The 70,984-nt window shown below is 57.6% G+C and overlaps 1 protein-coding gene across 1 annotated transcript; it reads left to right on the forward strand.

The window, feature by feature from the left end:
- Positions 1-41,688: 41,688 nt before the first annotated feature.
- LOC126232431 (serine/arginine repetitive matrix protein 1-like) lies at positions 41,689-51,686 on the forward strand. The gene is made up of 2 exons (XM_049942689.1): positions 41,689-42,153; positions 50,889-51,686. The coding sequence occupies exons 1-2, from the start codon at positions 41,689-41,691 to the stop codon at positions 51,684-51,686; spliced, it is 1,263 nt and encodes a 420-aa protein (XP_049798646.1).
- Positions 51,687-70,984: the final 19,298 nt, after the last annotated feature.

A 70,984-nucleotide genomic window follows, 5' to 3' on the forward strand; every position in this document is an offset into this window, starting at 1 on the left:
CAATGGCGCGCCCGCGGCTCGTCGCGGGCGCAGCCATAACGCCGCCACTTTTGCACCAACACATTCACGCACCGCAAAACAGCTCGCCGACACAGCACAGCCGACAAACAAAAACAACCCGCGAGACGGGGGCGACAACGACAACGATGACAACAACAACAGCAGCAAACAACTCGCACCAAGCGTCCAACAGGTAACAAACGGACAAGCACAGCCTCTGCTAACGGCCACGACGCCAGCGGCACACTGCTCCTTTCCCGCCACACTCGATTTCACAACGCACGCACGCGACCCCGTCAACGACACGACACGACACACGACGGGCTCCCTTCCCGCAACCTACACCTTTCCGCCACTACGCACAGCTCCACCCGACGCGCCCGTCGCAACGACACTACTGCACGCACTATCCACCCGCCTCCTCCTCTCCCCCCCCTTCCCGTACACAACAACACAGCCAAAAACAACACTCACGACCCAAACATACTAACGACATGGCACGTGCATCGGCGCACACCCCAACCAGTCACCGTCGACAACCACACGCAAGGCACGAAACCGGCGTCCTTCCACGTTGCCATCAAAGCTGCACAAACAACCACAGGAGGAACCACCAACAACGGCCCGCCCGCCCCAATATTCTCCCACCCTCACCTCACGCCGCAACCACCAAACGCACATTCCCGCTCGCTACCACACACCTCTCGGCAGCCGCTTCGCAAACACATGACGTGACGTGACATCATCACATCACGGGCTACGCACGCACACCGACCCACTTTCCTGCCCTTCGCCCTCTTCTTTCCGACGCCTGCCTTCGGCCGAGCACACGTACGTGGGTGGCACAACGCCCAACACAGTCACACACAGTCGACAGGCGCACGCCCAGGCACGCAACGACGCAGCGCAGCAAAGGCGCCCGCAACACATACCTCCTCTCTCTTCTCGCCGCCGCCGCCGACCGACCGCCCGCCCGCCAGCCAGCCAGCCAGCCAGCCAGCCAGCCACTCGCAATGTGCACTGCCAACCAGCCACACGTCCACCGCGCCGCCTCCGACCACCCGCCAGGGGGCGCTCACGTCCGCGACAACAGCGCGGCCCGCCGCCGGGCGGGCCCAGCCGAACCCAGCCCAGCCGGCGCGCGCTGCTCTGCACTCGGCGCGCCGCACATCCTGCTGCAGACCGGGCTCGTCTCTCTGTACGCGTCTGCCCGCATCTCGTCTTCCTGCGCATCAACACAACGAGGCCGCGTGAGCAAACCCCCCCGTCACAACGCCACATCACACACTGCCTCGTCTACCGCCGAAATGCACTCACCAGCCATCCGCTTCGTCTTCGTCTTGTTTACTCGTTGTTGTTGCAGCGGCGCACACAGCCCCGGCCGGCCGCATCCGAGGGTGGCCCGCCGCCAGCGTCTCCTCCTTGGGCACAGGTGCGGTGCCGTGCCGTGGCCGCCCATCCATCCAACCGCACTCATTTGCTGGCCGCCTCTGCTGCAGAAGAAGACAAAAAACGAAACGTACAAACATACACGCACCCACAGCGTGGCCACACACGGACGGGACCGACAGGCTCCAAGGCGACCAAAGGATAAAAACAAAATAAAAAAACAAAAAGACGCAAGCAAGCAACAAGCACAGGCTGTCGCCTCGCGCCTCTGTCCTTCCGCCCCCGCCCTTCTCTCCCACCACATGCCCACAAACACCACCGCCTCCCCCTCCCCGCACCTCCACATTCGCCCCCTCCATTTGTTCCTTTCTCGCTCTTCCCTTCTGTGTGTCTGCGTGCGTGCGCGGGCGGCGCCTCTCAACATCCGCCGGCCGTCCGTCCCGTTTTCGCCGTACCACACACGCCACCGCCTCCTCCCCGTCCACCACCGCCGCCCCTGTCCGCCCCGCACAACACCATACACCGCTGCTTGTCCTGGCCGTTGCCACCAAAGGCGCCAGCCGCAAACCGCGCCAACGCCGCAGCGCGCGTGCGTCCTTCCTTCTTGCTTCCTTCTCCGTGCCGACGCGGCCTCTATTCCCGCACCCATTCGGCCGACGACACAGCCGTTGGGCTCCGCACTGCGCGTACCGGCGTTACGCACGCACACCCACCCCCCTCGCGAACGCACGACTCATTGTCTTTGTTGTTTCTCCTCTTTCTTAACGTCTTTGTTTGTTTTGTTTTTTGTTTTTTGTTTTTTTTTTCGTTTTTCCCCACCGCCACATGTGACACAATGCCTCCCTCCACCTTTCGTTCGTGGTTGCTTGCTTTGTTTCTCTTTCTCATTGGTACACGTCCGACGCGCTCCATTTCCACCACACCACGGCCATCAGCCTCCTCAACGGGCAGGCGCAGTGTGCCATTCTCCGGCGCACAAGCACACCGCGCGGTACTGGCGCGGCTCGCTCTCCTCGCCCCCACGCCACGCCACGCCACGCCACCGGTGCGCAGCAGCACATGTGATGTCTCGCAACACGACACGCGGTGCGCACACCCCGACCACGCGGCTCTAAAGGCATGGCACCGGCGACATGCGCCGCCCCAGCCACGCATCCGTCGTCTCACGTTGTTCACTGCCAGCCGCGTCGGAGGCTACAACCGCAACCACCACAACAACGGTCCCCCTCCCGGCAACACATTTGTTGCACAAACAAACACAACCGCCGAGCGCAGCGCGAACCACCCACACGCGCCCTCCGCGTCTCCTTTCTCCTTTCGCCCCCTCCCATCTCCCGAATATGCCAGCAGCGCAGCGTTACGCGTGCCCCTCACCCGTCCACACTACCGCGAAACGAACACGCCTTCCGGGCCACCTGCAAGGGCACGCCCACCACCAAATACTGCCGTATTCACGGACGCAGTTCGCAACACGCAACGCACTCTCCACCTACCTTCTTTCTCTCGTCCCTTCTCTTTACAAACAAAACAAACACACAAACCAACCACGGCTAACACACTTTTTCGCGACACCTTTGACTGCGTTATCTCGACCGTGACGGCAGCTATCGACCATCCATTCCCCACTACACACACACACACACACACACACACACACACACACATCATTCGCTACACCGCACACGAAACGGCAAGGGCAAGGCACTCTCTCATAGATTCTTCCTCCGAGCCATATCGGGCGAACGTTGCATCCGGGAAGGCAATGCAATTCAGCCGTCACCACGGCCGACACTTGCAGCCGCGCCGTAAACGCATGTCAGTGCGGCTGCAATGCACGGGAACGTTCCGTTGCTCTAGACAGCGCCTCTCCGTTTTTCCCCTGTCTCGTTTTCCGGTGATTGCTTCTCCTTCTTCTTTTTCTTCGTTTCGTTTCGTTTTATTATTTTCGTTCCCCTCCTCCACCATTGTTTCCGTCCCCACAGTTTTTTTTTTTGGCTCATTCCACACGTTCTGCCCAGACAAGACATGACATCCGACCGATCACAGTCAGCCTTTCGTCACCGTTCGCAGCGCCGACGGTGCCACAGTGAGACGGGTGTTCAGACCGACACGTTGCCATGATGCCCATAGACAGCTACTCAGGGCCGCCGGATCGGATCACATCACATCACCGACAAACCGGCCATTTCACCGGGGGACACAGACAACCGCGTGTACGCCCATAACAACAAACAACGGCCGTCGTCGTCTACCGTCACTGAACCGAACACACGTGCACCTTGAATGACGACACCGGCGTGCGTGCGCACAACAATCAATCATTCAAATCAACTGCAGAAACGGCTATCAAAATCAAGGGCCAAATAAATGGGTACACCACCGTGCGTGTCGCCTACCCCACCCGCCCGTACAATTCTTGCGTCTTCTTAATGACTAGTAAAGACACGTCCATTTTTTTTTTTTAAAACGTCACCAACACACCTCCACGCCGTACAGCAAAGGGAATAGTAAGACGGCAACACAACATTTCACCCTCGCCATCATGTATGTATGATGTGACAACAAACAAACCCGCCGACGGCCCTAACGGTGACATCCAACAGTCGCGAGGGGTTTCAATTGCAGTCACGTGACTAACCGGGCAGACAGAGACAAAGAAAGGAAAGGAATCAGCGACACAGACAACACCTCCTGTCTATGGTGTCGACAAACAAACAACCAACCAACCAACCAACCACGCCAAGACTCGCGAGCACGCATAACCACCACCACCAGCTGCTTCGCAACCAACCAAACCGGGTAGCTATGCGCCGCCTCACACAAACAACAATTCCGCTCTTCCCGCAAAGGCAATTTGGTGGCCCTGAAAAGGGCCGTTTTGCCGCTCTCGCAACGGAGGGGAGCTCCCTAGAGCCTTAACCCCCTCACTTGGAGCTCGTGTACTTGGTCACCGCCTTCGTGCCCTCGCTCACGGCGTGCTTGGCCAGCTCGCCAGGCAGCAAGAGCCGCACAGCCGTCTGGATCTCGCGGGACGTGATGGTCGAGCGCTTGTTGTAGTGCGCCAGGCGAGACGCCTCGGCCGCAATGCGCTCGAAAATGTCGTTCACGAAGCTGTTCATGATGCTCATCGCCTTCGACGAGATGCCCGTGTCGGGGTGCACCTGCTTCAGCACCTTGTAGATGTAGATGGCATAGCTCTCCTTCCTCTTGCGCTTCTTCTTCTTGTCGCCCTTCGAAATGTTCTTCTGCGCCTTGCCAGCCTTCTTGGCGGCCTTCCCGCTAGTCTTGGGCGGCATCTCGAACGTACAACAGCAAGCAGCAAGCGCTCCGCTCTAGTCAGCGTCTCCCCACACAGTGGCACCCGCCGCTACCGCAACACCCCACCTTTACCAGCTCGCCCTGTTGCGGCCGCCGACCAATGGGGCGCGCGCGCAACCGGCCGCCGCACCCGAGCCCATAAAGGGACCCCCACCCTAGTCCCGCCGCCACGCACTCCGCTGCTCGACTCGCTGCGGCTCGCACCGTTACGTTACGTGTTTCAACTAGCCAAACGCCATGTCCGGACGCGGAAAGGGAGGCAAAGTCAAGGGCAAGTCAAAGTCCCGCTCAAGCAGGGCTGGGCTCCAGTTCCCGGTCGGCAGAATCCACCGCCTCCTGCGCAAGGGAAACTACGCCGAGCGCGTCGGCGCCGGGGCGCCCGTCTACCTCGCCGCCGTCATGGAGTACCTCGCGGCTGAGGTGCTCGAGCTGGCCGGAAACGCGGCCCGCGACAACAAGAAGACGCGCATCATCCCGCGCCACCTGCAGCTCGCCATCCGCAACGACGAGGAGCTCAACAAGCTCTTGTCGGGCGTCACCATCGCACAGGGTGGTGTCCTGCCCAACATCCAGGCCGTCCTGCTGCCAAAGAAGACCGAGAAGAAGGCCTAAACAGAGAGCGCGGCGCTGCGCTTGCGTGCTCCCTGCACGCAAACGCGCCTGCCTTTGCCTTGCCGGCTCGGCTCACAACAATCGGCCCTTTTCAGGGCCACCACACAAACCTACGTCCAAAGCAAAGTTTCCGTCGTCCGTGCTCGCCGCACTTTACACAACACGTCCACATACATACATTGCACAGCCAGCGCCGGCGCACGTCCGCCATCTTGTCCACAGCCCGTGTGGCCGAACGCGCACACATTTTGTCGTTTCTCTCTTTTTGTCTTTTTTGTTTCTGCACCCCTCCGCGCACGCACAGAGTCGCGTTCCAAACGACAACGACATCAATACACCGATAATGTGATGATCATTGTTAGCATTATAATGTTTCAATTAAAGGGGCGCGCGTGGCACAGACAAAAAAAAAAAAAACCAAACAGCTGATCCGATCGATCGATCGATCCGGCCCGCCCGCCTATGCCCACGCCACAAACAAACAACAAACCACGCACACACTGGACTCAGCCGCGCCCATCGCGTCAAACTCAAAAACTAACGCACGCGCAGCAGCAGCAGCAGCAACAACAACAACACGCACAGGCAACACAGACTCTTTCGCACTTTTCAATCTCCGAACAGTGTGGTGGCCCTGAAAAGGGCCGTTTTCGTCTCTCCCACCAAGCACGGGCACGGCACGGCCGCGGGAAGGCCACAACGCAGCACAGCACACCGGCTGGCTGGCTGCCTGCCTAACCGCCGAAACCGTACAGGGTGCGCCCCTGCCTCTTCAGGGCGTACACCACGTCCATGGCCGTCACAGTCTTGCGCTTGGCGTGCTCAGTGTACGTCACCGCGTCGCGGATCACGTTCTCCAGGAACACCTTCAGCACTCCGCGGGTCTCCTCGTAGATCAGACCAGAGATGCGCTTCACGCCGCCCCTGCGAGCCAGGCGGCGGATGGCGGGCTTCGTGATGCCCTGGATGTTGTCGCGCAACACCTTGCGGTGCCGCTTGGCGCCACCCTTGCCCAGCCCCTTTCCTCCCTTGCCGCGGCCTGTCATTCTTCTTCCTTCCTCCTCCTCAAAGCAAGCAAGCGAAAAAACACAAGCGCCAGCTCCTCACCCGGCGCTAGCGAGTCGGCTACGGTGCGAGCTCTCTGCCGCCGCCCCGCTATATAGACTCTGGCCCGCCCTCCCCCCACCACGCGCACCGAGGGCATATAAGCGCGGCGCGGGGCCGCGCGGGCCCGTTGTCAAGGCAGCACCGGACGCTTCGTGTACCGCACGCACCTCCACGCCGCTCTTCCGCTATGGCCCGCACAAAGCAAACGGCCCGCAAGTCCACCGGCGGAAAGGCGCCGCGCAAACAGCTCGCCACCAAGGCGGCGAGGAAGAGCGCGCCCGCCACCGGCGGCGTCAAGAAGCCCCACCGCTACAGGCCGGGCACCGTCGCCCTGCGGGAAATCAGGCGCTACCAGAAGAGCACAGAGCTGCTCATCCGCAAGCTGCCGTTCCAGCGCCTAGTGCGCGAGATCGCCCAGGACTTCAAGACCGACCTGCGCTTCCAGAGCTCCGCAGTCATGGCCCTGCAGGAGGCCAGCGAGGCCTACCTCGTCGGCCTCTTCGAAGACACCAACCTGTGCGCAATCCACGCCAAGCGCGTCACCATCATGCCCAAGGACATCCAGCTCGCGCGCCGCATCCGCGGCGAGCGCGCCTAGAAACCGCGCCGCGCACGCGCGCCCGCCCAACAAAAACGGCCCTTTTCAGGGCCACTAACATCTCTCCGTCGCGAGCAAAACTTTTGTCGGTCTTGCCGCCCCGCAAAACAACAACAACCAATTCCCCTCCCGTCCACAGCCGCTCTCGCCAACAATCGACGTCACTCCCATCCCTCACAATACACACACACAACAGCCGGACGACGTCACCACACACCACGGGTGGCTGGCCGCCGCCGTCTCCGAGGCGCGCGCACGCTACGCTACACTACAACGTCAACGCCACCGCGCCTTCCCAATTCCCGCCGGCCACTTCCACGTCTCACGTCCCCCCGCCGCTTTGAGAGAGAGAGACACAACACACACACACAAAAGACACGACATCCGCAAAGCAAGCAAACACACAAACAAACTAGAGTCTCCAGAAACATACATGAGCAACCAAACGTCGGCCGCCGCAAAAAAAACAACTACAACAAAAACAAATAAAATAAAATAAAAAGACCAACAAACGGCCACAACCGCTCCGCTACCGCGCGCCGCCGCCTACCGCCACCGGCACCACAATCCAACCACCACGGCACGCAAACAGTACCCACAAGGGTCTCACACACAACCAACCACACCGGCGCATGCACGACAATCAACGCCTTCCCGACGTCCTTTGATGGCCCTGAGAAGGGCCGTTTTGGGCCGCGCGACAGCCGCAGCCGTGCCATCGCGCGCCACTAAGACGACGCGGGGGAGGGCGGTGGGGGACGACGGCGTCAAGCGCCAACCCCTCTCCCTTGCCTTTCTTTAACTTTACTACTTTACTTCTTCTTCTTGGGCGACGCCTTCGCCTTAGACGGCGTCGTCGCCTTCTTCGGGCGCGGCGCCTTCGGCTTCTTCGTCGGAACCTTGGCGGCCTTCTTCGCCTTCGACGGCGACTTGGCCTTGGCCGGCTTGGCCGCAGCCGCCTTCTTCGCACCCGCGGGAGCCGCCGACGCCGCAGACGCCTTCTTGGCGGCGCCCGCCTTCCGACCGGTCGCCGCCTTCACGCCACCAGCCTTCTTTGCGCCGGCCGCGCGGCCGCCCTTCTTCTCCTTGCTGGCCGGAGCGGCGCGCTTCTTCTTCGCACCGCCGGCACGAGCCTTGCCGCCCTCGGCCGCCCCGCCGCCGGCGCCGGCAAGCTTGAAAGAGCCGGACGCGCCCTTCCCCTTCGTCTGCACCAGCTCGCCAGCCACGACGGCCGACTTGAGGTACTTCTTGATAAAGGGCGCCAGCTTCTCCGCGTCCAGCTTGTAGTGCGCGGCAATGTACTTCTTGATCGCCTGCAGCGACGAGCCGCCGCGCTCCTTCAGACTCTTGATGGCGGCCGTCACCATCTCAGAGGTGCGCGGGTGCGCAGGCTTGGCGCGCGGCTTCTTCGCAGACGCCGCAGACTTGGCCTTCTTCGTCGTGCCGGTGGCGGCGGGTGCCGCAGCAGTCTCGTTCGTAGCCGCCTGATCTGCCATTATTTCGACGGACGACGCGCGTACACACAACAACAGAACAGCGAGAGAGAGCGGCAAGGCGGCAAGCACGGCAGAGAATAGCCGCCGCGCCGCCAGGCCCAGCCAGTGTCGCGGGCGGGCGCGGACGGCCGAGAGAGCGGCCGCCACTCTGCGCGCCGCCGCGCCGCGCCTCCCGCTTCTTCTCCAGGCTGTGGAAGAAGCGCAGGCCTATGTTTGCGGCCCTGACGAGCCTACATGCTTTCCATCTCGCGGCAGACCTGACGTTATTGACGTGGCCATAACCAAGGGCATCCCGCAATTTATGAATGCGGAAACCCTCAATGCTCTTAATTCCGACCACCTGCCAGTACTGTTTGACCTGCACGTCGCTCCGGACCAATATGCCGGCCGTCTCAACTTGAAACACACAAACTGGGAACATTTTCGAGAGTGTGTTACCTTCTCCATTGACGTCATCAATGCAGATGAAGAGGTCTCTGAGGAATCCGTGGGGACGCTCACCACCGCTATTACCGATGCCTTGGAGCTGGCTACACCACCACCCAAGCCTCCGCAACTCTCGCCGCCTGGACTGCCACAGCACATCTTAGACAGCATCAGGACACGGAACAGGCTCTGCAGGGAGTGGCGCCTAACTCGAAATGTCGACCTTAAGAAGAGGATTAATCAGCTACGCCGCGATATTAAGGCTGCCATCATTGCTCACAAAAACCAACAGTGGGCCGCCAAACTTCGTTCGTTCACGCCCGACCCTGCTAACTGGCAGGCCATTCGTTTCTTCACCAACCGTCGGACGCGCATCCCGCCGCTCGAGACTCCAGATCGAACTGCCTATCGTCCCACAGACAAGGCAAACCTGCTGGCTGACTCATTTGAAGTCAACTTTCGTCCGCTGAACGAGGGAGTGGACCCCCAGCGTGTCAATAACATCGATCAAGAGGCGGAAGCGCTGTTGCAAGAAGATGCAGATGACGACGGTGGCGACCCCATTCCACCTGTTACCCCCGCCGAAGTGCAACAAGGGATTCGAGCACTCCCATCGAACAAGGCTCCAGGATCTGACGATATAACTGGGCGGGTCCTCAAACAGTTACCCTGGACTGCAATAGTGCGGCTAGCCACTATTTTTAACTGGATACTCAACACTGCGACCTACCCAGCTGCGTGGAAGCACTCTGTTGTGGTCCCTGTACCGAAACCCGGCAAAAACCGACGCCTCCCGACGAGTTATCGCCCGATAAGCCTGCTGCCACACGTCAGTAAACTATTTGAGCGGCTTCTTCTACAACGACTTCAAAACATCATCTCTCTCCGCAACATCTTACCCAATGAACAATTTGGATTTCGGAAAGGACATTCTACCAGTCACCAAATTCTCCGAGTCGTCAACGACATCACAACCGCATTCAACAGGAAGGAGTTTTGTGGAGCAGTTCTCCTAGACATTACGAAAGCCTTTGACAGCGTGTGGCATCAGGGGCTCATATGGAAACTTAACTCGTTCGGACTTCCACGAGCCTACGTCAAGCTGGTTGCCTCATACCTTCACCATCGCACTTTTGCAGTTCGAGTGGACGACGCACTCTCCACGGCACGGCCGATCTGCGCGGGAGTGCCTCAAGGATCGGTACTTGGACCGGTACTTTACACCCTGTATACGTCTGATCTCCCCACACCACCGAGGGTCGAGAAAGCCATATACGCGGATGATACGATGCTGTTCACACGAAGCCGATGGCGCGACGTGATGAGGCCACGTCTTCAGAGTGCCTGCAACTTGTTGGAAGAATGGGCAACGAAATGGCGCATCCGATTCAATCCAGCCAAGACGCAAACGATCGTCTTCACGAAGCGAAGAACCATGCCAACCCGACGACTACGACTGTACAATACGGAACTGGAGTGGCAAGACACAGTGCGCTACCTCGGGGTGATCCTCGATAAGAAACTAACATGGAAACCGCACGTGGAAGACATCCGGAACAAAGTATCACAGCGCATGGGAGCGCTGTATCCTATAATCAACGAGGGCTCCGATCTTTCCGTCGAAAATGGCCTATTAATTTATCGCATGTACATTCGCCCCCTCATCGACTACGCGTGCGAAGTTTGGGGCAATGCAGCGAGGACTCATCTACAGAGACTCCAATCCCTTCAGAATAAGATACTTCGGCGGGTATTCCACGTCCACCCGCAATTTCCGCACCAATACCTGCACGAAGCAGCTGAAGAACCAGAAGTGCTCCAGCGTCACCAGGAGATAGCGAGACGTTTCTACGAGAAAGCAACGATGTCCACCAACCCCCTAATCAGAGACTTGGGGGAAGAACCTGATCCACACGACAGATACCGACGGCCGATCGCACTGCTCGCGAGATAATGCAGCAGTGCCCTTAAAAGTAAATTAGCTCCCCACCACATCATGCACACACCCCGTGTCCGCACACACACAAGCCACACTGCAAATAAAGATGAACAAATTTAACACAAACCTCTCAAGCTGTAGGAAATGCCGAAAGGTAAAACCTACGCCAGAAAGTTAGAAGATAACCTCAAGAAGCGGGCGGAGCGCTTGCTACCGCCCAACGTCCGACAGCCTGTGCGGACCAGCCCCAAACCTGCGCCGCAACCACCCGCGCCATTCAAACCACCGAGGATGGGGCTACACACGGCCACACCACAGTCGCCAACCAGTCGCCACGGCAGCGCCGCAAACCACGGCCAAACTGCAGCTACCGCGCGCCACAGCCTGGCTCGGCCCGCCGAGAATCGCCGCCCCCGCCCAAATGCCGCCCCCACAGCCCCAGCCGACGACCCGCCACAATGGCCAAACCTTCGGCAAAACTGGCGCACCGTCGCCGCGCCAGCCCGGCCAGCGCGGCCGCCGCCACAGCCACACAAGCGGAGGCGTGCGGCGATGACGGCCGTGCAAACGCACCTCCGCCGCCCCATCGCCCTCCCACCGTTTCCCGATCGGCCCGCGGCCGTCGGGCCACCTCGCCCGCCAACATTCGCGCCCGTTTCCCACAAAATTGCCCGCCGCAAAACAAAAACGAGCGCCGCCTGCGCAACATGGGCACCGGCCAACCGAGGCGCCGCCGCCCCTCGCCGCTTTAAGCGAGGGTGGCTAACCGCCATCCGCAACTACAGACGCACCGAATCTGCCTTCAAAAGCACACACCGACAGCCGACCTCTAACATTTAGACTCCGCAAGCCACCCAACGGTGTGTGGCGGAGGGCACTTCACGTGCCAATGTCATTTACCTCCCTTTGCTGTTCCAGTCGCGTATGGTTCGCGGGACGAACCGACAGTCTGCAAAAAAAACGCCTCCGTGCGCGCTCGAATCTCTCTAACCACATCCATTCGTGATCTCCTCGGGAGGTATACGCAATATATTCGATACCCCATCCAGAAACGCAATATCTCGAAACCTGGCGAGCAAGCTACACCGCGATGCAGAGCGCCTCTATTGCAGAGTCTGCCGCTTGGGTTTGTTAAACATCTCCGTAACGCTATCACGGTTACCAAATGACCCTGCGACGAAACGTTGGATCGTCTCCGTCGCCTCCGTCAACGCGACCTGGTACGGATCCCACACTGATGGGCAACACGCACGTATAGGTCGAACGAACGGGTGTTTTGTAAGCCACCTCCTCCTTTGTTGATGGACGACATTTGCTACGCATTCTCCCAATAAATCGCAACCTGGTACCCGCCTTACCAACAATTACTTTTGTTTGTTTTTTTTTTTTGTTTTTTTTTTTTAATATGATGATCATCCCACTCCCAATCACTCCGCACGCATACTCCCAGATATTTTACAGACGTAACTGCTACCAGTGTTTGTCCCGCTATCATATAATCAATCATACAATAAAGGGTCCGTCTTTCTATATTATTCGCAATACATGTTAAGGGACAGTTGCCACTCCCTGCACCACGTGCCTATCCGCTGCAGATCGTCCTGCATTTTTCGCTGCAACTTCTCTGTATACTACAGCATCATCCGCGAAAAGACGCATGCAACGTCCGACACTATCTACTAGGTCATTTATATACATTGTGTGTGAAGAGCAATGGGTCCCATAACACTCCCCTGTGGCACGCCAGAGGTTACTTTAACGTCTGTAGACGTCTCTCCATTGATAACACAACATGCTGTGTTCTGTTTGCTACAATCTCTTCAGTCCAGCCACACACACTTGGTCCGACATTCTGCAGACACTTACTTTGTTTATCAGGCGACAGTGCGGAACTGTATCGAACGCCCTCCTTCCGGATGTCAACCAAAATGGCATCTACCTGGGAGCCTGTATCTAATATTTTCTGGGTCCCATGAACAAATAAAGCGCGTTGGGTCTCACACGATCGCTGTTTCCGGAATCCATGTTGATTCCTACATAGTAGACACTGGGTTTCCAAAAAACGACATGCTACTACTCGAGCATAAAACATGTTCTCACATTCTACAACCGATCGACGTCACAGATATAGGGCCTATAGTTTTGCGCATCTGCTCGACGACCCTTCTTCAAGCCCGGGACTGCCTGTGCTCTTTTCCAATCATTTGGAACCCTCCGTTCCTCTAGAGACTTGCGGTACACGGCTGTTAGGAGGTTCTGTCGCGTACTCTGTGTAGGTAGAATCGAATTGGTATCCCGTCAGGTCCAGTGGACTTTCCTCTGTTGAGTGATTCCAGTTGCTTTTCTATTCCTCCTTGGACACTTATTTCGATGTCAGCCATTTTTTCGTTTGTGCGAGAAGGAACTGCAGTGCGGTCGTCCTCCGTGAAACAGCTTTGGAAACAGGTGTTTAGTATTTCACAGCTTTACGCGTGTCATCCTCTGTTTCAATGCCATCATCATCCCGGAGTGTCTGGATATGCCGTTTCGAGCCGCTTACTACTGATTCAACGTACGACCACAACGTCCTAGGATTTGATTTGATTTCCTGTCACGTCGGTACATGGAATTTTACTTTCGCATTCACCGGACGCTTCACGCATAGCCCTCCTTACGCTAACTTTGGACATCGTTTAGCGTCTGTTTGTCTGAGAGGTTTTGGCTGCGTTTCAACTTTGAGTGAAGCTCTCCTTGCTTTCGCTATAGTTTCCTAAACTTTGGTTGTTGTACCGCGGTGGGTTTTTCCCATCCCTCACAGTTTTACTCGGCACGTACCTGTCTAAGACGCGTTTTACGATTGCCTTGCACTTTCTCCATAAACACTCAACATTGTCAGTGTCGGAGCAGACATTTGCGTTTTCATCTGTCTGCTAGTCTCAAATCTGCCTTCTATTACTCTTGCTAAACAGATAAACCTTCCTCCCTTTTTTGTGTATATTCCTATTAACGTCCATATTCAGCGATGCTGCAACGGCCTCTTGATCACTGGGTCCCTGTTCTGCACATACAGAGTCGACAAGTTCGGGGTCTGTTTGTCATCGGTAGGTCCACGATGTTATCTCCACGAGTCGGTTCTCTCTCTGTTTAATTGCTCGCGGTAATTTTCGTTCGGATGGTGCACTCGGTATACTGTCACTCGATGCTCTGTCCCTACCACCCGTCCTGAACATCTGGCACATTGAAATCTCCACCTAAGACTGTAACACGCTGAGGAAAGGAAAATGTATGTCCACATTTTCTCTCACTTGTTCGGCCACTAATGCTGCTGAGTCGCGAGGTCGGTAAAAGGAGCCAATTATCAACCTAGCTCGGCTGTTGAGTGTACCCTCCACCCACAATAGTTCACAGGAACCGTCCACCACTTCTACTTCACTACACAGGATAAACTACTACTAACAGCGACGAACCACTCCACCACCGGTTGCATGCACGCTATCCTTTCTAAAGCACCGTCTGTACCTATAACGATTGCAGCTTCGGCGCTTTCTATCAGCGCTTGACGTTCCGGTACTTTACCAACGCAGAGCTTCGACAGTTGACAATTACAATACCGATTGCCGCTTGGGTCCCCGCATGTCCTGACCTTGCCCCGCGCCCGTTGCCCTTTCCGTACTTGCCCAAGGGCCATCCAACCTAAACAGAACCGCCCAGCCCACGCCACACAACCCCTGCTACCCGTGTAGCCGCTTGTTGCGTATAGTGGACTCCACCTAAGACTATATAACATAACATGCCCTAAGGCATTCGCGGTGTACACCACCCTAAGGTGAGGTTAGGTTAGGTTAGGTGGACGTGGGTTAGGTTAAGGGTTACAGTTAGGTTAAGCGTCAAAGTTAGGTTAAGCGTTCGGACGTGAGGCGTCAGGTGGCCGCACCTACCTTTACGGCCGGACATCTTAGGTTAGAGGTTAGGTTAGGTTAAGGCGCCGAGAGGTCCGCGGTCAGGTTACGTTCACCTTCGGGCGCCACACGTAGGTTTCAAAGGTGTGTCGGTCGGTCGTCGGCAAGCCGCAAAAACTACAGACGACGTCGACCAAACCGCCGCACGACCGAGCAGGAGGCAGATATAAAACACACACACACACAAAAACAAAATTAAACACCACCCACCGGCCAAAGGGCACCAACAACCACAAACCCGAGCACCACGTCGACCAGAGGCAACCCGCCGCTCACGCGACATGGCTGGCAACTAAGGGGCAAACGGCAACGGCGCTTTCCGCACCGGGCCGGATGCACGTACGACAACACCGCTACCCGTACGCAGGCCTCCCATTGCACACAGCCGCTCTGTGTTTGAACATCATCAATGGCGCGCCCGCGGCTCGTCGCGGGCGCAGCCATAACGCCGCCACTTTTGCACCAACACATTCACGCACCGCAAAACAGCTCGCCGACACAGCACAGCCGACAAACAAAAACAACCCGCGAGACGGGGGCGACAACGACAACGATGACAACAACAACAGCAGCAAACAACTCGCACCAAGCGTCCAACAGGTAACAAACGGACAAGCACAGCCTCTGCTAACGGCCACGACGCCAGCGGCACACTGCTCCTTTCCCGCCACACTCGATTTCACAACGCACGCACGCGACCCCGTCAACGACACGACACGACACACGACGGGCTCCCTTCCCGCAACCTACACCTTTCCGCCACTACGCACAGCTCCACCCGACGCGCCCGTCGCAACGACACTACTGCACGCACTATCCACCCGCCTCCTCCTCTCCCCCCCCTTCCCGTACACAACAACACAGCCAAAAACAACACTCACGACCCAAACATACTAACGACATGGCACGTGCATCGGCGCACACCCCAACCAGTCACCGTCGACAACCACACGCAAGGCACGAAACCGGCGTCCTTCCACGTTGCCATCAAAGCTGCACAAACAACCACAGGAGGAACCACCAACAACGGCCCGCCCGCCCCAATATTCTCCCACCCTCACCTCACGCCGCAACCACCAAACGCACATTCCCGCTCGCTACCACACACCTCTCGGCAGCCGCTTCGCAAACACATGACGTGACGTGACATCATCACATCACGGGCTACGCACGCACACCGACCCACTTTCCTGCCCTTCGCCCTCTTCTTTCCGACGCCTGCCTTCGGCCGAGCACACGTACGTGGGTGGCACAACGCCCAACACAGTCACACACAGTCGACAGGCGCACGCCCAGGCACGCAACGACGCAGCGCAGCAAAGGCGCCCGCAACACATACCTCCTCTCTCTTCTCGCCGCCGCCGCCGACCGACCGCCCGCCCGCCAGCCAGCCAGCCAGCCAGCCAGCCAGCCACTCGCAATGTGCACTGCCAACCAGCCACACGTCCACCGCGCCGCCTCCGACCACCCGCCAGGGGGCGCTCACGTCCGCGACAACAGCGCGGCCCGCCGCCGGGCGGGCCCAGCCGAACCCAGCCCAGCCGGCGCGCGCTGCTCTGCACTCGGCGCGCCGCACATCCTGCTGCAGACCGGGCTCGTCTCTCTGTACGCGTCTGCCCGCATCTCGTCTTCCTGCGCATCAACACAACGAGGCCGCGTGAGCAAACCCCCCCGTCACAACGCCACATCACACACTGCCTCGTCTACCGCCGAAATGCACTCACCAGCCATCCGCTTCGTCTTCGTCTTGTTTACTCGTTGTTGTTGCAGCGGCGCACACAGCCCCGGCCGGCCGCATCCGAGGGTGGCCCGCCGCCAGCGTCTCCTCCTTGGGCACAGGTGCGGTGCCGTGCCGTGGCCGCCCATCCATCCAACCGCACTCATTTGCTGGCCGCCTCTGCTGCAGAAGAAGACAAAAAACGAAACGTACAAACATACACGCACCCACAGCGTGGCCACACACGGACGGGACCGACAGGCTCCAAGGCGACCAAAGGATAAAAACAAAATAAAAAAACAAAAAGACGCAAGCAAGCAACAAGCACAGGCTGTCGCCTCGCGCCTCTGTCCTTCCGCCCCCGCCCTTCTCTCCCACCACATGCCCACAAACACCACCGCCTCCCCCTCCCCGCACCTCCACATTCGCCCCCTCCATTTGTTCCTTTCTCGCTCTTCCCTTCTGTGTGTCTGCGTGCGTGCGCGGGCGGCGCCTCTCAACATCCGCCGGCCGTCCGTCCCGTTTTCGCCGTACCACACACGCCACCGCCTCCTCCCCGTCCACCACCGCCGCCCCCGTCCGCCCCGCACAACACCATACACCGCTGCTTGTCCTGGCCGTTGCCACCAAAGGCGCCAGCCGCAAACCGCGCCAACGCCGCAGCGCGCGTGCGTCCTTCCTTCTTGCTTCCTTCTCCGTGCCGACGCGGCCTCTATTCCCGCACCCATTCGGCCGACGACACAGCCGTTGGGCTCCGCACTGCGCGTACCGGCGTTACGCACGCACACCCACCCCCCTCGCGAACGCACGACTCATTGTCTTTGTTGTTTCTCCTCTTTCTTAACGTCTTTGTTTGTTTTGTTTTTTGTTTTTTGTTTTTTTTTTCGTTTTTCCCCACCGCCACATGTGACACAATGCCTCCCTCCACCTTTCGTTCGTGGTTGCTTGCTTTGTTTCTCTTTCTCATTGGTACACGTCCGACGCGCTCCATTTCCACCACACCACGGCCATCAGCCTCCTCAACGGGCAGGCGCAGTGTGCCATTCTCCGGCGCACAAGCACACCGCGCGGTACTGGCGCGGCTCGCTCTCCTCGCCCCCACGCCACGCCACGCCACGCCACCGGTGCGCAGCAGCACATGTGATGTCTCGCAACACGACACGCGGTGCGCACACCCCGACCACGCGGCTCTAAAGGCATGGCACCGGCGACATGCGCCGCCCCAGCCACGCATCCGTCGTCTCACGTTGTTCACTGCCAGCCGCGTCGGAGGCTACAACCGCAACCACCACAACAACGGTCCCCCTCCCGGCAACACATTTGTTGCACAAACAAACACAACCGCCGAGCGCAGCGCGAACCACCCACACGCGCCCTCCGCGTCTCCTTTCTCCTTTCGCCCCCTCCCATCTCCCGAATATGCCAGCAGCGCAGCGTTACGCGTGCCCCTCACCCGTCCACACTACCGCGAAACGAACACGCCTTCCGGGCCACCTGCAAGGGCACGCCCACCACCAAATACTGCCGTATTCACGGACGCAGTTCGCAACACGCAACGCACTCTCCACCTACCTTCTTTCTCTCGTCCCTTCTCTTTACAAACAAAACAAACACACAAACCAACCACGGCTAACACACTTTTTCGCGACACCTTTGACTGCGTTATCTCGACCGTGACGGCAGCTATCGACCATCCATTCCCCACTACACACACACACACACACACACACACACACACACACATCATTCGCTACACCGCACACGAAACGGCAAGGGCAAGGCACTCTCTCATAGATTCTTCCTCCGAGCCATATCGGGCGAACGTTGCATCCGGGAAGGCAATGCAATTCAGCCGTCACCACGGCCGACACTTGCAGCCGCGCCGTAAACGCATGTCAGTGCGGCTGCAATGCACGGGAACGTTCCGTTGCTCTAGACAGCGCCTCTCCGTTTTTCCCCTGTCTCGTTTTCCGGTGATTGCTTCTCCTTCTTCTTTTTCTTCGTTTCGTTTCGTTTTATTATTTTCGTTCCCCTCCTCCACCATTGTTTCCGTCCCCACAGTTTTTTTTTTTGGCTCATTCCACACGTTCTGCCCAGACAAGACATGACATCCGACCGATCACAGTCAGCCTTTCGTCACCGTTCGCAGCGCCGACGGTGCCACAGTGAGACGGGTGTTCAGACCGACACGTTGCCATGATGCCCATAGACAGCTACTCAGGGCCGCCGGATCGGATCACATCACATCACCGACAAACCGGCCATTTCACCGGGGGACACAGACAACCGCGTGTACGCCCATAACAACAAACAACGGCCGTCGTCGTCTACCGTCACTGAACCGAACACACGTGCACCTTGAATGACGACACCGGCGTGCGTGCGCACAACAATCAATCATTCAAATCAACTGCAGAAACGGCTATCAAAATCAAGGGCCAAATAAATGGGTACACCACCGTGCGTGTCGCCTACCCCACCCGCCCGTACAATTCTTGCGTCTTCTTAATGACTAGTAAAGACACGTCCATTTTTTTTTTTTTAAACGTCACCAACACACCTCCACGCCGTACAGCAAAGGGAATAGTAAGACGGCAACACAACATTTCACCCTCGCCATCATGTATGTATGATGTGACAACAAACAAACCCGCCGACGGCCCTAACGGTGACATCCAACAGTCGCGAGGGGTTTCAATTGCAGTCACGTGACTAACCGGGCAGACAGAGACAAAGAAAGGAAAGGAATCAGCGACACAGACAACACCTCCTGTCTATGGTGTCGACAAACAAACAACCAACCAACCAACCAACCACGCCAAGACTCGCGAGCACGCATAACCACCACCACCAGCTGCTTCGCAACCAACCAAACCGGGTAGCTATGCGCCGCCTCACACAAACAACAATTCCGCTCTTCCCGCAAAGGCAATTTGGTGGCCCTGAAAAGGGCCGTTTTGCCGCTCTCGCAACGGAGGGGAGCTCCCTAGAGCCTTAACCCCCTCACTTGGAGCTCGTGTACTTGGTCACCGCCTTCGTGCCCTCGCTCACGGCGTGCTTGGCCAGCTCGCCAGGCAGCAAGAGCCGCACAGCCGTCTGGATCTCGCGGGACGTGATGGTCGAGCGCTTGTTGTAGTGCGCCAGGCGAGACGCCTCGGCCGCAATGCGCTCGAAAATGTCGTTCACGAAGCTGTTCATGATGCTCATCGCCTTCGACGAGATGCCCGTGTCGGGGTGCACCTGCTTCAGCACCTTGTAGATGTAGATGGCATAGCTCTCCTTCCTCTTGCGCTTCTTCTTCTTGTCGCCCTTCGAAATGTTCTTCTGCGCCTTGCCAGCCTTCTTGGCGGCCTTCCCGCTAGTCTTGGGCGGCATCTCGAACGTACAACAGCAAGCAGCAAGCGCTCCGCTCTAGTCAGCGTCTCCCCACACAGTGGCACCCGCCGCTACCGCAACACCCCACCTTTACCAGCTCGCCCTGTTGCGGCCGCCGACCAATGGGGCGCGCGCGCAACCGGCCGCCGCACCCGAGCCCATAAAGGGACCCCCACCCTAGTCCCGCCGCACTCGCCGAGCGGCAGTCGAGCGTTGAGCTAGTCTCCGTGAGTCTGTTACGCGAAGCCATAGGCCCCCGCTTGTACGGGTGAAAAACCAGGTGCGACTTCGGCTTCGCTTTTATTAAAGCGTTGACGGGTGCACACGACGAAGCGCAGCACGGCCAAGGCGCAGAATGAGCAACTTGTCGTGTGCGGATTCGAGCTGCGGTGATGATTCGGGGCCCCAGCAGCTTGCTGTTGGCGGCGTCGGTGTCGTCTCTTCGATGTCGCGGGCCGCTTTTCCGGGCGGTTCGAGTACTTCAGCTGCCGCAGAGCCATGCTCTGCTCCTCCTAGCGATAGGGAATCTGCATGTCAGGGCCTGGTCACTGGCCAGTTACCCGCGCATGCTAGTTTGTTAGGGCCAAAGTCGTCTGCCGGAAACCTAACGGTGTCGGCAACTAAGGCAGCGACTGGCACCCCCATGGCAGCCTTTGACTTTGCCTCCCCATCCAGCGTAGATAATACGGCGCCTAACGCCATATCACAAAAATCGAGCACAGCGACTTACGTCGTCAGCAAGTGCAGTGCCATCGCCACCCCCTCCCCATTCATAGAACAACTACTGCTAGCAAACGCGCAAGATGCGCTAATCCCATTTCTGAAGCGCAAACGCGAAAACAACCATATTCCAGTATCAATTCTCCCTAAACCAAAATCCGTAGCACAACCCAAGCCCACCAGCAAACTGTCCAGTAAGGTGAAATTCACCCGCACCCCCTCCCCCCGTGTCAAGCTGTCGAGGACCCAAAAGAAGAACAGGTGCAGGCGTAGAAACCACAGAGCCAAGATCCTCGAAAACGCCAAGGCAAATGAAGACGAGTCACCAAATCGTGACTCTGATTCAGAGGGCGCTCTCGTGATCGATGAGACAGTGCCCCAGAAGGAAAATGACGTCGTGGAACAAGAGCGCGGTCCCGACGAAGACGGCTTCGAACTAGCCAGAAACACTGTCCGCCAGCCCACTCCCCCACCAGCCAGGGATATCGCCCCCACGACTAACCGCTTCTCTACCATTGCAGACGAGCCCGCTGATGGTGATGCGCCCCAAAACCAACAGGCGGAAACGCGCAAGCAGAAACGCGTCCTACTGCCCCCAATAGTGGCCGAGTTCGACAGAGATTACAAAGAATTGTATGATCTAATGAAATCGACACTAGGGGACAGACCATTTAAGGCGAAACCCGCGGGAGGCGATAAAATAAAGCTGGTCCTCCACAACCTCGACGATTACAAAGAGGTAAAGCAGGTACTAGTGGAGAAACGAATTCCACACTATACCTTCCCGACAGATAGAACGCGCAACCTTAACATCGTGATCCGTGACCTGCCTCGTAAACTCTCTCCCAAGGCCATCAAAAACGACCTGATGCGCCAAGACTACGAGGTCAAATCGGTCACCCAGATGAGACAACCCGGATCTGATAATAAATGGCCCCTGTACGTAGCAGTCATACCAGACACTCCGCAAAACAGGAGACAAATAACAGAAGTTCTCTCTGTCCCAGTAACCACAGAGCTGCTGCGGAAGAAAAACAAGTCAGTCCAATGTTTTAAGTGCCAGGGACTCGGGCACATCGCCACACACTGTGACATGCCCCCCCGATGCAGGAAATGCGCAGGGGGACATGACTCCAGAACATGCACTATAAAAAAGGACGACCCAAGTATCAAGTGTGCGCTCTGCGGCGAAGGCCATGTCTCCAGCTACCTGGGCTGCAGAGTGCACAAAAACTACGTCCAACGCGCCAGAGGCATGAAGGCGGCACAACAACCGCCGGACAAACCCCGAGCCAAGCCCGCTAACCGCCCTGAAAACCGAACAAGACCGGACAGGCCGGCCTATCGGGCAAAACCCAGGGAAGTTACTGATGGCGCGACCTACGCGAACGTCGCCGTCGGCATGGAGCAGCTACCCAGTGGGCCCCTGCCGGCTGCGGCGGGCGCGGGGGAGGACAACCGGACACACACAGACACAGACGCAACTCAGGACACCACAGAACCCGACCAGATCCCGCCTAACGAGGGAAGTTCTAGGGAAGCACTGCACCCCATACCAAAGCCCAGTCTGCGAACAGCGGCTGCAGCAGACTGTCAAACAGACGATGGTCAGCACACCGCTCATGTAACGACGGAGGCTACCACGACGCCTTCCTCTACAGACCCAATGCTAGGACTCATGACACAGACTTTAAGTCTCCTCACGCAAATGATGCGTGAGATACAGCAGCAAAACGTACAAATCCTCGCCGCTCTCCAAGTGGCAGCCAAGCAATCGCAGCCCTCAGCGATTTCCTCAACAGCACCAACGGCCAAACATGGATAGACGCCCACACATTCAAGGCCTGTCAATAAGCATCTTCAACGCCGACGGAATCGTCGGACAAGTCATGGAATTCCGCGAATTCATGAAAGAAGACAATATCGACGTCTGCATGGTGGCCGAAACCCATCTAAAACCGGGAGTAAAGGCGACGGTCCCCAATTACAATTGTTACAGAAAAGACAGGCTAACCGCCGGAGGCGGGGTAGCCATATTCATCAAAAGAGGGATCCCCCACCACCAGGTCTATATTCCAGCTACCCAACAGTTAGAAACTGTGGCAGTGGAAATAGCCACAGCCACAGGACCACTAACAGTCGTTGCAGTATATCGCCCCCCTACCCCAGTAATAGTAGAGGAAGACATAACCGCATTAGGGCAAATTAGAGGCAAGCTCCTAATAGGAGGAGACCTCAACGCCAAGCACGCAGACTGGCACTCGCGAAACACTAACAGAGCAGGTCGTCAACTGCAACGACTCGCGCGCAACCTACAATTCGACGTATGGGGCCCAGAGGAGCCGACCCACTTCCCAAAGAACGGAAATAGGCCGGACGTCCTCGACATAGCACTCACAAGAAGGATAACGGGATTCGTGACTGCGAGAACAGTCAATAGAATGTCCTCCGATCACAACCCAGTTCTACTAGAGGTCGATGTGGGAGAATGGGTAGCTCTTCCACAACACCAGGCGACATACAAACGCACAAACTGGGAGCAATTTCAAGATAACGTCGCATCAGAAATTGCTCGCGCCCCGCCTCCAACTGCAAATACGGCAGAACAGGCGCTACAAGACCTCACAAACACGATCCTGCAGGCTGCTGAGGAGGCCACACCCCGACAGCGGGAAGGCCCGCCTCCCCAAATACGACTCCCGGAGCACCTGCTTGCGCAAATTCGGCACAAAAACAGGATCGCAAAGGAGTGGAAAATAACAAGAAACCCAAACACTAGGAGGCTGCTCAACAGACTACAGAGAGAGCTGAAAGTCGCACTCACTGAGCACCGCAACCAGCAATGGTCTGCACGCCTCTCAGCCCTCAAAGTAGACGACAACAGCCTATGGCAAGCGACGAAACAATTTACGAAAAGACGCGCTAGAATGCCGCCGCTGCACGGCGAGCGCGGCATGGTCTACAGCGCAGCTGACAAGGCCAACGCGCTCGCCGACGCATTTGAACAGCAGTTCAAACCAGCGGAAGCACAGGATAGAGACCATGAAAACACAGTCCGTCGACAGCTTGCAGTTTTCCTTGCAGCTGAAGACGACGAAAATGAAGACCCACCACTTTTCGCCCCAGAGGACGTGGCAAAAGTAATCAAGTCTCTCCCCAGCAAAAAGGCCCCAGGCCACGACCGGCTCACGAACCAACTAATAAAACATCTCCCGCCACTGGCAATTACACACATCGCGGACGTCTTCAACGAGATATCTCGTGCCCGCGAGTTTCCAGCTTGCTGGAAACACGCGGAAGTGGTCGCGATAGCAAAACCAGGTAAAGACCCAGTATTCCCACAGCACCACAGGCCGATTAGCCTCCTACCCACTCTCAGTAAAATTTACGAGCGCCTCCTGCTCATACCCATCGAGCAACATATTTCAAGAGAGCAAATTCTACCAAATTTCCAGTTCGGTTTCAGGCAGAAACATTCAGCCCCGCAACAAATCATGAGAGTGGTCGAAGCAGCAACCGAAGCTTTCAATCGAAGAGGCTACTGTGGGATAGTGCTACTTGACGTAGCCAAAGCCTTCGACACCGTATGGCACACTGGGTTACTATACAAACTATACACACAGGGCTTCCCCGGGACGATAGTCAAACTACTGAAAAGCTATCTCTCGAACAGAACTTTCTCCGTTAGGGTTGACTCTTCACTCTCGACAAGAAGACGCGTGCGCGCTGGAGTGCCCCAGGGTTCGGTGCTAGGGCCCGTGCTGTATAGTCTATACACTGCAGACACGCCCACCGCACCCCTGGTGCACACAGCGCAGTACGCGGACGATACAGCGTTCTTCACACGCAACGCCAACAGGGATCTGGTCACCAGACGACTACAGACAGTCCTAAACGACACGGAACAATGGGCAAAGAAATGGCGCATCACCATCAATAGCGAGAAAACACAGGCGATGCTCATAACGCGCCGACTAGGCAAGCGCGGACCACAAAGAAGACCACCACTACACCTCAGGCTAAATGGCCAGGAGCTACCGTGGAGGCAAACGGCAAAATACCTAGGAGTGACACTTGACAAACGCCTCACATGGAAACCACACATTGAGGACCTAAGACTTAAAGCTAGCGCCAGAATGAGCCTCTTGTATCCTGTTCTCAATACAGGAAGCTCGCTGGCTGCAAATATAGGTGTAAGAGTTTACTGTTCACTTATCCGCCCCATCATGGAGTATGCATGCCCCATCTGGGGTTATGCTGCTAAAACACACATTGCAAAACTCCAGCGTGTACAAAACAGGGCGCTGAGACGAGCGCTACACGTCCCCTCGCAGTTCCCAACGGCCGATCTACACGAAGCGGCAGAAGTCATGCCACTAATAGAAAGATTTCAAGAACTCGCAGAAACCTTCTATGACACAGCATCCAGGTCCACAAACAACCTGATCAACAGGCTAGGACAATACGACCCAACAAGAGACAGGCATAAAAGACCGAAATCGATCTTTTATGACTAGCAAACAAACCATCCATTAAATCATCCAACAACCACATCACATCACCATCATCCAAGCCAGCCCCTAATTAGGGCAGTCAAGCAATCCACAAATAAATGCACACCAGAAATAAGACCTACCACAAAGAAAAGTACAAATTAATAAAAAAAAAAAAAAAAAATCACCCAAACCCAGTTGGAGTAAATGTCTCTAGGACAACAAACTCCATACGCAGCCACCCTCAAGCAGAGGAAGCATTAAAGTGCAGTAGGAGTAGTCCCGCCGCCACGCACTCCGCTGCTCGACTCGCTGCGGCTCGCACCGTTACGTTACGTGTTTCAACTAGCCAAACGCCATGTCCGGACGCGGAAAGGGAGGCAAAGTCAAGGGCAAGTCAAAGTCCCGCTCAAGCAGGGCTGGGCTCCAGTTCCCGGTCGGCAGAATCCACCGCCTCCTGCGCAAGGGAAACTACGCCGAGCGCGTCGGCGCCGGGGCGCCCGTCTACCTCGCCGCCGTCATGGAGTACCTCGCGGCTGAGGTGCTCGAGCTGGCCGGAAACGCGGCCCGCGACAACAAGAAGACGCGCATCATCCCGCGCCACCTGCAGCTCGCCATCCGCAACGACGAGGAGCTCAACAAGCTCTTGTCGGGCGTCACCATCGCACAGGGTGGTGTCCTGCCCAACATCCAGGCCGTCCTGCTGCCAAAGAAGACCGAGAAGAAGGCCTAAACAGAGAGCGCGGCGCTGCGCTTGCGTGCTCCCTGCACGCAAACGCGCCTGCCTTTGCCTTGCCGGCTCGGCTCACAACAATCGGCCCTTTTCAGGGCCACCACACAAACCTACGTCCAAAGCAAAGTTTCCGTCGTCCGTGCTCGCCGCACTTTACACAACACGTCCACATACATACATTGCACAGCCAGCGCCGGCGCACGTCCGCCATCTTGTCCACAGCCCGTGTGGCCGAACGCGCACACATTTTGTCGTTTCTCTCTTTTTGTCTTTTTTGTTTCTGCACCCCTCCGCGCACGCACAGAGTCGCGTTCCAAACGACAACGACATCAATACACCGATAATGTGATGATCATTGTTAGCATTATAATGTTTCAATTAAAGGGGCGCGCGTGGCACAGACAAAAAAAAAAAAAACCAAACAGCTGATCCGATCGATCGATCGATCGATCGATCGATCCGGCCCGCCCGCCTATGCCCACGCCACAAACAAACAACAAACCACGCACACACTGGACTCAGCCGCGCCCATCGCGTCAAACTCAAAAACTAACGCACGCGCAGCAGCAGCAGCAGCAACAACAACAACACGCACAGGCAACACAGACTCTTTCGCACTTTTCAATCTCCGAACAGTGTGGTGGCCCTGAAAAGGGCCGTTTTCGTCTCTCCCACCAAGCACGGGCACGGCACGGCCGCGGGAAGGCCACAACGCAGCACAGCACACCGGCTGGCTGGCTGGCTGGCTGCCTGCCTAACCGCCGAAACCGTACAGGGTGCGCCCCTGCCTCTTCAGGGCGTACACCACGTCCATGGCCGTCACAGTCTTGCGCTTGGCGTGCTCAGTGTACGTCACCGCGTCGCGGATCACGTTCTCCAGGAACACCTTCAGCACTCCGCGGGTCTCCTCGTAGATCAGACCAGAGATGCGCTTCACGCCGCCCCTGCGAGCCAGGCGGCGGATGGCGGGCTTCGTGATGCCCTGGATGTTGTCGCGCAACACCTTGCGGTGCCGCTTGGCGCCACCCTTGCCCAGCCCCTTTCCTCCCTTGCCGCGGCCTGTCATTCTTCTTCCTTCCTCCTCCTCAAAGCAAGCAAGCGAAAAAACACAAGCGCCAGCTCCTCACCCGGCGCTAGCGAGTCGGCTACGGTGCGAGCTCTCTTCGCTTTCGCTCTTCGCTTGAAAATCACGGACCTCCTCAGTCCGGAGATGGTGGAGGCTAAGCAGCAGTGCTGCTGTTCCTCCTTGATTCCTCTGTTGTTGTTGTTGTATTTGTGGCCTCTCGTTGGAATCGGCCTCGGCTACCCCGCTGAGTTTAGACTAGCGAAGTAGTCATGCATTGGTATGTCTTCTGGGGCAGGCTGACGCCTGCCGGAGCGCCACTCCTCCTTCACCCACTTCTCTGTGACCCGGGTGATGTGTTCCCAGTCCGAAGGGGTGAAGATGGGGCGGCTGTTGAGCAGTTTCAGCTCCTTCCTGGTTACGGCCTCATGCAACATGCAACGCATGTGTTTGAGGTCACACGGTTGGTGAGGCGGTGGTGGCTTCGCGGGCGCCGGCGTGAAGGGGTATGGGTTGTCCCCGTGAGGGTACGACCCGTCCTTCAGCGACGCCACGATCTTCTTGAGGAAGGGCTGCACGCTCCGCTCGTCTGGGAGCGGGAGGGGCAGCTCTTCGTCTGTTACCGCTTCTTCAGCTTGCGAAGAAGCGGGCTTCGTCCTGAGGGGTGGAGTGGCTGGACAGGCGTTGTCCAGGCCCGGTTGTGCCCAGCCATTAATATTCCGGAACATCTGCATCGCCTGGTCCGCGATCGCATCGAGCGACCGGCGTTCCGCCGCCGTCACGGTAGCTGTGGGTGTCTCCGTGTGCGTCTCCACGTCGTGTGCCCGCGGCTCGACCTCCCCGTCAGGAGGGAGAGTAGGCAGCACCACTTCGATCTCCATGGGTGCCTCCGCGCCGCCCGTCACATCAACTGGCGGCTCGGGTGGCACCGTCTGGGTGGAGGCGTCGACCCCCGTTGGCCGACTCGCAGTGGGGTTTGGCGTCTTCCTGAGGACCCGCAGCTCCTCACGCAGCTGTTGCAGCTGGCGGTGAACAGCCACGAGTTCCTCCCTCATGGCGGCCCTCTCGGCCGCAAGGGCCGTGTGGAAGGCGGCCAGTGCGTCGTCGGTGGTGGCTTCGCGACGGCACGGTGCGCCACCCCCGCGGGAACGGGGGGGCGGGACGTCCGTCTCGACGCCAGGCACCTCTGCTGGGCGTGGGGCGGCCATCTTGTGTCTGTAGCCCCGCACGTAGGCGCAGCTGCGCGAGTTTGCGGCGTGGGCACCGCCGCAATTCACGCACTTGGCAGCCGCGTCGCGAGGCTTGGTGCAGTCGCGTGTGTCGTGTGCCTCGGCACACTTCAAACACGCTGGAGTGCCCCTGCACACTTTGGCGATGTGCCCCATCTTTTGGCACTTGAAGCATTGCTGCTCCGTGCGCTGCTTCTTCTTGTGGCGGCGACTGCGACCGCGGTCCTTCCCGATCGCATCGACCAGGAGTTCGATCGCGGCCGCAATCTTGCTGCCCTTTCTGCGTCCAGCCATGTTCGCCTGCGTGTGGAGGTGCGTGCGCGCCGGCTTCTTCTGCTGCCACGTGTACAGCGTGCCCGTGCGCTCCGTCCGCAGTCTCCAGCGTCCGCCGAGCGAGTCGGTGCGAGCTCTCTGCCGCCGCCCCCCTATATAGACTCTGGCCCGCCCTCCCCCCACCACGCGCACCGAGGGCATATAAGCGCGGCGCGGGGCCGCGCGGGCCCGTTGTCAAGGCAGCACCGGACGCTTCGTGTACCGCACGCACCTCCACGCCGCTCTTCCGCTATGGCCCGCACAAAGCAAACGGCCCGCAAGTCCACCGGCGGAAAGGCGCCGCGCAAACAGCTCGCCACCAAGGCGGCGAGGAAGAGCGCGCCCGCCACCGGCGGCGTCAAGAAGCCCCACCGCTACAGGCCGGGCACCGTCGCCCTGCGGGAAATCAGGCGCTACCAGAAGAGCACAGAGCTGCTCATCCGCAAGCTGCCGTTCCAGCGCCTAGTGCGCGAGATCGCCCAGGACTTCAAGACCGACCTGCGCTTCCAGAGCTCCGCAGTCATGGCCCTGCAGGAGGCCAGCGAGGCCTACCTCGTCGGCCTCTTCGAAGACACCAACCTGTGCGCAATCCACGCCAAGCGCGTCACCATCATGCCCAAGGACATCCAGCTCGCGCGCCGCATCCGCGGCGAGCGCGCCTAGAAACCGCGCCGCGCACGCGCGCCCGCCCAACAAAAACGGCCCTTTTCAGGGCCACTAACATCTCTCCGTCGCGAGCAAAACTTTTGTCGGTCTTGCCGCCCCGCAAAACAACAACAACCAATTCCCCTCCCGTCCACAGCCGCTCTCGCCAACAATCGACGTCACTCCCATCCCTCACAATACACACACACAACAGCCGGACGACGTCACCACACACCACGGGTGGCTGGCCGCCGCCGTCTCCGAGGCGCGCGCACGCTACGCTACACTACAACGTCAACGCCACCGCGCCTTCCCAATTCCCGCCGGCCACTTCCACGTCTCACGTCCCCCCGCCGCTTTGAGAGAGAGAGACACAACACACACACACAAAAGACACGACATCCGCAAAGCAAGCAAACACACAAACAAACTAGAGTCTCCAGAAACATACATGAGCAACCAAACGTCGGCCGCCGCAAAAAAAACAACTACAACAAAAACAAATAAAATAAAATAAAAAGACCAACAAACGGCCACAACCGCTCCGCTACCGCGCGCCGCCGCCTACCGCCACCGGCACCACAATCCAACCACCACGGCACGCAAACAGTACCCACAAGGGTCTCACACACAACCAACCACACCGGCGCATGCACGACAATCAACGCCTTCCCGACGTCCTTTGATGGCCCTGAGAAGGGCCGTTTTGGGCCGCGCGACAGCCGCAGCCGTGCCATCGCGCGCCACTAAGACGACGCGGGGGAGGGCGGTGGGGGACGACGGCGTCAAGCGCCAACCCCTCTCCCTTGCCTTTCTTTAACTTTACTACTTTACTTCTTCTTCTTGGGCGACGCCTTCGCCTTAGACGGCGTCGTCGCCTTCTTCGGGCGCGGCGCCTTCGGCTTCTTCGTCGGAACCTTGGCGGCCTTCTTCGCCTTCGACGGCGACTTGGCCTTGGCCGGCTTGGCCGCAGCCGCCTTCTTCGCACCCGCGGGAGCCGCCGACGCCGCAGACGCCTTCTTGGCGGCGCCCGCCTTCCGACCGGTCGCCGCCTTCACGCCACCAGCCTTCTTTGCGCCGGCCGCGCGGCCGCCCTTCTTCTCCTTGCTGGCCGGAGCGGCGCGCTTCTTCTTCGCACCGCCGGCACGAGCCTTGCCGCCCTCGGCCGCCCCGCCGCCGGCGCCGGCAAGCTTGAAAGAGCCGGACGCGCCCTTCCCCTTCGTCTGCACCAGCTCGCCAGCCACGACGGCCGACTTGAGGTACTTCTTGATAAAGGGCGCCAGCTTCTCCGCGTCCAGCTTGTAGTGCGCGGCAATGTACTTCTTGATCGCCTGCAGCGACGAGCCGCCGCGCTCCTTCAGACTCTTGATGGCGGCCGTCACCATCTCAGAGGTGCGCGGGTGCGCAGGCTTGGCGCGCGGCTTCTTCGCAGACGCCGCAGACTTGGCCTTCTTCGTCGTGCCGGTGGCGGCGGGTGCCGCAGCAGTCTCGTTCGTAGCCGCCTGATCTGCCATTATTTCGACGGACGACGCGCGTACACACAACAACAGAACAGCGAGAGAGAGCGGCAAGGCGGCAAGCACGGCAGAGAATAGCCGCCGCGCCGCCAGGCCCAGCCAGTGTCGCGGGCGGGCGCGGACGGCCGAGAGAGCGGCCGCCACTCTGCGCGCCGCCGCGCCGCGCCTCCCGCGCTTGCTACCGCCCAACGTCCGACAGCCTGTGCGGACCAGCCCCAAACCTGCGCCGCAACCACCCGCGCCATTCAAACCACCGAGGATGGGGCTACACACGGCCACACCACAGTCGCCAACCAGTCGCCACGGCAGCGCCGCAAACCACGGCCAAACTGCAGCTACCGCGCGCCACAGCCTGGCTCGGCCCGCCGAGAATCGCCGCCCCCGCCCAAATGCCGCCCCCACAGCCCCAGCCGACGACCCGCCACAATGGCCAAACCTTCGGCAAAACTGGCGCACCGTCGCCGCGCCAGCCCGGCCAGCGCGGCCGCCGCCACAGCCACACAAGCGGAGGCGTGCGGCGATGACGGCCGTGCAAACGCACCTCCGCCGCCCCATCGCCCTCCCACCGTTTCCCGATCGGCCCGCGGCCGTCGGGCCACCTCGCCCGCCAACATTCGCGCCCGTTTCCCACAAAATTGCCCGCCGCAAAACAAAAACGAGCGCCGCCTGCGCAACATGGGCACCGGCCAACCGAGGCGCCGCCGCCCCTCGCCGCTTTAAGCGAGGGTGGCTAACCGCCATCCGCAACTACAGACGCACCGAATCTGCCTTCAAAAGCACACACCGACAGCCGACCTCTAACATTTAGACTCCGCAAGCCACCCAACGGTGTGTGGCGGAGGGCACTTCACGTGCCAATGTCATTTACCTCCCTTTGCTGTTCCAGTCGCGTATGGTTCGCGGGACGAACCGACAGTCTGCAAAAAAAACGCCTCCGTGCGCGCTCGAATCTCTCTAACCACATCCATTCGTGATCTCCTCGGGAGGTATACGCAATATATTCGATACCCCATCCAGAAACGCAATATCTCGAAACCTGGCGAGCAAGCTACACCGCGATGCAGAGCGCCTCTATTGCAGAGTCTGCCGCTTGGGTTTGTTAAACATCTCCGTAACGCTATCACGGTTACCAAATGACCCTGCGACGAAACGTTGGATCGTCTCCGTCGCCTCCGTCAACGCGACCTGGTACGGATCCCACACTGATGGGCAACACGCACGTATAGGTCGAACGAACGGGTGTTTTGTAAGCCACCTCCTCCTTTGTTGATGGACGACATTTGCTACGCATTCTCCCAATAAATCGCAACCTGGTACCCGCCTTACCAACAATTACTTTTGTTTGTTTTTTTTTTTTGTTTTTTTTTTTTAATATGATGATCATCCCACTCCCAATCACTCCGCACGCATACTCCCAGATATTTTACAGACGTAACTGCTACCAGTGTTTGTCCCGCTATCATATAATCAATCATACAATAAAGGGTCCGTCTTTCTATATTATTCGCAATACATGTTAAGGGACAGTTGCCACTCCCTGCACCACGTGCCTATCCGCTGCAGATCGTCCTGCATTTTTCGCTGCAACTTCTCTGTATACTACAGCATCATCCGCGAAAAGACGCATGCAACGTCCGACACTATCTACTAGGTCATTTATATACATTGTGTGTGAAGAGCAATGGGTCCCATAACACTCCCCTGTGGCACGCCAGAGGTTACTTTAACGTCTGTAGACGTCTCTCCATTGATAACACAACATGCTGTGTTCTGTTTGCTACAATCTCTTCAGTCCAGCCACACACACTTGGTCCGACATTCTGCAGACACTTACTTTGTTTATCAGGCGACAGTGCGGAACTGTATCGAACGCCCTCCTTCCGGATGTCAACCAAAATGGCATCTACCTGGGAGCCTGTATCTAATATTTTCTGGGTCCCATGAACAAATAAAGCGCGTTGGGTCTCACACGATCGCTGTTTCCGGAATCCATGTTGATTCCTACATAGTAGACACTGGGTTTCCAAAAAACGACATGCTACTACTCGAGCATAAAACATGTTCTCACATTCTACAACCGATCGACGTCACAGATATAGGGCCTATAGTTTTGCGCATCTGCTCGACGACCCTTCTTCAAGCCCGGGACTGCCTGTGCTCTTTTCCAATCATTTGGAACCCTCCGTTCCTCTAGAGACTTGCGGTACACGGCTGTTAGGAGGTTCTGTCGCGTACTCTGTGTAGGTAGAATCGAATTGGTATCCCGTCAGGTCCAGTGGACTTTCCTCTGTTGAGTGATTCCAGTTGCTTTTCTATTCCTCCTTGGACACTTATTTCGATGTCAGCCATTTTTTCGTTTGTGCGAGAAGGAACTGCAGTGCGGTCGTCCTCCGTGAAACAGCTTTGGAAACAGGTGTTTAGTATTTCACAGCTTTACGCGTGTCATCCTCTGTTTCAATGCCATCATCATCCCGGAGTGTCTGGATATGCCGTTTCGAGCCGCTTACTACTGATTCAACGTACGACCACAACGTCCTAGGATTTGATTTGATTTCCTGTCACGTCGGTACATGGAATTTTACTTTCGCATTCACCGGACGCTTCACGCATAGCCCTCCTTACGCTAACTTTGGACATCGTTTAGCGTCTGTTTGTCTGAGAGGTTTTGGCTGCGTTTCAACTTTGAGTGAAGCTCTCCTTGCTTTCGCTATAGTTTCCTAAACTTTGGTTGTTGTACCGCGGTGGGTTTTTCCCATCCCTCACAGTTTTACTCGGCACGTACCTGTCTAAGACGCGTTTTACGATTGCCTTGCACTTTCTCCATAAACACTCAACATTGTCAGTGTCGGAGCAGACATTTGCGTTTTCATCTGTCTGCTAGTCTCAAATCTGCCTTCTATTACTCTTGCTAAACAGATAAACCTTCCTCCCTTTTTTGTGTATATTCCTATTAACGTCCATATTCAGCGATGCTGCAACGGCCTCTTGATCACTGGGTCCCTGTTCTGCACATACAGAGTCGACAAGTTCGGGGTCTGTTTGTCATCGGTAGGTCCACGATGTTATCTCCACGAGTCGGTTCTCTCTCTGTTTAATTGCTCGCGGTAATTTTCGTTCGGATGGTGCACTCGGTATACTGTCACTCGATGCTCTGTCCCTACCACCCGTCCTGAACATCTGGCACATTGAAATCTCCACCTAAGACTGTAACACGCTGAGGAAAGGAAAATGTATGTCCACATTTTCTCTCACTTGTTCGGCCACTAATGCTGCTGAGTCGCGAGGTCGGTAAAAGGAGCCAATTATCAACCTAGCTCGGCTGTTGAGTGTACCCTCCACCCACAATAGTTCACAGGAACCGTCCACCACTTCTACTTCACTACACAGGATAAACTACTACTAACAGCGACGAACCACTCCACCACCGGTTGCATGCACGCTATCCTTTCTAAAGCACCGTCTGTACCTATAACGATTGCAGCTTCGGCGCTTTCTATCAGCGCTTGACGTTCCGGTACTTTACCAACGCAGAGCTTCGACAGTTGACAATTACAATACCGATTGCCGCTTGGGTCCCCGCATGTCCTGACCTTGCCCCGCGCCCGTTGCCCTTTCCGTACTTGCCCAAGGGCCATCCAACCTAAACAGAACCGCCCAGCCCACGCCACACAACCCCTGCTACCCGTGTAGCCGCTTGTTGCGTATAGTGGACTCCACCTAAGACTATATAACATAACATGCCCTAAGGCATTCGCGGTGTACACCACCCTAAGGTGAGGTTAGGTTAGGTTAGGTGGACGTGGGTTAGGTTAAGGGTTACAGTTAGGTTAAGCGTCAAAGTTAGGTTAAGCGTTCGGACGTGAGGCGTCAGGTGGCCGCACCTACCTTTACGGCCGGACATCTTAGGTTAGAGGTTAGGTTAGGTTAAGGCGCCGAGAGGTCCGCGGTCAGGTTACGTTCACCTTCGGGCGCCACACGTAGGTTTCAAAGGTGTGTCGGTCGGTCGTCGGCAAGCCGCAAAAACTACAGACGACGTCGACCAAACCGCCGCACGACCGAGCAGGAGGCAGATATAAAACACACACACACACAAAAACAAAATTAAACACCACCCACCGGCCAAAGGGCACCAACAACCACAAACCCGAGCACCACGTCGACCAGAGGCAACCCGCCGCTCACGCGACATGGCTGGCAACTAAGGGGCAAACGGCAACGGCGCTTTCCGCACCGGGCCGGATGCACGTACGACAACACCGCTACCCGTACGCAGGCCTCCCATTGCACACAGCCGCTCTGTGTTTGAACATCATCAATGGCGCGCCCGCGGCTCGTCGCGGGCGCAGCCATAACGCCGCCACTTTTGCACCAACACATTCACGCACCGCAAAACAGCTCGCCGACACAGCACAGCCGACAAACAAAAACAACCCGCGAGACGGGGGCGACAACGACAACGATGACAACAACAACAGCAGCAAACAACTCGCACCAAGCGTCCAACAGGTAACAAACGGACAAGCACAGCCTCTGCTAACGGCCACGACGCCAGCGGCACACTGCTCCTTTCCCGCCACACTCGATTTCACAACGCACGCACGCGACCCCGTCAACGACACGACACGACACACGACGGGCTCCCTTCCCGCAACCTACACCTTTCCGCCACTACGCACAGCTCCACCCGACGCGCCCGTCGCAACGACACTACTGCACGCACTATCCACCCGCCTCCTCCTCTCCCCCCCCTTCCCGTACACAACAACACAGCCAAAAACAACACTCACGACCCAAACATACTAACGACATGGCACGTGCATCGGCGCACACCCCAACCAGTCACCGTCGACAACCACACGCAAGGCACGAAACCGGCGTCCTTCCACGTTGCCATCAAAGCTGCACAAACAACCACAGGAGGAACCACCAACAACGGCCCGCCCGCCCGCCCGCCCGCCCCAATATTCTCCCACCCTCACCTCACGCCGCAACCACCAAACGCACATTCCCGCTCGCTACCACACACCTCTCGGCAGCCGCTTCGCAAACACATGACGTGACGTGACATCATCACATCACGGGCTACGCACGCACACCGACCCACTTTCCTGCCCTTCGCCCTCTTCTTTCCGACGCCTGCCTTCGGCCGAGCACACGTACGTGGGTGGCACAACGCCCAACACAGTCACACACAGTCGACAGGCGCACGCCCAGGCACGCAACGACGCAGCGCAGCAAAGGCGCCCGCAACACATACCTCCTCTCTCTTCTCGCCGCCGCCGCCGACCGACCGCCCGCCCGCCAGCCAGCCAGCCAGCCAGCCAGCCAGCCACTCGCAATGTGCACTGCCAACCAGCCACACGTCCACCGCGCCGCCTCCGACCACCCGCCAGGGGGCGCTCACGTCCGCGACAACAGCGCGGCCCGCCGCCGGGCGGGCCCAGCCGAACCCAGCCCAGCCGGCGCGCGCTGCTCTGCACTCGGCGCGCCGCACATCCTGCTGCAGACCGGGCTCGTCTCTCTGTACGCGTCTGCCCGCATCTCGTCTTCCTGCGCATCAACACAACGAGGCCGCGTGAGCAAACCCCCCCGTCACAACGCCACATCACACACTGCCTCGTCTACCGCCGAAATGCACTCACCAGCCATCCGCTTCGTCTTCGTCTTGTTTACTCGTTGTTGTTGCAGCGGCGCACACAGCCCCGGCCGGCCGCATCCGAGGGTGGCCCGCCGCCAGCGTCTCCTCCTTGGGCACAGGTGCGGTGCCGTGCCGTGGCCGCCCATCCATCCAACCGCACTCATTTGCTGGCCGCCTCTGCTGCAGAAGAAGACAAAAAACGAAACGTACAAACATACACGCACCCACAGCGTGGCCACACACGGACGGGACCGACAGGCTCCAAGGCGACCAAAGGATAAAAACAAAATAAAAAAACAAAAAGACGCAAGCAAGCAACAAGCACAGGCTGTCGCCTCGCGCCTCTGTCCTTCCGCCCCCGCCCTTCTCTCCCACCACATGCCCACAAACACCACCGCCTCCCCCTCCCCGCACCTCCACATTCGCCCCCTCCATTTGTTCCTTTCTCGCTCTTCCCTTCTGTGTGTCTGCGTGCGTGCGCGGGCGGCGCCTCTCAACATCCGCCGGCCGTCCGTCCCGTTTTCGCCGTACCACACACGCCACCGCCTCCTCCCCGTCCACCACCGCCGCCCCTGTCCGCCCCGCACAACACCATACACCGCTGCTTGTCCTGGCCGTTGCCACCAAAGGCGCCAGCCGCAAACCGCGCCAACGCCGCAGCGCGCGTGCGTCCTTCCTTCTTGCTTCCTTCTCCGTGCCGACGCGGCCTCTATTCCCGCACCCATTCGGCCGACGACACAGCCGTTGGGCTCCGCACTGCGCGTACCGGCGTTACGCACGCACACCCACCCCCCTCGCGAACGCACGACTCATTGTCTTTGTTGTTTCTCCTCTTTCTTAACGTCTTTGTTTGTTTTGTTTTTTGTTTTTTGTTTTTTTTTTCGTTTTTCCCCACCGCCACATGTGACACAATGCCTCCCTCCACCTTTCGTTCGTGGTTGCTTGCTTTGTTTCTCTTTCTCATTGGTACACGTCCGACGCGCTCCATTTCCACCACACCACGGCCATCAGCCTCCTCAACGGGCAGGCGCAGTGTGCCATTCTCCGGCGCACAAGCACACCGCGCGGTACTGGCGCGGCTCGCTCTCCTCGCCCCCACGCCACGCCACGCCACGCCACCGGTGCGCAGCAGCACATGTGATGTCTCGCAACACGACACGCGGTGCGCACACCCCGACCACGCGGCTCTAAAGGCATGGCACCGGCGACATGCGCCGCCCCAGCCACGCATCCGTCGTCTCACGTTGTTCACTGCCAGCCGCGTCGGAGGCTACAACCGCAACCACCACAACAACGGTCCCCCTCCCGGCAACACATTTGTTGCACAAACAAACACAACCGCCGAGCGCAGCGCGAACCACCCACACGCGCCCTCCGCGTCTCCTTTCTCCTTTCGCCCCCTCCCATCTCCCGAATATGCCAGCAGCGCAGCGTTACGCGTGCCCCTCACCCGTCCACACTACCGCGAAACGAACACGCCTTCCGGGCCACCTGCAAGGGCACGCCCACCACCAAATACTGCCGTATTCACGGACGCAGTTCGCAACACGCAACGCACTCTCCACCTACCTTCTTTCTCTCGTCCCTTCTCTTTACAAACAAAACAAACACACAAACCAACCACGGCTAACACACTTTTTCGCGACACCTTTGACTGCGTTATCTCGACCGTGACGGCAGCTATCGACCATCCATTCCCCACTACACACACACACACACACACACACACACACACACACATCATTCGCTACACCGCACACGAAACGGCAAGGGCAAGGCACTCTCTCATAGATTCTTCCTCCGAGCCATATCGGGCGAACGTTGCATCCGGGAAGGCAATGCAATTCAGCCGTCACCACGGCCGACACTTGCAGCCGCGCCGTAAACGCATGTCAGTGCGGCTGCAATGCACGGGAACGTTCCGTTGCTCTAGACAGCGCCTCTCCGTTTTTCCCCTGTCTCGTTTTCCGGTGATTGCTTCTCCTTCTTCTTTTTCTTCGTTTCGTTTCGTTTTATTATTTTCGTTCCCCTCCTCCACCATTGTTTCCGTCCCCACAGTTTTTTTTTTTGGCTCATTCCACACGTTCTGCCCAGACAAGACATGACATCCGACCGATCACAGTCAGCCTTTCGTCACCGTTCGCAGCGCCGACGGTGCCACAGTGAGACGGGTGTTCAGACCGACACGTTGCCATGATGCCCATAGACAGCTACTCAGGGCCGCCGGATCGGATCACATCACATCACCGACAAACCGGCCATTTCACCGGGGGACACAGACAACCGCGTGTACGCCCATAACAACAAACAACGGCCGTCGTCGTCTACCGTCACTGAACCGAACACACGTGCACCTTGAATGACGACACCGGCGTGCGTGCGCACAACAATCAATCATTCAAATCAACTGCAGAAACGGCTATCAAAATCAAGGGCCAAATAAATGGGTACACCACCGTGCGTGTCGCCTACCCCACCCGCCCGTACAATTCTTGCGTCTTCTTAATGACTAGTAAAGACACGTCCATTTTTTTTTTTAAAACGTCACCAACACACCTCCACGCCGTACAGCAAAGGGAATAGTAAGACGGCAACACAACATTTCACCCTCGCCATCATGTATGTATGATGTGACAACAAACAAACCCGCCGACGGCCCTAACGGTGACATCCAACAGTCGCGAGGGGTTTCAATTGCAGTCACGTGACTAACCGGGCAGACAGAGACAAAGAAAGGAAAGGAATCAGCGACACAGACAACACCTCCTGTCTATGGTGTCGACAAACAACCAACCAACCAACCAACCAACCACGCCAAGACTCGCGAGCACGCATAACCACCACCACCAGCTGCTTCGCAACCAACCAAACCGGGTAGCTATGCGCCGCCTCACACAAACAACAATTCCGCTCTTCCCGCAAAGGCAATTTGGTGGCCCTGAAAAGGGCCGTTTTGCCGCTCTCGCAACGGAGGGGAGCTCCCTAGAGCCTTAACCCCCTCACTTGGAGCTCGTGTACTTGGTCACCGCCTTCGTGCCCTCGCTCACGGCGTGCTTGGCCAGCTCGCCAGGCAGCAAGAGCCGCACAGCCGTCTGGATCTCGCGGGACGTGATGGTCGAGCGCTTGTTGTAGTGCGCCAGGCGAGACGCCTCGGCCGCAATGCGCTCGAAAATGTCGTTCACGAAGCTGTTCATGATGCTCATCGCCTTCGACGAGATGCCCGTGTCGGGGTGCACCTGCTTCAGCACCTTGTAGATGTAGATGGCATAGCTCTCCTTCCTCTTGCGCTTCTTCTTCTTGTCGCCCTTCGAAATGTTCTTCTGCGCCTTGCCAGCCTTCTTGGCGGCCTTCCCGCTAGTCTTGGGCGGCATCTCGAACGTACAACAGCAAGCAGCAAGCGCTCCGCTCTAGTCAGCGTCTCCCCACACAGTGGCACCCGCCGCTACCGCAACACCCCACCTTTACCAGCTCGCCCTGTTGCGGCCGCCGACCAATGGGGCGCGCGCGCAACCGGCCGCCGCACCCGAGCCCATAAAGGGACCCCCACCCTAGTCCCGCCGCCGTCGATTCGCTGAGTAGCTTCTGGATAGTGCGGACGCGTGTGCAGGGCTGCGCTAGCACTTTCCCTCTTCGTTGCTACTCAGCCATAGGAACCTGCTTGCGGGTTTAGTCGCTGATTGTCCTAGCGCTTTAGCTGGACGGTTCGGCACTAAGGCTTCCGAGCTCCAGATTTTTTCAAATTTGGAGCGGAGTGGCGAGAAGATTACGGCGCAGGCGGCTGATTTGACAGTTGCTTGTGAGCACAATCGTCGTTGCGGGTTGCGGTCTGTGGGTTGGCGCGCGTTGGTGCGCGTCCTCTTGCTGCCGTTGGCCGCTTTTCCGACTACGTCGAGCACCTCAGTCGTCGCAAGGACTCTTGCTGCCGCAGAGGCTAGCTCTGCCCCCCCTAGCGTAGGGAAATCTGCACGCCAGGGCCTGGTCGCTGGCCAGTTACCCGCGCGTGATAGGCCGATTAGGGTCGGACTCGCCTGCTTGAGACCTAACGGTGCCAACCAAGGCAGCGACCGACACTCCCTTGGCAGCCTCTCTCACCGTTTCGGACATGGCACTACCACCGGTCTTACTAACGATCACGAGGCAAGAAAATTCCCCTGGCAGTTACGAGGTCCACAGGACTGACCAGACGAACAGCCAAGGTGAAATAAGCCCCAAATCCCGACTTCTACTCGCGAACGCGATAGCGGGATTAACGGGGAAGGACAGAAAAAAGTACGAGCGTCGTCTCGAGAGGGCACTGAAACCACGTCCTGAGAGCGAGACGACACCACCTCGTCCACGCCCTCTAAAAGCGAGTCCCAAATCCAACAAGAAAAAAACCCCCGCGAAAAAGCGAAAGTCGCCGCTGAGGAAAACATCGTCAAAGACGAGGAAAACTCAGCGCGCGGAAAGACCGGCAAGCCCGAGCGAGGCACAGCCGACCGAGCCAGCGCAGGACGCGCCCGAGCGGACAAAGGCCGCCACGTGTCCAGGTAACGGAGCGGGCGGCCCCGCGCAGGAACAATGCGCCGAGGTGCGAGGCGAGCACAATGGCCCGGCCCCGTCACCCGGCCCGTCGCGGGAAGAAAGCCGCGACGCAGGTACCACGCCAGCACCGGCGGCCGCCGTGCTGCGCGCTGCTGCGGGCACGCCGCGGCATGAAAATGCAGCGGCGGGCGGGCAGCGGTGCGCGGACGTGGCTGACGCCGAAGCTGCCACACCACACGACGATGACGGATTCCGGCGGCCCAAAAGAACCGCCGGCCGCTCCCCTGTGCTGCACACAGCCTCCCCGGTAACAACATGTAACAGGTTCTCCCCCATAGAAGACCACCCCCACACACAGGACAACACCATGCAGCCAGCCGACACAGACGGAGACACGGAGGAGAGACGATTTCGGATCCCTCCTCTTATAATACACTACGAGAAGTCGTACTCCGAGTTGTATGACAACATCAATGCAACACTCGGTGAAAACAAATTCACCGCAAAAACAACCGGGGAGGACCAACTCAAGATCACACTAAAGACAGTTGACGACTACAAAGCGGTAAAGGCCATGTTAAAAGAGAAGGAAACCCACTTCTATACCTTCCCCATAGCTGCCAAAAAACCTATAAAAATAGTATTCCGGGGCATGCCACACAAGACAGACACTGGGGACATAAAAAGTTACCTGGAAAGGGAGGGTTTCGAAGTGAGCTCGGTCGTCAAGACAAACCCGAGAAGACCGTGGCCACTGCACACAGTCACCTTACCCGACTCTGCCCAAAATAGAAAGATATGGGAGGTGACAATGATAATGAGGGTAACAGTCACTCCAGAGAAGCTGAAAAAAAAGATCGGGCCCAGGGCGATGTTTTAATTGCCAAAAAGTGGGGCACATGGCTAGGCACTGTGACATGCCAATGAGGTGTGTTAGGTGCGGCGAAAAGCACAAGTACGAGGAATGCCCGGTACCGCAGGGGGAGGGCAAGGAGAAGTGCTGCAATTGTGCTGGCGCGCATCCTGCCAGCTACCTGGGGTGCCCGGAATTCCGTAAAGCTAGGGACCGCCTAAGGGGAAAGCACCCACAGACAACAGGGGCTAAGCTTCGCGCCGCACCTCCACCACCTCCACCACCACCAAGCCGATATCCAAGACCCACAGCGTCAAGGGTATTTCAATCTCGGACATACTCGTCAACGGTCAGTGCCCCACCTCGCCCTCCTCCACACAACCAGGTTCCTGTCAACGGAGAATCGCCTAGGGAAGCCCCCCCCTACTCACTAGAGCCCAGTCTGCGTGACACGACACAGAACGTCTCGGTGGAACAACTGGCAGCAACAGTAAAGGCCCTTCAGGCTCAGGTGAATCAACTGGCAAACATTTTGGCCACAATGACTCAACACCCCGCCGAACACTCATCGGCAGCAAAGCAGGCGCCCTCATCGGCGATGACATCAGGAAACCCCAACCCTCGACATGGATAGACGACCTAACATACAAGGTCTAAAAATGTGCGTCTTCAACGCAAACGGTCTATTCCAGCAAGCCCTCGAATTCAGGGAATTCATAAAAGAGGAAGACATTGACATATGCTTAGTGGCCGAAACACACCTGAAGCCAGGTGTAAGAGCATCTGTAGCTAACTACAACTGCTACAGACGCGATCGGCCTACCGCAGGAGGCGGGGTTGCAGTATATGTCAAACGAGGTATTAGACACCACCAAGTGTACCCACCAGCAACTCGCCAAATTGAAACAGTCGCAATAGAAATTGCCACTGTAACAGGGTCCCTCACAGTCGTTGCAGCCTACCGCCCCCCTTCCCAAACGTTAGAAGAAGAGGACATAGCTGCACTAGGGAGAATAAGAGGCAAGCTCCTAATAGGAGGAGACCTCAATGCCAAGCACGCAGACTGGCACTCACGAGTAAGCAACAGAGCTGGTCGACAACTGCAACGACTCGCGCGCATCCACCAGTTTCAGGTATGGGGCCCCGTGGAGCCCACCCATTTCCCAAACAACGGAAACAGGGCGGACGTCCTCGACATCGCACTCACGAAACACGTTACGGGTTTTGTGTCTGCCAATTCGATAAACAGGATGTCTTCAGACCACAATCCAGTTATCCTAGAGGTCGACATGGGAGAATGGCTCTCGCTCCCACAGCGCACCACAACTTACAAACGAACAAACTGGGAACAGTTCAGCAACGGAATAGCTGCTGAACTTGCCCAAGCCCCGCCTCCAACAGCAGAGACTGCTGAACAAGCGCTGGAAGACTTCACTAAAGCGATCCTGCAAGCAGCTGAGGAAGCAACACCTGCGCCAGCGGCAGCCCCCCGCTCCAGGCAGCTCCCTCAGCACCTGCTTGCCCAAATCAGACACAAAAACAGGATCGCCAAAGAATGGAAACTTACTAGGAACAAAAACACGAGGAGGCTGCTCAACAGACTACAACGAGAGTTGAAAGTTGCACTCACTGAGTATCGCAACCAGCAATGGTCAGAACGACTATCAACTCTCAAACTAGATGACCACAGCTTGTGGCAAGCCACGAAGCAGTTCACGAGAAGACGCGCAAAAATGCCCCCTCTGCATGGTGAACGTGGACTGCAATTCAGCACCGAAGACAAAGCAAATGCACTAGCAGACGTGTTCGAAAAACAATTTACGCCAGCAGAGGTACAGGACAGAGAACACGTCGCAATCGTCCGCAGACAACTGGCCACCTTTTTAGAGGCAGACGACGACGATGAATACACGCCGCTCTTCAGTTCTGAAGACGTGGCGAGTGTCATCAAATCGCTACCAACAAGAAAGGCACCAGGCCACGACCAGCTCACCAACGAACTATTAAAACATATCCCGCCCATGGCAATAACACACTTAGCAGATATCCTAAACGAAATTACGCGATCGCTAAAATTCCCGACACAGTGGAAACACGCTGAAGTAGTCTCGATCGCAAAACCTGGAAAAGACCCGGTGTTCCCGCAACACTACAGACCAATTAGTCTACTGCCTACCCTCAGTAAACTATACGAGCGTCTCCTCCTAGTACCGATACAGGATCACATCAGAAGAGAGCAAATCCTGCCCAAATTCCAGTTTGGGTTCCGCCCACAACATTCGGCCCCCCAACAAATAATGAGGGTAGTAGAAGCAGCCACAGAAAGCTTCAACCGCAAAGGCTATTGCGGGATCGTCTTACTAGACGTGGCAAAAGCCTTTGATTCAGTCTGGCACACCGGGCTTCTCCATAAAATGTACACCCAGGGCTTCCCCGGAAAGATTGTGAAACTTATAAAAAGCTATCTCTCCGGTAGGACATTCTCTGTAAAGGTAGAAACATCACTGTCAAGCAGGAGAAGAATACATGCAGGGGTACCACAGGGTTCGGTTCTTGGTCCAACCCTGTACAGTCTCTACACTGCGGATATACCAACCACCCAACACGTACAAACAGCACAGTATGCTGACGACACCGCATTCTTCTCCTGCTCAACAAACAGGAACCTGGTCACGAGACGTCTCCAAACCGCCCTAAATAAGACAGACGAATGGGCCAAACAATGGCGAATCTCACTGAACTCTGAGAAGACCCAAGCCATGCTAATGACTAGACGTCTCGGTAAACTTCGCCCCCCCAGAAGACCCTACCAAATGCTGCACCTGCAGGGCCAAAACCTCCCCTGGAGAAACACTGCGAGGTACCTCGGTGTGACACTAGACAAGCGCCTGACTTGGAAGTGCCACATCGAGGAGGTTCGCAAAAAGGCCCTAGGCAGGATGCAGATCCTCTATCCAATACTAAACAGTACAAGTTCCCTTGACCCAAGCACAGGAGTAGCCGTCTATCGAAGTCTAATTAGACCGATACTGGAGTATGCGTGCCCCGTATGGGGTTACGCTGCTAGATCGACGGTAGAACGGCTACAAAAGATTCAGAACAGAGCGCTCAGAAGAGCGCTACACACACCGCCGCGATTCCCGACGGAAGACCTCCACATAGCGGCAGACATCGAAAAATTAAACACGAGATTCCGAACCCTGGCGGAGCAGTTCTACGCCAACGCGGAAAGATCGCCAAACGACCTCATAAACTCACTTGGTCGGTACAACAACGTACCAGACCGGTATAAAAGACCAAAAGCAATACTCCTCGCATAACTAAAAGAGAAAAAAAAAAATAAATATTAAAAAAAAAAATGACCGTTACTAATAAAGTGACAGAAAAGAATCCACAAGCACTCTAAAGAAAAGAACAAACAAAAAGACAAGCACATCCAACAAACCCCCCAGAAAATTGAAGGAAATGTCCGAATGGGACAAAAACCTTCTCACAACACAACCTCTGAAGACAGAGGAAGAAATTAGAGTGAGCAGCAGCAGTCCCGCCGCCACTACACGTACCCGACAGGCGCGCAGAAGACCCTCAAAGTCGTTCTGAGAGGCTTCCCCACACGCACCGATCCCGTCGATATCAAAGAAGCCATAACGGCGAAAGGATATGATGTAAGATCGGTGCGTAAACAGGGCTCAAACAACCGAGACCCACTATACTGCGCCACACTAATCGACACCCCACAGCACCGGAAGTTGTTCCAGGAAACCCGAATAATGGGCCTTGGAATAACCACGGAACCACTAAAACAGAAATCAAGGGCACCTCAGTGCTTTAATTGCCAAATCATTGGGCATGTCAATTACCACTGCGAAATGCCACCACGCTGCGTGCGGTGCGCTGGCAACCATGCGTCTAGGGAGTGCCGAATGACGCCCCAAGACAAGCCAAAATGCGCAAACTGCAGCGGTGCCCACACAGCCAGTTACCAAGGCTGTCCAGCACACAAGAGGGCCAAGGCCCGACAAACAGGGCAGATCACAAACAACAGGAACACCAACCAAGCAATAACACGAAACAACACTAACAAACCAAACAGCACCACACAAAAAACGCAAACAGAAGACACTAAAACAAAACCGCGAAACAAAGAAAAAGAAGACAACACAAACACGCAAACTTCCAGCCCAAGTACACGGACACAGGACGACACACGCTCCTACGCAAGAGCAGTATCACCCGCACAGACCCCCACAACGGAATACACGAACCCAGCAGCAACGACAACACAAACAAGCAACACACCCATACACCACTTCTCCCAAGCCCTGACGGAAGTCATCAAGCTCATGGACAAGCTCATGCAGACCATGACAAAGAAATTTGACCAGCTCTCCGCCGACATCTCATCGGCAGTTAGGACCTCGCAGACCACTGCGACAACCAGTGATACAACACCGCATCATGGCTAGGCCAGCAATTCAGGGTTTTAAACTATGCACGTTTAACGCCATGAGCCTCTTCCCTCAGGGTCTAGAGTTTAGACAATTCCTGGCGGAAGAAGAAATAGACATATGCATGGTGCAGGAGACCAACCTGAAACCGGGAATCAGAGTTTCTGCACCAAACTACCTCTGCTACAGACGAGACCGACCAACTGCAGGGGGCGGGGTAGCAATCTATATAAAAAGGGGGATTCCGCACCACCAGATTCACACACCAGAAATGACGCAGTTGGAAACAGTAGCACTAGAGGTACAGACATCCACAGGACCGGTAACTGTGGTGTCAGCATATCGACAACCCAAAAACCACAGGTTAGTTGAAGACGACATCGTCAAATTAGGACAAATTGGAGGCAAGCTGATACTTGGAGGAGACCTTAACTCCAAGCACTCCGACTGGAACTCCAGGAGGACGAACCAAGCCGGCCGACAATTGAAAAGCATCGCGCGCATCCACCACATGCACGTGTGGGCCCCCGAGGAGCCCACACACTTTCCCAGAAATGGAAATAACCCGGACGTAATCGACGTAACAATCACTAAAGGTCTCGCAGGATTTGTGACGGCGCATTCACTGAATAGAATGTCGTCCGATCACAATCCTGTCACATTCGAGATTGACATGGGCGGCTGGCTACCGCACAACCAGCGTTCAATCTCGTACAAACGCATCGACTGGGAAAGATACAAAACACAAGTTATGGAAGAACTTACTAACACCCCGCTCCCGACAGAGGATACAGAACAAACGCTGAGTACTTTCACCGACACGGTCCTGCAAGCAGCACAGGGCGCAACACCTGAACTACCTCCGGCCCCTCCCCAAACACAGCGACTGCCACCCCAGCTGCTTGCCCAGATTAGGCACAAAAACAGGACCGCGAAGGAATGGAAACTTACGCGAAATCCGGACACCAGGAAGCTGCTTAATAGGCTACAGAGAGAACTTAAGGTAGCGCTCACTGAGCACAGAAACCAGCAATGGTCAAACCGCCTTACAGCTCTCAAAGTGCAGGATAACAGCCTCTGGCAAGCCACCAAGCAGTTCACTAAAAGACGCGCAAGAATGCCGCCTCTGCACGGCGAGAGAGGACTAGTGTTCAGCGCCCAAGATAAAGCCAACGCACTCGCCGACGTCTTCGAGAAACAGTTCACACCAGCAGAGGCGCAGGACCACGAACACGAAAGAATGGTCCGCAGACAACTAACCGCATTTCTGGCAGCGGATGACGACGTCGATGAAGATCCACCTGCCTTCTCCACGGAGGAGGTAGCGAAAGCCATCAAATCGCTGCCCAACAAGAAAGCCCCAGGTCACGATCTCCTCACCAATGAACTGCTCAAGCACCTGCCCCAGGTAGCGATAGAAAAATTGACAGAAACGTTTAACGAAATCACGCGATCACAAAAATTCCCTAAACAGTGGAAACACGCGGAAGTGGTCGCGATCGCTAAGCCTGGAAAAGATCCCATCTTTCCCCAGCACCACCGCCCCATAAGCCTACTCCCAACACTGAGTAAGCTGTACGAGCGCCTCTTCCTAGTGCACATAGACAGGCACATAAGGAGAGAGAACATGCTCCCCAAATTCCAGTTCGGATTTCGCAACCAACACTCAGCACCCCAACAACTCATGCGAGTGGTCGAAGCCGCAACAGAAGCCTTTAACCGGAAAGGCTTCTGTGGACTAGTGCTACTAGACGTAGCCAAGGCCTTCGACAGTGTGTGGCACACTGGACTACTGTACAAATTGTACACGTTAGGATTCCCCGGCCATGTCGTTAAGCTCCTGAAGAGCTACCTAGCCAACCGCACATTTTGCGTCAAAGTGGACACTGCGAGGTCCACAAAACGCACCATCAAAGCTGGAGTACCACAGGGCTCGGTGTTAGGCCCAATACTGTACAACCTGTACACGGCCGACACACCGTCTGCCCCACAGACCCAGACAGCCCAATACGCCGACGACACGGCATTCTTCGCCGTTAGTACAAATAGGAGGATAGTGACGACAAGACTCCAAAACCTACTACACCAGACGGAAGCCTGGGCCAGGAAATGGCGAATTACAATAAATGGGGAGAAGACCCAAGCGATAATGCTCACCCAAAGGAGAGGCAAACGCAACCCTGCCCATCGCGCACGACAAAACAGACAACTACGACTACACAGACGCGACATCCCATGGAGGGCCACGGCCAAATACCTGGGTGTCACCCTTGACAAAAGACTGACATGGCGCGCACACATCGACGACATCAGAAGGAAGGCCAGCGCCAGACTCCACGACATCTACCCCCTTCTAAACACCGAAAGCAGCTTGGCGGCAACTACAGGAGTGAGGCTGTACTGTACGCTTGTCCGCCCTATCATCGAATATGCCTGCCCAGTCTGGGGCTATGCAGCCAAAACGCACCTGCTAAGGCTGCAGAGAGTCCAAAATCGGGCACTCAGACGGGCAATTCACGTTAGGACGCGCTTCCCCACTGCCGACACCCACGAGGCAACGGAAGTAAAAATGTTGAAAGATAGGTTCAGAGAACTCGCGGTAGCATTTTACCAAACCGCGAGCCACTCTGAAAACCAACTGATCAACAACTTAGGGAATTACAACACCAACAACCTAAAATACAGGAGGCCAAAATGCATCCTAAATTAATAAAAAAGATTAACAAAAACACAACAGCGGTTCACAAAAATCAGCATATAAAGCAAGGATAAAACAAAAAGCAAGGTGCATTCACATGCAAAATTTAACGTACAAACTGGGAGGAAATGTCAAAGGACAAGAACCTCCACCACAAGACGACTCAACGTCCGAGAACGTCAAATATGCAAGCAGCAGCAGTCCCGCCGCCACGCACTCCGCTGCTCGACTCGCTGCGGCTCGCACCGTTACGTTACGTGTTTCAACTAGCCAAACGCCATGTCCGGACGCGGAAAGGGAGGCAAAGTCAAGGGCAAGTCAAAGTCCCGCTCAAGCAGGGCTGGGCTCCAGTTCCCGGTCGGCAGAATCCACCGCCTCCTGCGCAAGGGAAACTACGCCGAGCGCGTCGGCGCCGGGGCGCCCGTCTACCTCGCCGCCGTCATGGAGTACCTCGCGGCTGAGGTGCTCGAGCTGGCCGGAAACGCGGCCCGCGACAACAAGAAGACGCGCATCATCCCGCGCCACCTGCAGCTCGCCATCCGCAACGACGAGGAGCTCAACAAGCTCTTGTCGGGCGTCACCATCGCACAGGGTGGTGTCCTGCCCAACATCCAGGCCGTCCTGCTGCCAAAGAAGACCGAGAAGAAGGCCTAAACAGAGAGCGCGGCGCTGCGCTTGCGTGCTCCCTGCACGCAAACGCGCCTGCCTTTGCCTTGCCGGCTCGGCTCACAACAATCGGCCCTTTTCAGGGCCACCACACAAACCTACGTCCAAAGCAAAGTTTCCGTCGTCCGTGCTCGCCGCACTTTACACAACACGTCCACATACATACATTGCACAGCCAGCGCCGGCGCACGTCCGCCATCTTGTCCACAGCCCGTGTGGCCGAACGCGCACACATTTTGTCGTTTCTCTCTTTTTGTCTTTTTTGTTTCTGCACCCCTCCGCGCACGCACAGAGTCGCGTTCCAAACGACAACGACATCAATACACCGATAATGTGATGATCATTGTTAGCATTATAATGTTTCAATTAAAGGGGCGCGCGTGGCACAGACAAAAAAAAAAAAAACCAAACAGCTGATCCGATCGATCGATCGATCGATCGATCGATCCGGCCCGCCCGCCTATGCCCACGCCACAAACAAACAACAAACCACGCACACACTGGACTCAGCCGCGCCCATCGCGTCAAACTCAAAAACTAACGCACGCGCAGCAGCAGCAGCAGCAACAACAACAACACGCACAGGCAACACAGACTCTTTCGCACTTTTCAATCTCCGAACAGTGTGGTGGCCCTGAAAAGGGCCGTTTTCGTCTCTCCCACCAAGCACGGGCACGGCACGGCCGCGGGAAGGCCACAACGCAGCACAGCACACCGGCTGGCTGGCTGCCTGCCTAACCGCCGAAACCGTACAGGGTGCGCCCCTGCCTCTTCAGGGCGTACACCACGTCCATGGCCGTCACAGTCTTGCGCTTGGCGTGCTCAGTGTACGTCACCGCGTCGCGGATCACGTTCTCCAGGAACACCTTCAGCACTCCGCGGGTCTCCTCGTAGATCAGACCAGAGATGCGCTTCACGCCGCCCCTGCGAGCCAGGCGGCGGATGGCGGGCTTCGTGATGCCCTGGATGTTGTCGCGCAACACCTTGCGGTGCCGCTTGGCGCCACCCTTGCCCAGCCCCTTTCCTCCCTTGCCGCGGCCTGTCATTCTTCTTCCTTCCTCCTCCTCAAAGCAAGCAAGCGAAAAAACACAAGCGCCAGCTCCTCACCCGGCGCTAGCGAGTCGGCTACGGTGCGAGCTCTCTGCCGCCGCCCCCCTATATAGACTCTGGCCCGCCCTCCCCCCACCACGCGCACCGAGGGCATATAAGCGCGGCGCGGGGCCGCCTGACCTCGACACGAAACCCCAGTGTTTTAAGTGTCAGAGGGAGGGCCACGTGGCAAAGCACTGCCGCTTCGAAGCGAAGTGCGCCAAATGCGGTGTTGGTCACGACACCCGCGAGTGCACTTTGCTTCGAGACGACAAGCCAACATGTGCTCGCTGTGGCGGCGACCATGTTGCCAGCTGGCGTGGCTGCCGGGCATTTTCTGCCCAGACAGAAGACGGCCGCCGCGAGAAGCCGACAACGAAGAAGAGGAGGAGAAGGAGGAGGAGGCGGAAGCGCGCCAGCGCTGAAACCCCCGAGACGCCGAACAAAGCAGCAGCGCCTCGCCACAACGCGCGGCCGGCCCCTCCACCCGCCAGTGGCAGAGGTGGTGGGGGGGGGCCCCCGCGCGAGCAGGAGGGACGTCACTCAGCAAGCAGCAGCGGTGTGGGCAACATCGAAGCGCTGATGGAGGAAGCGGAGTCACGCTTCCGGATGGCCCTACACGCGGAGATGGAGGCTGCCTGCCACCTGCTGAGGGAAGCCTTGGCTCTGCGCCTTCAATGTGATGGGCCGACGGCACACACCAGCGCGTCCGCGGCCACGCAGACCGAAGACACCACCACAAAGAAAAAGAGGATGGTGATCAACCGCGCCAGTCAGACCACCGACGGCGCCTCAACCATCCCCACAGAAGCCAGCGTGCGTGTCGATGAGGGCACCCAGACGTCGTCCAAACGGTGCAAGCGCCATCGAGGCGCCCAAACCGAGACGACGGATGCGGTGTCCATCGGCACGCAAACGGAAGTGGCAGCCACGGAGCCCACCAGGTCTCCATGGAAGCTGCACAAAATCGAGACGACAACGAGCAGCCAACCTCTCACGCCGAGCTCTCCCTCCCCAGGGGTAGAGGACCTCAGAGTGAGAGAAGAAAGGAAAAGAAGAGAGCGAGAGGCGGAACACGAAGCCGCCCTTGCCCACCGGGAACGACAGCGCCAACTTCAATGGCGCCTCCGTCTCGGTAAATAAAGAGAAGGACCGTGACAAGCAGTTCTGGCCGGGTTTTGCAGGTTTTCCTTGGCCGCTAAGGTAAATACCGGAACTGTCCCCTACAAACTCCTGCAAATAAATTCCCAATTGGGAGATATCCACCCCTTTCCCAGCACCCCAGCAAACAAAATAATAAATCGTGCCAAAACAGCATAACCACAACCCTTGGCTGAAAAGAGCCCAAGCATGCTCTATAACAGCCCGCCCTTCTCCATCCGAGAAGGGAATGAAATGTGCTAAAAAAAAAAAAAAAAAAAAAAAAAAAAAAAAAAAAAAAAAAAACCGCGCGGGCCCGTTGTCAAGGCAGCACCGGACGCTTCGTGTACCGCACGCACCTCCACGCCGCTCTTCCGCTATGGCCCGCACAAAGCAAACGGCCCGCAAGTCCACCGGCGGAAAGGCGCCGCGCAAACAGCTCGCCACCAAGGCGGCGAGGAAGAGCGCGCCCGCCACCGGCGGCGTCAAGAAGCCCCACCGCTACAGGCCGGGCACCGTCGCCCTGCGGGAAATCAGGCGCTACCAGAAGAGCACAGAGCTGCTCATCCGCAAGCTGCCGTTCCAGCGCCTAGTGCGCGAGATCGCCCAGGACTTCAAGACCGACCTGCGCTTCCAGAGCTCCGCAGTCATGGCCCTGCAGGAGGCCAGCGAGGCCTACCTCGTCGGCCTCTTCGAAGACACCAACCTGTGCGCAATCCACGCCAAGCGCGTCACCATCATGCCCAAGGACATCCAGCTCGCGCGCCGCATCCGCGGCGAGCGCGCCTAGAAACCGCGCCGCGCACGCGCGCCCGCCCAACAAAAACGGCCCTTTTCAGGGCCACTAACATCTCTCCGTCGCGAGCAAAACTTTTGTCGGTCTTGCCGCCCCGCAAAACAACAACAACCAATTCCCCTCCCGTCCACAGCCGCTCTCGCCAACAATCGACGTCACTCCCATCCCTCACAATACACACACACAACAGCCGGACGACGTCACCACACACCACGGGTGGCTGGCCGCCGCCGTCTCCGAGGCGCGCGCACGCTACGCTACACTACAACGTCAACGCCACCGCGCCTTCCCAATTCCCGCCGGCCACTTCCACGTCTCACGTCCCCCCGCCGCTTTGAGAGAGAGAGACACAACACACACACACAAAAGACACGACATCCGCAAAGCAAGCAAACACACAAACAAACTAGAGTCTCCAGAAACATACATGAGCAACCAAACGTCGGCCGCCGCAAAAAAAACAACTACAACAAAAACAAATAAAATAAAATAAAAAGACCAACAAACGGCCACAACCGCTCCGCTACCGCGCGCCGCCGCCTACCGCCACCGGCACCACAATCCAACCACCACGGCACGCAAACAGTACCCACAAGGGTCTCACACACAACCAACCACACCGGCGCATGCACGACAATCAACGCCTTCCCGACGTCCTTTGATGGCCCTGAGAAGGGCCGTTTTGGGCCGCGCGACAGCCGCAGCCGTGCCATCGCGCGCCACTAAGACGACGCGGGGGAGGGCGGTGGGGGACGACGGCGTCAAGCGCCAACCCCTCTCCCTTGCCTTTCTTTAACTTTACTACTTTACTTCTTCTTCTTGGGCGACGCCTTCGCCTTAGACGGCGTCGTCGCCTTCTTCGGGCGCGGCGCCTTCGGCTTCTTCGTCGGAACCTTGGCGGCCTTCTTCGCCTTCGACGGCGACTTGGCCTTGGCCGGCTTGGCCGCAGCCGCCTTCTTCGCACCCGCGGGAGCCGCCGACGCCGCAGACGCCTTCTTGGCGGCGCCCGCCTTCCGACCGGTCGCCGCCTTCACGCCACCAGCCTTCTTTGCGCCGGCCGCGCGGCCGCCCTTCTTCTCCTTGCTGGCCGGAGCGGCGCGCTTCTTCTTCGCACCGCCGGCACGAGCCTTGCCGCCCTCGGCCGCCCCGCCGCCGGCGCCGGCAAGCTTGAAAGAGCCGGACGCGCCCTTCCCCTTCGTCTGCACCAGCTCGCCAGCCACGACGGCCGACTTGAGGTACTTCTTGATAAAGGGCGCCAGCTTCTCCGCGTCCAGCTTGTAGTGCGCGGCAATGTACTTCTTGATCGCCTGCAGCGACGAGCCGCCGCGCTCCTTCAGACTCTTGATGGCGGCCGTCACCATCTCAGAGGTGCGCGGGTGCGCAGGCTTGGCGCGCGGCTTCTTCGCAGACGCCGCAGACTTGGCCTTCTTCGTCGTGCCGGTGGCGGCGGGTGCCGCAGCAGTCTCGTTCGTAGCCGCCTGATCTGCCATTATTTCGACGGACGACGCGCGTACACACAACAACAGAACAGCGAGAGAGAGCGGCAAGGCGGCAAGCACGGCAGAGAATAGCCGCCGCGCCGCCAGGCCCAGCCAGTGTCGCGGGCGGGCGCGGACGGCCGAGAGAGCGGCCGCCACTCTGCGCGCCGCCGCGCCGCGCCTCCCGCGCTTGCTACCGCCCAACGTCCGACAGCCTGTGCGGACCAGCCCCAAACCTGCGCCGCAACCACCCGCGCCATTCAAACCACCGAGGATGGGGCTACACACGGCCACACCACAGTCGCCAACCAGTCGCCACGGCAGCGCCGCAAACCACGGCCAAACTGCAGCTACCGCGCGCCACAGCCTGGCTCGGCCCGCCGAGAATCGCCGCCCCCGCCCAAATGCCGCCCCCACAGCCCCAGCCGACGACCCGCCACAATGGCCAAACCTTCGGCAAAACTGGCGCACCGTCGCCGCGCCAGCCCGGCCAGCGCGGCCGCCGCCACAGCCACACAAGCGGAGGCGTGCGGCGATGACGGCCGTGCAAACGCACCTCCGCCGCCCCATCGCCCTCCCACCGTTTCCCGATCGGCCCGCGGCCGTCGGGCCACCTCGCCCGCCAACATTCGCGCCCGTTTCCCACAAAATTGCCCGCCGCAAAACAAAAACGAGCGCCGCCTGCGCAACATGGGCACCGGCCAACCGAGGCGCCGCCGCCCCTCGCCGCTTTAAGCGAGGGTGGCTAACCGCCATCCGCAACTACAGACGCACCGAATCTGCCTTCAAAAGCACACACCGACAGCCGACCTCTAACATTTAGACTCCGCAAGCCACCCAACGGTGTGTGGCGGAGGGCACTTCACGTGCCAATGTCATTTACCTCCCTTTGCTGTTCCAGTCGCGTATGGTTCGCGGGACGAACCGACAGTCTGCAAAAAAAACGCCTCCGTGCGCGCTCGAATCTCTCTAACCACATCCATTCGTGATCTCCTCGGGAGGTATACGCAATATATTCGATACCCCATCCAGAAACGCAATATCTCGAAACCTGGCGAGCAAGCTACACCGCGATGCAGAGCGCCTCTATTGCAGAGTCTGCCGCTTGGGTTTGTTAAACATCTCCGTAACGCTATCACGGTTACCAAATGACCCTGCGACGAAACGTTGGATCGTCTCCGTCGCCTCCGTCAACGCGACCTGGTACGGATCCCACACTGATGGGCAACACGCACGTATAGGTCGAACGAACGGGTGTTTTGTAAGCCACCTCCTCCTTTGTTGATGGACGACATTTGCTACGCATTCTCCCAATAAATCGCAACCTGGTACCCGCCTTACCAACAATTACTTTTGTTTGTTTTTTTTTTTTGTTTTTTTTTTTTAATATGATGATCATCCCACTCCCAATCACTCCGCACGCATACTCCCAGATATTTTACAGACGTAACTGCTACCAGTGTTTGTCCCGCTATCATATAATCAATCATACAATAAAGGGTCCGTCTTTCTATATTATTCGCAATACATGTTAAGGGACAGTTGCCACTCCCTGCACCACGTGCCTATCCGCTGCAGATCGTCCTGCATTTTTCGCTGCAACTTCTCTGTATACTACAGCATCATCCGCGAAAAGACGCATGCAACGTCCGACACTATCTACTAGGTCATTTATATACATTGTGTGTGAAGAGCAATGGGTCCCATAACACTCCCCTGTGGCACGCCAGAGGTTACTTTAACGTCTGTAGACGTCTCTCCATTGATAACACAACATGCTGTGTTCTGTTTGCTACAATCTCTTCAGTCCAGCCACACACACTTGGTCCGACATTCTGCAGACACTTACTTTGTTTATCAGGCGACAGTGCGGAACTGTATCGAACGCCCTCCTTCCGGATGTCAACCAAAATGGCATCTACCTGGGAGCCTGTATCTAATATTTTCTGGGTCCCATGAACAAATAAAGCGCGTTGGGTCTCACACGATCGCTGTTTCCGGAATCCATGTTGATTCCTACATAGTAGACACTGGGTTTCCAAAAAACGACATGCTACTACTCGAGCATAAAACATGTTCTCACATTCTACAACCGATCGACGTCACAGATATAGGGCCTATAGTTTTGCGCATCTGCTCGACGACCCTTCTTCAAGCCCGGGACTGCCTGTGCTCTTTTCCAATCATTTGGAACCCTCCGTTCCTCTAGAGACTTGCGGTACACGGCTGTTAGGAGGTTCTGTCGCGTACTCTGTGTAGGTAGAATCGAATTGGTATCCCGTCAGGTCCAGTGGACTTTCCTCTGTTGAGTGATTCCAGTTGCTTTTCTATTCCTCCTTGGACACTTATTTCGATGTCAGCCATTTTTTCGTTTGTGCGAGAAGGAACTGCAGTGCGGTCGTCCTCCGTGAAACAGCTTTGGAAACAGGTGTTTAGTATTTCACAGCTTTACGCGTGTCATCCTCTGTTTCAATGCCATCATCATCCCGGAGTGTCTGGATATGCCGTTTCGAGCCGCTTACTACTGATTCAACGTACGACCACAACGTCCTAGGATTTGATTTGATTTCCTGTCACGTCGGTACATGGAATTTTACTTTCGCATTCACCGGACGCTTCACGCATAGCCCTCCTTACGCTAACTTTGGACATCGTTTAGCGTCTGTTTGTCTGAGAGGTTTTGGCTGCGTTTCAACTTTGAGTGAAGCTCTCCTTGCTTTCGCTATAGTTTCCTAAACTTTGGTTGTTGTACCGCGGTGGGTTTTTCCCATCCCTCACAGTTTTACTCGGCACGTACCTGTCTAAGACGCGTTTTACGATTGCCTTGCACTTTCTCCATAAACACTCAACATTGTCAGTGTCGGAGCAGACATTTGCGTTTTCATCTGTCTGCTAGTCTCAAATCTGCCTTCTATTACTCTTGCTAAACAGATAAACCTTCCTCCCTTTTTTGTGTATATTCCTATTAACGTCCATATTCAGCGATGCTGCAACGGCCTCTTGATCACTGGGTCCCTGTTCTGCACATACAGAGTCGACAAGTTCGGGGTCTGTTTGTCATCGGTAGGTCCACGATGTTATCTCCACGAGTCGGTTCTCTCTCTGTTTAATTGCTCGCGGTAATTTTCGTTCGGATGGTGCACTCGGTATACTGTCACTCGATGCTCTGTCCCTACCACCCGTCCTGAACATCTGGCACATTGAAATCTCCACCTAAGACTGTAACACGCTGAGGAAAGGAAAATGTATGTCCACATTTTCTCTCACTTGTTCGGCCACTAATGCTGCTGAGTCGCGAGGTCGGTAAAAGGAGCCAATTATCAACCTAGCTCGGCTGTTGAGTGTACCCTCCACCCACAATAGTTCACAGGAACCGTCCACCACTTCTACTTCACTACACAGGATAAACTACTACTAACAGCGACGAACCACTCCACCACCGGTTGCATGCACGCTATCCTTTCTAAAGCACCGTCTGTACCTATAACGATTGCAGCTTCGGCGCTTTCTATCAGCGCTTGACGTTCCGGTACTTTACCAACGCAGAGCTTCGACAGTTGACAATTACAATACCGATTGCCGCTTGGGTCCCCGCATGTCCTGACCTTGCCCCGCGCCCGTTGCCCTTTCCGTACTTGCCCAAGGGCCATCCAACCTAAACAGAACCGCCCAGCCCACGCCACACAACCCCTGCTACCCGTGTAGCCGCTTGTTGCGTATAGTGGACTCCACCTAAGACTATATAACATAACATGCCCTAAGGCATTCGCGGTGTACACCACCCTAAGGTGAGGTTAGGTTAGGTTAGGTGGACGTGGGTTAGGTTAAGGGTTACAGTTAGGTTAAGCGTCAAAGTTAGGTTAAGCGTTCGGACGTGAGGCGTCAGGTGGCCGCACCTACCTTTACGGCCGGACATCTTAGGTTAGAGGTTAGGTTAGGTTAAGGCGCCGAGAGGTCCGCGGTCAGGTTACGTTCACCTTCGGGCGCCACACGTAGGTTTCAAAGGTGTGTCGGTCGGTCGTCGGCAAGCCGCAAAAACTACAGACGACGTCGACCAAACCGCCGCACGACCGAGCAGGAGGCAGATATAAAACACACACACACACAAAAACAAAATTAAACACCACCCACCGGCCAAAGGGCACCAACAACCACAAACCCGAGCACCACGTCGACCAGAGGCAACCCGCCGCTCACGCGACATGGCTGGCAACTAAGGGGCAAACGGCAACGGCGCTTTCCGCACCGGGCCGGATGCACGTACGACAACACCGCTACCCGTACGCAGGCCTCCCATTGCACACAGCCGCTCTGTGTTTGAACATCATCAATGGCGCGCCCGCGGCTCGTCGCGGGCGCAGCCATAACGCCGCCACTTTTGCACCAACACATTCACGCACCGCAAAACAGCTCGCCGACACAGCACAGCCGACAAACAAAAACAACCCGCGAGACGGGGGCGACAACGACAACGATGACAACAACAACAGCAGCAAACAACTCGCACCAAGCGTCCAACAGGTAACAAACGGACAAGCACAGCCTCTGCTAACGGCCACGACGCCAGCGGCACACTGCTCCTTTCCCGCCACACTCGATTTCACAACGCACGCACGCGACCCCGTCAACGACACGACACGACACACGACGGGCTCCCTTCCCGCAACCTACACCTTTCCGCCACTACGCACAGCTCCACCCGACGCGCCCGTCGCAACGACACTACTGCACGCACTATCCACCCGCCTCCTCCTCTCCCCCCCCTTCCCGTACACAACAACACAGCCAAAAACAACACTCACGACCCAAACATACTAACGACATGGCACGTGCATCGGCGCACACCCCAACCAGTCACCGTCGACAACCACACGCAAGGCACGAAACCGGCGTCCTTCCACGTTGCCATCAAAGCTGCACAAACAACCACAGGAGGAACCACCAACAACGGCCCGCCCGCCCGCCCGCCCGCCCCAATATTCTCCCACCCTCACCTCACGCCGCAACCACCAAACGCACATTCCCGCTCGCTACCACACACCTCTCGGCAGCCGCTTCGCAAACACATGACGTGACGTGACATCATCACATCACGGGCTACGCACGCACACCGACCCACTTTCCTGCCCTTCGCCCTCTTCTTTCCGACGCCTGCCTTCGGCCGAGCACACGTACGTGGGTGGCACAACGCCCAACACAGTCACACACAGTCGACAGGCGCACGCCCAGGCACGCAACGACGCAGCGCAGCAAAGGCGCCCGCAACACATACCTCCTCTCTCTTCTCGCCGCCGCCGCCGACCGACCGCCCGCCCGCCAGCCAGCCAGCCAGCCAGCCAGCCAGCCACTCGCAATGTGCACTGCCAACCAGCCACACGTCCACCGCGCCGCCTCCGACCACCCGCCAGGGGGCGCTCACGTCCGCGACAACAGCGCGGCCCGCCGCCGGGCGGGCCCAGCCGAACCCAGCCCAGCCGGCGCGCGCTGCTCTGCACTCGGCGCGCCGCACATCCTGCTGCAGACCGGGCTCGTCTCTCTGTACGCGTCTGCCCGCATCTCGTCTTCCTGCGCATCAACACAACGAGGCCGCGTGAGCAAACCCCCCCGTCACAACGCCACATCACACACTGCCTCGTCTACCGCCGAAATGCACTCACCAGCCATCCGCTTCGTCTTCGTCTTGTTTACTCGTTGTTGTTGCAGCGGCGCACACAGCCCCGGCCGGCCGCATCCGAGGGTGGCCCGCCGCCAGCGTCTCCTCCTTGGGCACAGGTGCGGTGCCGTGCCGTGGCCGCCCATCCATCCAACCGCACTCATTTGCTGGCCGCCTCTGCTGCAGAAGAAGACAAAAAACGAAACGTACAAACATACACGCACCCACAGCGTGGCCACACACGGACGGGACCGACAGGCTCCAAGGCGACCAAAGGATAAAAACAAAATAAAAAAACAAAAAGACGCAAGCAAGCAACAAAAAAGACGCAAGCAAGCAACAAGCACAGGCTGTCGCCTCGCGCCTCTGTCCTTCCGCCCCCGCCCTTCTCTCCCACCACATGCCCACAAACACCACCGCCTCCCCCTCCCCGCACCTCCACATTCGCCCCCTCCATTTGTTCCTTTCTCGCTCTTCCCTTCTGTGTGTCTGCGTGCGTGCGCGGGCGGCGCCTCTCAACATCCGCCGGCCGTCCGTCCCGTTTTCGCCGTACCACACACGCCACCGCCTCCTCCCCGTCCACCACCGCCGCCCCTGTCCGCCCCGCACAACACCATACACCGCTGCTTGTCCTGGCCGTTGCCACCAAAGGCGCCAGCCGCAAACCGCGCCAACGCCGCAGCGCGCGTGCGTCCTTCCTTCTTGCTTCCTTCTCCGTGCCGACGCGGCCTCTATTCCCGCACCCATTCGGCCGACGACACAGCCGTTGGGCTCCGCACTGCGCGTACCGGCGTTACGCACGCACACCCACCCCCCTCGCGAACGCACGACTCATTGTCTTTGTTGTTTCTCCTCTTTCTTAACGTCTTTGTTTGTTTTGTTTTTTGTTTTTTGTTTTTTTTTTCGTTTTTCCCCACCGCCACATGTGACACAATGCCTCCCTCCACCTTTCGTTCGTGGTTGCTTGCTTTGTTTCTCTTTCTCATTGGTACACGTCCGACGCGCTCCATTTCCACCACACCACGGCCATCAGCCTCCTCAACGGGCAGGCGCAGTGTGCCATTCTCCGGCGCACAAGCACACCGCGCGGTACTGGCGCGGCTCGCTCTCCTCGCCCCCACGCCACGCCACGCCACGCCACCGGTGCGCAGCAGCACATGTGATGTCTCGCAACACGACACGCGGTGCGCACACCCCGACCACGCGGCTCTAAAGGCATGGCACCGGCGACATGCGCCGCCCCAGCCACGCATCCGTCGTCTCACGTTGTTCACTGCCAGCCGCGTCGGAGGCTACAACCGCAACCACCACAACAACGGTCCCCCTCCCGGCAACACATTTGTTGCACAAACAAACACAACCGCCGAGCGCAGCGCGAACCACCCACACGCGCCCTCCGCGTCTCCTTTCTCCTTTCGCCCCCTCCCATCTCCCGAATATGCCAGCAGCGCAGCGTTACGCGTGCCCCTCACCCGTCCACACTACCGCGAAACGAACACGCCTTCCGGGCCACCTGCAAGGGCACGCCCACCACCAAATACTGCCGTATTCACGGACGCAGTTCGCAACACGCAACGCACTCTCCACCTACCTTCTTTCTCTCGTCCCTTCTCTTTACAAACAAAACAAACACACAAACCAACCACGGCTAACACACTTTTTCGCGACACCTTTGACTGCGTTATCTCGACCGTGACGGCAGCTATCGACCATCCATTCCCCACTACACACACACACACACACACACACACACACACACACATCATTCGCTACACCGCACACGAAACGGCAAGGGCAAGGCACTCTCTCATAGATTCTTCCTCCGAGCCATATCGGGCGAACGTTGCATCCGGGAAGGCAATGCAATTCAGCCGTCACCACGGCCGACACTTGCAGCCGCGCCGTAAACGCATGTCAGTGCGGCTGCAATGCACGGGAACGTTCCGTTGCTCTAGACAGCGCCTCTCCGTTTTTCCCCTGTCTCGTTTTCCGGTGATTGCTTCTCCTTCTTCTTTTTCTTCGTTTCGTTTCGTTTTATTATTTTCGTTCCCCTCCTCCACCATTGTTTCCGTCCCCACAGTTTTTTTTTTTTGGCTCATTCCACACGTTCTGCCCAGACAAGACATGACATCCGACCGATCACAGTCAGCCTTTCGTCACCGTTCGCAGCGCCGACGGTGCCACAGTGAGACGGGTGTTCAGACCGACACGTTGCCATGATGCCCATAGACAGCTACTCAGGGCCGCCGGATCGGATCACATCACATCACCGACAAACCGGCCATTTCACCGGGGGACACAGACAACCGCGTGTACGCCCATAACAACAAACAACGGCCGTCGTCGTCTACCGTCACTGAACCGAACACACGTGCACCTTGAATGACGACACCGGCGTGCGTGCGCACAACAATCAATCATTCAAATCAACTGCAGAAACGGCTATCAAAATCAAGGGCCAAATAAATGGGTACACCACCGTGCGTGTCGCCTACCCCACCCGCCCGTACAATTCTTGCGTCTTCTTAATGACTAGTAAAGACACGTCCATTTTTTTTTTTTAAAACGTCACCAACACACCTCCACGCCGTACAGCAAAGGGAATAGTAAGACGGCAACACAACATTTCACCCTCGCCATCATGTATGTATGATGTGACAACAAACAAACCCGCCGACGGCCCTAACGGTGACATCCAACAGTCGCGAGGGGTTTCAATTGCAGTCACGTGACTAACCGGGCAGACAGAGACAAAGAAAGGAAAGGAATCAGCGACACAGACAACACCTCCTGTCTATGGTGTCGACAAACGAACAACCAACCAACCAACCAACCACGCCAAGACTCGCGAGCACGCATAACCACCACCACCAGCTGCTTCGCAACCAACCAAACCGGGTAGCTATGCGCCGCCTCACACAAACAACAATTCCGCTCTTCCCGCAAAGGCAATTTGGTGGCCCTGAAAAGGGCCGTTTTGCCGCTCTCGCAACGGAGGGGAGCTCCCTAGAGCCTTAACCCCCTCACTTGGAGCTCGTGTACTTGGTCACCGCCTTCGTGCCCTCGCTCACGGCGTGCTTGGCCAGCTCGCCAGGCAGCAAGAGCCGCACAGCCGTCTGGATCTCGCGGGACGTGATGGTCGAGCGCTTGTTGTAGTGCGCCAGGCGAGACGCCTCGGCCGCAATGCGCTCGAAAATGTCGTTCACGAAGCTGTTCATGATGCTCATCGCCTTCGACGAGATGCCCGTGTCGGGGTGCACCTGCTTCAGCACCTTGTAGATGTAGATGGCATAGCTCTCCTTCCTCTTGCGCTTCTTCTTCTTGTCGCCCTTCGAAATGTTCTTCTGCGCCTTGCCAGCCTTCTTGGCGGCCTTCCCGCTAGTCTTGGGCGGCATCTCGAACGTACAACAGCAAGCAGCAAGCGCTCCGCTCTAGTCAGCGTCTCCCCACACAGTGGCACCCGCCGCTCGAACTCGAACTCGCTAAATCGCAGACATCCTCTGTCTGGAGTAGGGGGAGGCTAAGCAGCAGTGCTGCTATTCCTCCGTTGTCAGCTCTGGTGGTGTGTGGTGGCCTCTCGTTCGAATTGGCCTCTGGCTACTTCGCTAGTGTAGACTAGCGAAGTAGTTTATTGCTGGTAGGTCTTCTGGGGCAGGCTGCCGCCTGCCGGTGCGCCACTCTTCATTCACCCACTTCACTGTGACCTCAGTGATGTGGTCCCAGTCCGAGGGGGTGAAGATGGGGCGGCTGTTCAGCAGTTTCAGCTCCTTCCGTGTTACGGCCTCGCACAACAAGCCACGCCTGCGGCGATGGTCGCACGGTACGTGCGGAAGAGGTGGCTTCGCGTGCGCCGGCGTGAAGGGGTACGGGTTGTCCCCGTGAGGGTACGTCCCGTCCTTCAGCGACGCCACGATCTTCTTCAGGAAGGGCTGCACGCTCCGCTCGTCAGGGAGCGGGAGGGGCAGTCCTTCGTCGGTTGCCGCTTCTTCTTCATCGTGCGAAGAAGCGGGCGGCAAGTCGTCATCAGTTTGTTCTTCTTCTGCATCCGTCTCCAGGCCAGGAGACGGTGCAGGCGTCCCGACGTCCACTTCCATGCGAGTCGCCGCCTGCATTGCTGCAGGAGGCGAGTCGGTGGACGTCGGGGTGGACGTCTGGGTGGCGGCATCCACCCGCGATGGCTGCTTCACAGGGGCGGGGGGAGCTGGCACAGGCGGCGCCTTCTTGAGAAGCCGCAGCTCCTCCCGCAGCTGTTGAAGCTGTCGGTGGACAGCCACCAGTTCGTCCTTAGTTGCGGCCCTTTCGGCCGCGATGGCAGCTTGTAAGTCGGCCAGCGCTTGGTCGGTTGCCGCTTCGACGCGGCACGACGCGCGCCCCTCGCCGGAGCGGGGAGGCAGTGCGGCCGACTTGGCGCCAGGCACCTCAGAGCTTGCTGTGGTGTGCTGCCGACGGTAGCTGCAGCTGCGCGAGTTGGCGGCGTGTGGACCGCCGCAGTTCGCGCATCTGCTGGGCCCTCCACGTGGTTTGGGGCAGCTACGGGTGTCGTGTGCCGCCGCGCATTTTAAACACGCGACTGCATTCCGGCAGACACCCGCCACATGCCCCAACTGCTGGCACCTGTAGCACTGCACACCTTGCAGTGATCGCCGCTTGTGCTTCGGCTTCTGTGGTCGCCTGCGGCCGCGGGAGCTCCCCAAGGCACTGATGAGGTGATCCAGCGCGGCTGCCAACTTGTTGCCTCTGCGTCCTGCCATACTTGCGGTTGGAGCGAACAAAGGCGTGCGCGAGCGACGTAACGGTGCGAGCCGTAGCGAGTCCAGCAGCGGAGTGTGGGCCGCACCCGCCGCTACCGCAACACCCCACCTTTACCAGCTCGCCCTGTTGCGGCCGCCGACCAATGGGGCGCGCGCGCAACCGGCCGCCGCACCCGAGCCCATAAAGGGACCCCCACCCTAGTCCCGCCGCCACGCACTCCGCTGCTCGACTCGCTGCGGCTCGCACCGTTACGTTACGTGTTTCAACTAGCCAAACGCCATGTCCGGACGCGGAAAGGGAGGCAAAGTCAAGGGCAAGTCAAAGTCCCGCTCAAGCAGGGCTGGGCTCCAGTTCCCGGTCGGCAGAATCCACCGCCTCCTGCGCAAGGGAAACTACGCCGAGCGCGTCGGCGCCGGGGCGCCCGTCTACCTCGCCGCCGTCATGGAGTACCTCGCGGCTGAGGTGCTCGAGCTGGCCGGAAACGCGGCCCGCGACAACAAGAAGACGCGCATCATCCCGCGCCACCTGCAGCTCGCCATCCGCAACGACGAGGAGCTCAACAAGCTCTTGTCGGGCGTCACCATCGCACAGGGTGGTGTCCTGCCCAACATCCAGGCCGTCCTGCTGCCAAAGAAGACCGAGAAGAAGGCCTAAACAGAGAGCGCGGCGCTGCGCTTGCGTGCTCCCTGCACGCAAACGCGCCTGCCTTTGCCTTGCCGGCTCGGCTCACAACAATCGGCCCTTTTCAGGGCCACCACACAAACCTACGTCCAAAGCAAAGTTTCCGTCGTCCGTGCTCGCCGCACTTTACACAACACGTCCACATACATACATTGCACAGCCAGCGCCGGCGCACGTCCGCCATCTTGTCCACAGCCCGTGTGGCCGAACGCGCACACATTTTGTCGTTTCTCTCTTTTTGTCTTTTTTGTTTCTGCACCCCTCCGCGCACGCACAGAGTCGCGTTCCAAACGACAACGACATCAATACACCGATAATGTGATGATCATTGTTAGCATTATAATGTTTCAATTAAAGGGGCGCGCGTGGCACAGACAAAAAAAAAAAAAACCAAACAGCTGATCCGATCGATCGATCGATCGATCGATCGATCCGGCCCGCCCGCCTATGCCCACGCCACAAACAAACAACAAACCACGCACACACTGGACTCAGCCGCGCCCATCGCGTCAAACTCAAAAACTAACGCACGCGCAGCAGCAGCAGCAGCAACAACAACAACACGCACAGGCAACACAGACTCTTTCGCACTTTTCAATCTCCGAACAGTGTGGTGGCCCTGAAAAGGGCCGTTTTCGTCTCTCCCACCAAGCACGGGCACGGCACGGCCGCGGGAAGGCCACAACGCAGCACAGCACACCGGCTGGCTGGCTGGCTGGCTGCCTGCCTAACCGCCGAAACCGTACAGGGTGCGCCCCTGCCTCTTCAGGGCGTACACCACGTCCATGGCCGTCACAGTCTTGCGCTTGGCGTGCTCAGTGTACGTCACCGCGTCGCGGATCACGTTCTCCAGGAACACCTTCAGCACTCCGCGGGTCTCCTCGTAGATCAGACCAGAGATGCGCTTCACGCCGCCCCTGCGAGCCAGGCGGCGGATGGCGGGCTTCGTGATGCCCTGGATGTTGTCGCGCAACACCTTGCGGTGCCGCTTGGCGCCACCCTTGCCCAGCCCCTTTCCTCCCTTGCCGCGGCCTGTCATTCTTCTTCCTTCCTCCTCCTCAAAGCAAGCAAGCGAAAAAACACAAGCGCCAGCTCCTCACCCGGCGCTAGCGAGTCGGCTACGGTGCGAGCTCTCTGCCGCCGCCCCCCTATATAGACTCTGGCCCGCCCTCCCCCCACCACGCGCACCGAGGGCATATAAGCGCGGCGCGGGGCCGCGCGGGCCCGTTGTCAAGGCAGCACCGGACGCTTCGTGTACCGCACGCACCTCCACGCCGCTCTTCCGCTATGGCCCGCACAAAGCAAACGGCCCGCAAGTCCACCGGCGGAAAGGCGCCGCGCAAACAGCTCGCCACCAAGGCGGCGAGGAAGAGCGCGCCCGCCACCGGCGGCGTCAAGAAGCCCCACCGCTACAGGCCGGGCACCGTCGCCCTGCGGGAAATCAGGCGCTACCAGAAGAGCACAGAGCTGCTCATCCGCAAGCTGCCGTTCCAGCGCCTAGTGCGCGAGATCGCCCAGGACTTCAAGACCGACCTGCGCTTCCAGAGCTCCGCAGTCATGGCCCTGCAGGAGGCCAGCGAGGCCTACCTCGTCGGCCTCTTCGAAGACACCAACCTGTGCGCAATCCACGCCAAGCGCGTCACCATCATGCCCAAGGACATCCAGCTCGCGCGCCGCATCCGCGGCGAGCGCGCCTAGAAACCGCGCCGCGCACGCGCGCCCGCCCAACAAAAACGGCCCTTTTCAGGGCCACTAACATCTCTCCGTCGCGAGCAAAACTTTTGTCGGTCTTGCCGCCCCGCAAAACAACAACAACCAATTCCCCTCCCGTCCACAGCCGCTCTCGCCAACAATCGACGTCACTCCCATCCCTCACAATACACACACACAACAGCCGGACGACGTCACCACACACCACGGGTGGCTGGCCGCCGCCGTCTCCGAGGCGCGCGCACGCTACGCTACACTACAACGTCAACGCCACCGCGCCTTCCCAATTCCCGCCGGCCACTTCCACGTCTCACGTCCCCCCGCCGCTTTGAGAGAGAGAGACACAACACACACACACAAAAGACACGACATCCGCAAAGCAAGCAAACACACAAACAAACTAGAGTCTCCAGAAACATACATGAGCAACCAAACGTCGGCCGCCGCAAAAAAAACAACTACAACAAAAACAAATAAAATAAAATAAAAAGACCAACAAACGGCCACAACCGCTCCGCTACCGCGCGCCGCCGCCTACCGCCACCGGCACCACAATCCAACCACCACGGCACGCAAACAGTACCCACAAGGGTCTCACACACAACCAACCACACCGGCGCATGCACGACAATCAACGCCTTCCCGACGTCCTTTGATGGCCCTGAGAAGGGCCGTTTTGGGCCGCGCGACAGCCGCAGCCGTGCCATCGCGCGCCACTAAGACGACGCGGGGGAGGGCGGTGGGGGACGACGGCGTCAAGCGCCAACCCCTCTCCCTTGCCTTTCTTTAACTTTACTACTTTACTTCTTCTTCTTGGGCGACGCCTTCGCCTTAGACGGCGTCGTCGCCTTCTTCGGGCGCGGCGCCTTCGGCTTCTTCGTCGGAACCTTGGCGGCCTTCTTCGCCTTCGACGGCGACTTGGCCTTGGCCGGCTTGGCCGCAGCCGCCTTCTTCGCACCCGCGGGAGCCGCCGACGCCGCAGACGCCTTCTTGGCGGCGCCCGCCTTCCGACCGGTCGCCGCCTTCACGCCACCAGCCTTCTTTGCGCCGGCCGCGCGGCCGCCCTTCTTCTCCTTGCTGGCCGGAGCGGCGCGCTTCTTCTTCGCACCGCCGGCACGAGCCTTGCCGCCCTCGGCCGCCCCGCCGCCGGCGCCGGCAAGCTTGAAAGAGCCGGACGCGCCCTTCCCCTTCGTCTGCACCAGCTCGCCAGCCACGACGGCCGACTTGAGGTACTTCTTGATAAAGGGCGCCAGCTTCTCCGCGTCCAGCTTGTAGTGCGCGGCAATGTACTTCTTGATCGCCTGCAGCGACGAGCCGCCGCGCTCCTTCAGACTCTTGATGGCGGCCGTCACCATCTCAGAGGTGCGCGGGTGCGCAGGCTTGGCGCGCGGCTTCTTCGCAGACGCCGCAGACTTGGCCTTCTTCGTCGTGCCGGTGGCGGCGGGTGCCGCAGCAGTCTCGTTCGTAGCCGCCTGATCTGCCATTATTTCGACGGACGACGCGCGTACACACAACAACAGAACAGCGAGAGAGAGCGGCAAGGCGGCAAGCACGGCAGAGAATAGCCGCCGCGCCGCCAGGCCCAGCCAGTGTCGCGGGCGGGCGCGGACGGCCGAGAGAGCGGCCGCCACTCTGCGCGCCGCCGCGCCGCGCCTCCCGCGCTTGCTACCGCCCAACGTCCGACAGCCTGTGCGGACCAGCCCCAAACCTGCGCCGCAACCACCCGCGCCATTCAAACCACCGAGGATGGGGCTACACACGGCCACACCACAGTCGCCAACCAGTCGCCACGGCAGCGCCGCAAACCACGGCCAAACTGCAGCTACCGCGCGCCACAGCCTGGCTCGGCCCGCCGAGAATCGCCGCCCCCGCCCAAATGCCGCCCCCACAGCCCCAGCCGACGACCCGCCACAATGGCCAAACCTTCGGCAAAACTGGCGCACCGTCGCCGCGCCAGCCCGGCCAGCGCGGCCGCCGCCACAGCCACACAAGCGGAGGCGTGCGGCGATGACGGCCGTGCAAACGCACCTCCGCCGCCCCATCGCCCTCCCACCGTTTCCCGATCGGCCCGCGGCCGTCGGGCCACCTCGCCCGCCAACATTCGCGCCCGTTTCCCACAAAATTGCCCGCCGCAAAACAAAAACGAGCGCCGCCTGCGCAACATGGGCACCGGCCAACCGAGGCGCCGCCGCCCCTCGCCGCTTTAAGCGAGGGTGGCTAACCGCCATCCGCAACTACAGACGCACCGAATCTGCCTTCAAAAGCACACACCGACAGCCGACCTCTAACATTTAGACTCCGCAAGCCACCCAACGGTGTGTGGCGGAGGGCACTTCACGTGCCAATGTCATTTACCTCCCTTTGCTGTTCCAGTCGCGTATGGTTCGCGGGACGAACCGACAGTCTGCAAAAAAAACGCCTCCGTGCGCGCTCGAATCTCTCTAACCACATCCATTCGTGATCTCCTCGGGAGGTATACGCAATATATTCGATACCCCATCCAGAAACGCAATATCTCGAAACCTGGCGAGCAAGCTACACCGCGATGCAGAGCGCCTCTATTGCAGAGTCTGCCGCTTGGGTTTGTTAAACATCTCCGTAACGCTATCACGGTTACCAAATGACCCTGCGACGAAACGTTGGATCGTCTCCGTCGCCTCCGTCAACGCGACCTGGTACGGATCCCACACTGATGGGCAACACGCACGTATAGGTCGAACGAACGGGTGTTTTGTAAGCCACCTCCTCCTTTGTTGATGGACGACATTTGCTACGCATTCTCCCAATAAATCGCAACCTGGTACCCGCCTTACCAACAATTACTTTTGTTTGTTTTTTTTTTTGTTTTTTTTTTTTAATATGATGATCATCCCACTCCCAATCACTCCGCACGCATACTCCCAGATATTTTACAGACGTAACTGCTACCAGTGTTTGTCCCGCTATCATATAATCAATCATACAATAAAGGGTCCGTCTTTCTATATTATTCGCAATACATGTTAAGGGACAGTTGCCACTCCCTGCACCACGTGCCTATCCGCTGCAGATCGTCCTGCATTTTTCGCTGCAACTTCTCTGTATACTACAGCATCATCCGCGAAAAGACGCATGCAACGTCCGACACTATCTACTAGGTCATTTATATACATTGTGTGTGAAGAGCAATGGGTCCCATAACACTCCCCTGTGGCACGCCAGAGGTTACTTTAACGTCTGTAGACGTCTCTCCATTGATAACACAACATGCTGTGTTCTGTTTGCTACAATCTCTTCAGTCCAGCCACACACACTTGGTCCGACATTCTGCAGACACTTACTTTGTTTATCAGGCGACAGTGCGGAACTGTATCGAACGCCCTCCTTCCGGATGTCAACCAAAATGGCATCTACCTGGGAGCCTGTATCTAATATTTTCTGGGTCCCATGAACAAATAAAGCGCGTTGGGTCTCACACGATCGCTGTTTCCGGAATCCATGTTGATTCCTACATAGTAGACACTGGGTTTCCAAAAAACGACATGCTACTACTCGAGCATAAAACATGTTCTCACATTCTACAACCGATCGACGTCACAGATATAGGGCCTATAGTTTTGCGCATCTGCTCGACGACCCTTCTTCAAGCCCGGGACTGCCTGTGCTCTTTTCCAATCATTTGGAACCCTCCGTTCCTCTAGAGACTTGCGGTACACGGCTGTTAGGAGGTTCTGTCGCGTACTCTGTGTAGGTAGAATCGAATTGGTATCCCGTCAGGTCCAGTGGACTTTCCTCTGTTGAGTGATTCCAGTTGCTTTTCTATTCCTCCTTGGACACTTATTTCGATGTCAGCCATTTTTTCGTTTGTGCGAGAAGGAACTGCAGTGCGGTCGTCCTCCGTGAAACAGCTTTGGAAACAGGTGTTTAGTATTTCACAGCTTTACGCGTGTCATCCTCTGTTTCAATGCCATCATCATCCCGGAGTGTCTGGATATGCCGTTTCGAGCCGCTTACTACTGATTCAACGTACGACCACAACGTCCTAGGATTTGATTTGATTTCCTGTCACGTCGGTACATGGAATTTTACTTTCGCATTCACCGGACGCTTCACGCATAGCCCTCCTTACGCTAACTTTGGACATCGTTTAGCGTCTGTTTGTCTGAGAGGTTTTGGCTGCGTTTCAACTTTGAGTGAAGCTCTCCTTGCTTTCGCTATAGTTTCCTAAACTTTGGTTGTTGTACCGCGGTGG

This window comes from Schistocerca nitens, unplaced genomic scaffold, assembly GCF_023898315.1.
Source record: "Schistocerca nitens isolate TAMUIC-IGC-003100 unplaced genomic scaffold, iqSchNite1.1 HiC_scaffold_511, whole genome shotgun sequence".
NCBI classification, from domain to species: Eukaryota; Metazoa; Arthropoda; class Insecta; order Orthoptera; family Acrididae; genus Schistocerca; species Schistocerca nitens.

What these genes read in the sequence shown, in the direction of transcription:
- LOC126232431 (XM_049942689.1), top strand. Translation starts at nt 41,689, where the DNA reads ATGGCTAGGCACTGTGACATGCCAATGAGGTGTGTTAGGTGCGGCGAA. An exon ending in TAAAGGCCCTTCAGGCTCAG is followed by an intron (nt 42,154 to 50,888) that starts GTGAATCAACTG and finishes TTTTCTGCCCAG; the next exon opens with ACAGAAGACGGCCGCCGCGA.